The following is a 71,280-nucleotide window of genomic DNA, read 5'->3' as shown; positions in this document are numbered from 1 at the left end:
TCTCTAATTAGTGCACAGAGGTGAAACGCAAGGGCAGCTAAAGTGGAATTTGGGGTGAGCTGGTCTGGATGAGTGAGTGGAAAAAAGGGTGTATGATTTGTCTGTGAAGTGTGTGTGTGTACATACTCTCTGTGCAGATCCACATGACTGTGCCCTTCTATGTTATTTCTCCTTTCTAGTGCACACCACCCTGGTGTGACCCTGTTGCATGCGTGGACACTGGTATCCATTCTTTCTACCCACTTTTCCCCACTTACATCGCCTTGAACATGTGTGAGTTTACATGCAGGGGGGATGATATTCAGCAGGATACGTTTCCTGCGAGCAGAGCAAGTGGTGATGGAAAATGATTCCAGATAGATCTCCTTTTCTGGCTACGTGTCTCTTGGGCTTGTCGGAACATCCTTGCCTGCCGCTTGGAGTGGCCTTTCCCCTTGTGTAGATCTGGCCCTGTCTCTCTGGGTGCCAAAGGGTCCCAGACTCTGCATCTCTTTGTCCCATAGAAGGGAAGATCCCTGGGACTGGAGTTTGGTTGTTTTTTTTTCCCAGTCTTTCCATGTTCCACTTGAATTTAAAGGGAAGCTGGCAGAAGGAGGGAGGGTTAGGGAGGGGCTGGGACCCACAGATTCTAATGAAAAGCCTTCTGTGTCTTGCCTGCTTCTGTCTTTCTGGCTGTTTCCTTCCAGCTCCAGGCAGCTGAGACTAGACTGGTCCTTCTGGTGCGGTTTCCTTATTCCACATTGCCCTTTGCTGTAACTCTACACCTTCCCAGCCTGCAACAGCCGATGCTGGGAGGGAACTGAGGGATGCTGGGAGGGGCATTTACTTGCCAGCTTCAGAATTGCGGGGAGAGGAGAGGAGCTCCTTAGCAGAGAGGTCTGGATTCAATCCTTGTGCTAACCTGCAAGCAAGGAACAGGCTGACTCAAGTGGGATTGAGTTATGCAGCCAGGCATGATGGGAGCAGGACACACCAAAACACAATTATTAAAATATTTGCAGTTCCTCTCTGAAGAATCTCAGAACAGATTGCAATCCAGGATGATACAGACACACAAATTGCAATAGGAGAAGAACAGGGTTTTTGGTGTTTTTTTTTCAGGAACGACAATAGGGCATGGCCAAGTGGTGGCTTTCAAGTCCCTCATCCTTGCCTGGAGCGAAAAAGCCGCCTCAGGTAACACCAGCCTGGCCTCCAGGAAAGGGGCATTCCAAAGCCAGAATGCCACAGCTGAGGAATCTCTCTCCTATATCCTGATGCCAGGTGCTGAGTCTCTCCCCCTGGCCCCCCAGTAATCCTGAAGTTTGGGACATTTAAGAAAAAAAAGTTCCCAATGGTCTCCCAGCCACTTACCAATCAGGTCCAACCATGCCCAGCTTTTGGAGATCGCCAAAGCCAGCTGGATGCCAGCTTTTTACCTACCCTGGGGAAGTGGGTATGTAAAAACACAAGCATGAAAAGCAGAAGCAGGACCATGCCAGCAGCAAGGTAAAGGCAGAGTGATGTGCAGAAGGGGGATACCCAAGTATGAACATATAGTGGGATAAAAAAAATGAGGGGACAAATCTGTGTTCAGATGTAAAGCGATGGATGCAGTTCCATAGCAACATGGCTGGGTGAGGAAGAAGAGGGCATGGCAGAGAGGAAGAATGCAACAGCGCAGGGTGGATGTAAAGAGCAGTTGAAGAGCACAGAAGATGGCCAACAGTTGCAGGTAGACAGGGTGGGTGTAATAAGTAGTGTACCCATCAAGGACCAGATTCAAATTCTTCACTGGCCACCCTGTGCCAGTCACTGTCAGTCAACCTCAAATCCTCCACAGGATTATTGTGTGGATTAAAGGGGTGTGGTAAGGAAACCTTGGGTTTGAAACTCTTTTTCCATACTATTATTTCCATGCCCTTCATCAACTACTGCAGCTCAGGACATGGTGCTAATTTGCTAATTTCTCTTTTCAGAATCTGTCGCCTTTTCTTCTTTGCAGCTGCTAATAAGTTGTTGGCTACTTTACCTCTCTCTCTCCCAACGTATGCTTTCTAGTGTGCCATTCAGAGAAACATCCAGTTCAACTGTCAGGAAAAGACCTAAAATAACTTAAAGTCTCATTGTTCCTCCCCATGTAGGCTTCCCATCATCACCACCTGAAAAAACTAAAGCCCAAACTATAAGAGTGTGCTCCAAATTGGGCCCTGTAAACACTCAGGATTTAAGCAGACCATCAGCACCTCCCCTGATATTAGGGCTTGAAGTGATGCTGGCTGGGAAATTCTGGGAGCTGAAGTCCACATATCTTAAAGTTGCCAAGGTTAAGAAACACTGGTGTAAAGGCTTTGCCTGACTGAGTCCCAAACTTTGCTTTGAAGGTCTAGAATCAAAATCAAAATCCTCCTTCAGCCAGGGCTTATGGGTGGCCTTGGCAGACCTCTGCATGGTGATGACCCACAACCCTGGCTTGGCATAGGATCTTTTGAATAGAGGCTTATCCCTGGAACAAGCAGGTACTTTTCCTCCTGGAAAGTTGGAAATGCTGTCCCACCCAACGGAGGAAGAGCCAGTCCACATCATTTGTTCTTGCTCACCTCTTCCAGTCTGGCGGATGGACAGGGCAGATGTGTCGCAATGTAAACGAGGCAGGCTGAGTGAGCATCATAATCCCCCTCCAAAAATAAACAGCTGTAGACTGGCCCAGATTCCAGTCTCTCTGCTTCAGTTGTTTGTCTGTAAAATGGGAACTGGTCTGCTTTGGCAAGCTCTGTTCCTATAGTCTCAAAAATGGGAATTTGGGATTCCAAGGGAATCAAGATCCAAAGGTTAGGTTTTCAAGAGAGGGAGGAAAGTTAGCTGTCGGTGGTTGGTTTTGTACAATGTGCTAGTCTAGGTCAGTGTTTCTCAACCTCAGCCACTTTCTGATGTGAGGACTTCAACTCCCAGAATTCCCCAGCCAGCTAAGAAATTGCTGAGGTTGAGAAACACTGGTCTAGGTTAAAATGGGACAGGGTCATTTGTGGCTTAGTGTATTGTAGGCATTCAGCCATGGCCTTGGCCCATTAGGGGAACCACTCTATAATATGTGTTTGTCTGGACCTGGTAGTGATTTCTTAACCCAGATTTAAGTATGAACCCAGCCAGTCCATTATAGAAACTGTTGGTAATAACTGCCAAATGGATACAAGAAACCAGAAAAGTGGGGAGTATCGTTAGGAGGGGCTGAAGTTCAATTATAGAGCTTCTGCTTGGCACACAAATGATCCCAGGTTCAATTCTGCTCTCTGCAGAAGAACTGGAAAAGGTCCTGAAGCCCTGGGGAGCCACCCAAACTGGCAAATCTAGAGGAGTTTGGATTGTAGCTCCCAGCATTCCCAGTTACTGTATTGGTGGAGAATTCTGGGAAGTGTAGTCCAAACAGCAAGGGTTGAGGAGAATATAGATGGGCTAGATGGACCCAATTTTCCACTTGTGAAAAAGTGGCTGATGCCCAAATAGTTGCCTTCCAGAGGTGTGGGAGATCCTAATTCCATACTTTCCTGGTCAGCATGGTAATTGATGAAAAGATTGTTCCTGCCTACAGGATTGCACTATGACGTCATAGCACAGAAAGAAAAAGGAGTGGGGAGGGAAGAGGAAAATGGCTATTCTGGTGGGAATGCTTTGCACAAAGGTGGGCTCGCTTATAATATAAAGCACTTTGCAATGTTCTGTCCATGATTGTCAAGATGCAACTACATTATTTTGTGTCTGAAAGAAATACAGTGTTCAGAAACTTGCTTGCTTTGAGCTGCCCTGTCCCTTTTTTATTTTTTATTTGAACTTGTTCAACTTAATGGAAGGTCAAGTCGACTTGTGACTTTGCCCTTTGTGAGTTCCACTTTGTCTGAGATATCCCTTTACTGGGGACATTAAGATATGTTTGTCGAATGAAAATGAATTCTTTTAGCAGGCAATCACCCGCCACGTATCTCGATGGTTCACCTATTTCTTGCAGTCCCTACGTCTTGTTGGAATTGTTGTGATCAGTAAGGAATTATGCTTTATGACATTAAGTGGAAAAGGCAAGGGTGGGGAGCTGCCTTCCTAGGAATGCTTGGAAGCAGGGTCTTGCAGTCCAAGAGATGGTGGCATTTCATTCAAGATAAGGAGTGCTGGACTCTTGGCCCGCAAAGGACCTGTGCAGATATAATGGCACCAGGGCAGGGTGCAGCGCTGTGTGAATGAAATCTGGGAGAGTGACAGGTTGGAGTAGGGAGATGCCCTGACTCCCTGGGAAGCAGCAGCAGCGGTGACATGCCAATTCACAGTTCATTCTGCTGTCCTGACCTCCTTCATGTTGCTGCATGACAAGGGTTGAATATCTGCACACCCTTGCAATGCTGGCTTTTTTTAACCCTTGTGCATAGATCTCTAGGCTAGCCCCCTTACTGTGGCTTTCCATGGTTTATTTCTGGTCTGCTTTATTGGCTTTATTGTTTACCTGAATGCACATAACCCAGTTACTGAATTACCCATTTTCTGGGTTTATGCAATGCCTTGAACCAGGTGAGTTGGGCTTGTGCAACACACTAAGCCACATATACACATGTGTGCATGCGCACAGAGAGGCCGATCAAGGCAACAGTTGACCGAGCTTAGTATGTTGTTTGTATGTAGCTACTAGGTCATCCCTGATCTAGTTAAGTATGTTGAGTGGACACGCTCATTGCATAGCAGCAGTGTTGAAAGAGATGGACGTTTTTGTCTTCTTTGATAAAGAGACCCAGAAATCCCCAAATGCATACCAGTGAACCCCCCCACCTCTGTCCAGCAGGTCTGCAGGTAAAAGTGCATAAACCTTTTGATCCCTGAAACACAGATTTTGGTGTGCAGAGCGTGCATACCACTTCTTCCCCCTTCCCTCCCTCCCTCCTTCTCTCTCTCTCTCTCTCTCTCTCTCTCACACACACACACACACACACACAGACACAGAAACATACTTGCTCACACACCACACAGCTTGAGATAGCAGGATGACTGTGGCTAATAGAGTTTGGCTGATGCCCCTGCAGGGCTATGATACCATGGACAAAAAGGGAAGAGAAGAACAGGGAGGGGAGTCAGCTGAGGAAGGAAAGGCCGAGAGAGTGCCTGGGCTGGAGCTATAGATCCGATGAGTGACAGCCGGGTCTGGCATCCAAACAGATGCACAGACATTTTGTCTGTTTATCAGAGCCACACAGGCCTCTGACCCACACCGTAATTCCTCTTGGGTAAGGTGTGTTGCATTCTCCAGGAGCCCCCCCCCCCATGCACATCTGTTCTACTCCAGAGCCAAGCCCTTTGTATTTTTAATGACCTTGAGCAGGAACCAGCTACCCTGAACAAAGACACAGGATTCCCTCACTTCTTGCGGGTGAGGGCTGCCAAGTGCAAACTTATTCCTAAGCCAGGGAGGCTCCGGAGCAGGGGAGGGGGGGTCTTTCCTTGCAAAACTGAATGGGTGGGTCACGCTTTCTCTTCTGTGTTTGCCCCATGGTGGCTGCTTTTAGGGGACAGGGGCCAAGTATGGTTGAACGCCCTTCATGGGGCCACCTACCAACCTTCCCCAGCCAACAGGATCATTTGGCTGGGGAGAGCTATATTCTGATGGGCACCCAGTTGTGGGAAAGGCACAGTCTGCATACCATCTCCATCTTGACCACAGAATGGAAGCAACCTCAGCTTGTTAAAAACCCTGCAGGCTTGGAAGGGGAAGAGTCTGGCACAAGGGAGGGCAGCTGTTTGTCCCATCCCAGCTGTCTTTGTCCTGCCTGCATCTCCCCCCCTGCACCCCCCTCTCACATCCCCAGACTGGACACTTCTCACCCGTTGTATCCCCTTGAAATGGAATCTCTTTGAAAAGAGTTTTTTTCCTTAAGTGTACCCTCCTCCTCCTCCTCCTCCTCCTCTTGTGCCCCTTCTTCACAAGCCTGGGCCTTTGTGCTTCCCTTTCACAGATGGGATCTCCAATGTGTGCCAGCCCATTGGACTGGAAAACGGAGCCAACCCGCCAGCTGAATGGTTCCCACGCAGCCAGGGTCCCGGGTTGCGGCAGCCCAACAGTGAGGTGGACAGCAGCGAGAGGAACTTCCGGGTGAACCTTCACTGCAAGTATGGGCGGCCCAGGTAAGGGGGCCAGATGGAGGGGAGAGGCACGGGCAGGTGAGCCTGACTGCTCTGCTCTGGTAGGTGTGGAGCAACGGATTGCTAAAGGTTCTAAAACCCCCGAAAGGTTTGAGGAGGCAGACCAGGCCAAGTCAATGTGCAGAGAATTGTGAGCCGGGTGGAAAAGGCTCACCCTCCGCCTTGCCCTTTACTTGGAATGGAAGGAAACATGAGAATGGATTCTAGCACTTCCAAGGGGCAGGAACAAGTACCTCTTTGAAGAGTGCTTGCTTCCCTGTAAACAGCAAGCCAGGTGTCTCTGCACCTAGAAAACTAGCATATCAGAACTTGCAGTCTGGTCCTTTCCCTGCTGTGCTAGATTTCTGCTTGCCATTTTTGTTTCTTTGACCTTTTTGTTGTAAGGGAAAGGATTTACAAAAAGCATCCCTTTTGTCCACGGTCTAGAGCAGTGCTGGACACCAGACTTGTAATTCACCACCAATGTTTTCTTTCTTCTGCCAGTAGGAATAGACCAAGCCTCAGACTGGGATGGGGTGAGGCCATTACAGTATTACAGGTAGTCCTCGACTTACAACCACAATTGGGACTGGAACTTCCATCGCTAAGCAAGGCAGTCATTAAGTGAGTCACACCCAATTTTATGACCTTTTCTGCCACAGTCATTAAGCGAATCACCATGGGCATTAAGTGCAGTACATGGTCATTAAGCAAATCCAGCTTCCCCCATTAACTTTGCTTGTCAGGAGCCAGCTGGGAAGGTCACATATGGTGATCACATGACCCTGGGATGCTTCAACTGTCATAAATACATGCTGGTTGCCAAGCGCCCAGATTTTGATCACATCACTGTGGGGCACTGTGATGGTCATAAGTGTGAGGACCGGTCATAAGCACTTTTTCCAGCAGTACCTTAACGTGAATTGGTCACTGAAGGAATGGTCATAAGTCAAAGACTACCTGTATCACCATCTCACTGTCATGTCAGCTCATGACTTGGTCCCAGCTTGTCCAACTTCAGGGCAGGATGTTTGATCCTCGCAAATGGAGGTGGTATATCTCAGCTAAAGCAGCTGCCCTTTCTAGAACAGAGATGTGTTATTTCTTTTTCCCCCAAACAAAACTTTAGATATCTGTGGTGTAAAGGGAAAATTCTGAAGAATAGAAGAGCCCAACCAAATGGTTTTCTCGAGAATAATGCAGACAGGATTTGCCATTGCCTTTTCTGAGATGTTTTCCTGACTTCCCAATCTAGCCTACAGCCTTGGATTTTTTTATATATATTATTTTTATTGAAAGTGTTAACAACATTAACAAGAACTAACACAAATGAAAATAGAACAAAAAAAGAAAAAGGGAGAAATGAAAGAAAAGAAAAGAAAAGAAGTAGAAGTTGCCACCCAAGTTTGAGCCCGTTCCAATTACTCTTACTTCTTTTTTGGTGGGTAAAACGTTGGACTTGGGCTGGTGTTCAGATCCCTCCCAGCCATTACGCTGTCCAGAACTGTTAGCCCAGTCACTGCTGCTGAGCCCAACCCACCTTTTTGAGTTGTGAAGATAATCTGGAGGGAGGAGAAAAGGAAATCTGGGCTTGTTGCGGGAAAAGTATGCATTCACAACAGAAATGATCTTCTTTTTTGGCCTCCGGTCCAGTTGCTGCCAGAAATCAGATGGGGACATCTCCAGACGGGGAAGATTTTGGTGGGGTGTGAGGGTGTGAACACAAAATAGGGATGTTAAACTTCACCCTTAGTTCAAAAAAAAAAAAAAAGCACCTCCAAAAAGTGCCTTACCACCAGATTTCAGCAGTCTTTTTTTGGAGGGCTACCCAGCCTAGAAAAATAGGCTAAAGAGTGCATTTTTGCTGCATGAGAGGTTGGTCCGTTCTGTTTCAAGAGTATGTGATCAACCAAGAGCTGCTCGCTCTTTCCTGCAGCCCCGTGCAGAGCAAAGCAGTGAGACATGGCGTTTGGAGTTCACAAAGCAGCCGGATCCCGATTTTGCACCAAGATGATCAGGTCTAAGGCGTGTGGATTTCAGTTGCTAGTTTAAGAGCTATGCAGGGCATCAGATTCCTGTGCTGTGACGCCTCTGGCTTCATTTGTGAGAGTCATCCGCCTTTGCTTCTCTGGCTACTTTAGAAATGTGTGTTTTGAAGAAATGAGCAACGATTCTGAGGATCCTCGCTGGTCAGAAAGACTGAGGTTTATTGCTTGCACTGTGCAGTGGTAGAGCAATGTGTGCAGACACACACACACACACATACACGCATAGGCAGGGTGCCCTAGCCAGTTCCTGGCTATTGTCTTTTGTCTCATCCGTCAGAACTTGGGGGGGGGGGCTGTCTGAGGAAATGCACTGGAAAGCCATCTTGCTTTCTCTGACTTCCCTCCCTCCCCGCTGCTCTCTTGGGTGCCCCAGATCCGTGCTCGTGCTGCTGCTTTCCTGACCCTTCTTTCTCCACATCTGGCCAAGAGCTGCTTGGAAACATCAGTGCAAGGACGGGAGGGAAGAACCAAGCGTTCTCACACACAGGCGGGAGCGCTGGGAAAGTTCAGGAGCAAAGCCAGGTCTGCAGCAGACACAGCCCTCCTTCCTTCTTCCTCTTGCTGGACAGCCTCAGGAAATTTTGGGACAGGCAGGGAACATTTGGAGGAAAGAGGGAGGAGAAGAAGAAGAAGGGGAGAATGGTCAGAGCATCCAGACAGCAACCCCAAAGCCATCTTTTGCAAAGGGTCTATCAAGATAGATTGAAGGACAAGAGTCCTCCGCAGAGGGCAGGCAGAGGGGAGGCAGATAGGCTGCGGAGTAGTGCAGAGAGCCCTTGTAGGTGCAACACAGCAGAGTCTGCCAAAAACATGAGGTCACTTCCTGCTGTGGTTTTTCTGCAATGTGGAGCCCTCCTAGAGCTGAGCCAGAGGGAGGGGGACCCTGCAATGGAAAACTTTAGTTGCCAAGGCTGGGGGGGGAGAAGAGAAGGAGGTGGCTGGGCCTATTGGAAACAACACGGGAAAGATGTTTAGGGTGGGATTCTGGGTTTTTAGGAAATAAAAGGAGCCTGATCCACCTCCCTCACAAAATTCTGGTCAGGGAGACACCTCCTGACCCAGATTTTCCCATATCCTGAGATGCAGCAAATGTCTGCTGCGCAGGATTGTGGATGTGGAATCTTCCAGCAGCTCCATCCTCCTGGTGTTGCAGAAGGAATCTTCAATCTGTTGGAGGGAGGGAGGGGGAGGTTGGACAGCCTGGGGAGGGTACCAAAAAATAATTCAATATCCCTCACCAACCCATGGGGAGGGGGAACGCGGAATCCATGTCTGCCCCTAGTTGCGGGCCTGGTTAAGGCAGGATGGGTTTCTAAGCCTTGCAGAGATCTGTGGTACTCATTTGACCCCCTAAACCTCTGTCAATCTGCACTGCCACCCCACTGCCAGTTGGGCTGATTCTCCCATTTGGGGGCTACATTTAAAAGCAAAACGGGTGTCTTCATGGCTGTGTTCCCTTCATGTGCTTAACCTGGTTACCGTTTTCTTGAACTGAACCATCCGCTAAGCAAATGGGCTGGGTTCTGACAGCCTGCTAATCCAACAAAGCTGCAAACATACTAAGCACCATTGCAGCTGCTGTGTTTCCGACGGATCTGATTAAACACGTTGGGTAAAACCAGCCCTTTTGCTCTTTAAAGCCTCCTAAAAGAACCCTCCCCAGCGCAAAAATGTCAGTTCCACTTACCACTCCCTCTGTCTCCCCCAGCCCCAAAGATGCTACCTGCCCTGCTTAAACATCAGAAAGAAAGCAGAAGGTAGTTGCTGGTCCAGAGAGAGGAGCCAGCCCATTCCCCTAGGCCAGGCTTTCTCAACCTTTTGACCCTGAAGGAACCCTTGAAATACTTTTCAGGCCTCAGGGAACCCTTGCACATCCAGGCTCAAAAATAGGCCAAAAGTTACAAAATGATTCTATTCATTTCATGGGCAGGCCTGTATCTATGCATGAACGGCGTTCTTAAACTAAAACGAAAGAATGAAACTGGCCTCTTTCATGTGAAGTTGCCCAGATTTGAAATAATTTTTAAAATAAATCGTGGTCTCCCAGGGAACCCCTCGTGACCTCTCGCAGAACCCTCGGGTGCTGCAGAACCCTGGCTGAGAAACCCCAGTCTAAGAAAACCCTGGGCCGTCCTTCCTTCTCCACCTTTTGCAGCCCCAGGAACAGAGTGCCTTGGCCGCCCTTCACCCCAGTTTTAAAGCCTGGGGTTGTTTCCCATCACATGAAACTCCCCCAGAGCCCGTCTGCCTGGCAGCTTCCACCAGCAGTCACACGGACATCGTCAGAGAGGCAATGTGCCTCGTCCCTGTGGGATCTGTAGGCAGGCTGGGAGGTGGTGGGAATCAGGATGTGGTGCAGGTCACCCAGGGAAATGATATACTGGCCGGTCAGGTAACTGGGGAGGTAGAAAGAGTCTGTTAACAAGTAAATAATACAGTGATTATGTTTATTTACTGAGACCTTTTAATGTTACAGTCTTAGTTTTTATTTTAAAGATGTGTGTAACACCAATGCTACTGATACTCTATTTATGGGCATTTTTATTGTTCCTTTGTAAGCTGCCCAGAACTGTTCCAAATTTTCTAAATGAGATCAGATTAGATCGGATCAGATCAGATGAAAACTAGCCAAAGCTGATAGATTTACCCGGTCATGATTTTGATGAAAATGTCTCTGTGCACACTGAGTACAGGCATGCCTCATTTTATTGCGCTTTGCTTTATTGCGCTTCACAGATATTGAGGGTTTGTTTGTTTGTTTTTTACATATTGAAGGTTTGCATTGAGCAAGTCTATTGGCACCATCTTTCCAGCAGATTAGCATTTTTAGCAATAAAGTACTTTTTAATTAAGGTATGTACATCGTTTTTTTAGACATAATGCTATTGCACACTTAATAGACTACAGTATAGCATAAACATAACTTTTATATGCACTGGGAAATTAATGTGACTCGCTTTATTGTGATATTCGCTTTATTGTGGTGGTCTGGTACCAAACCCTCAGTATCCGAGGTATGCCTGTACCTGCCTTTTCTTTTCTGAAAGCAAACTCTTTATCAGCCGGTTAGGGATTGCAAGTTCACTGTGTTTCTTCATTGTACATGTTTGCAGTGGCAGACTTTTTTCTGTAAGGCAATCCTAGGTAGTCGGCAGTCTTCATACGGACTGCAATTCTCATCCTCTCTAGCAAGCACGACCATTGGCAAGGATAATGGCTGGATACTAGGAGGGCCAGCAGCATCACAAATAGAACCACTGCTCTGGAGCACGTTCTGAAGAGCAATTTTCAAAGGGAGGAAGACCTCCTCTGCTGTAGAAACAGTTCCCCGATCTGATGCCTTCTTGATGTGTTGGACTTTAACTTCACATCTGGAGGGCAGCAGCTTAGGAAAGGCAGCTCTACTGGCAGAGGAAAAGTCCAGCAGCCCAGCAGTGCATGCGGCACTCAGAAAACTATCTGGGTCTGGTCCTGAGTTTAGGTGAGGAGATAAGTTGCCGCAGCTTTGTGGGTGGGGCTTTGAGAAGGAATTCAGGTGGCTCCATTCACACCCAGCAAGTTGCAGCTTGGGGGGTGACTGAGAATGCACTTTGCAATCATGTTAACTATTTCTCAAGCTGGTGCTGCTTTGGCTATTTACCCTAAGATGTCCTACTCTCCTTATTAATCCACTGTTGGGCCTTTCTCATTATTCATACCAACCCTAGCTGAACTGGAGGCATTATGTTGCCCACCCACACAATCTGATGTTCCACACCCATTTGAAGACTTGGCCTGATTATGAAGTTCCTGGACACCTCTAAATTCTGTGCTGCATTTTGCGACTCAAAGATCGCTCACAAAAGCATATGCGTTAGGGAAAAGTGTTTACAGAAATGCATACACTAGAGAAGAGTAAGGAGGATAAATACAGACTGCTAATGCTAGGGGAACCTACAAGAAATAGAAAGGAATTCTCTACTCTTAAAAAAAAATGGCAGAACAATGCCAACATTGGAATTGCTGAATATAAGTGACACTGGTAGGCAGCAGATGTCGACCTTCATCTGTACCCTGAACTCAAGCTGTATTTTGCGGGCTCTGTATATGGCAGGGACGGTCCTGGTCTTCAAGGCCGAAAGAAGATTCAGCTGCCTCCCTGTTCTGCTCCCACCTGGCTCCACGTGTGCTATGTATGTGCATGAATACAAGAGTGGGATGAAGATGTCTAGACTGTGTACTCCTCTTATGGTCAAGTGTTTACAGATGAGACTTAAAAACGATTTTTTATAGGACCATTCAACAGTCACTACATTAAGCTTTAAAAGGGGATACGTGTAAGCAACAGTGGGGGGGTCTTTATTTTTGGGGGGGGAGGTTGGACAATTGCTGGACATGCCCCCCCCCCCCAAGACTATTCAGTATCACCAACAGATCAGCAGGCAATGAAAAAAATACAGAGCTTAAGCCTTTGATAAATAGGCCCCATTAAAATCCCCTCCCGGGGGAAAAAAGGAGGAAGGGGAAAAACTGCTAAAAATTCCATGCTTCCCCCTCTGATGACATCCTAAGTCAAAGCACTGACCACTGTGAATAATGACAATAATTAATAATAATAATTAATGGTTATGGTGCAGCTCTCAGTAGCAAGGACGAGAAGTGTCTATGCGGATGGAGACAAAGGCTCTCGGGGTGCCACCTGCCCTGCAACGGTGGGAACGCTTTTCACACAACATGGCCCGATTTAGTCTACTTCATGTCAGTCTGTCTTTTATTCATAACCGGTACCGTCTGCAACAGCTCAATATGCTGTCTTTGTTTTAAAAACACTGCTACATAAACTTGCCGATTATGAAACCCTAAACTTTCAAAATGCATGGATTTGTTCATTGGGATTTATTAAGGTTTAGTGGGGCACTATGAACTTGATTGATCCTTTGCTACTCAGATGCTTTAGTGGGTGGAGACTGTAGTAGAGCAGTTCTTGCATCTCAGATATAGTGTTTCTGGGTGGCTGGGGGATTCTGGGAGTTGAAGTCCACACGTGTTACTGTTGCCAAGGTTGAGAAACACTGGGTTAGAAAGATCAGATAGCAAGTCACGGGAAAGAGATCTGCTGAAACCCTGGGGAGTAGCTAGCTGCCTGTCCAGATATGCGTTGCTGAGTGCTATTGGGACAATACCTTGATTAGATCAATAGAAAATTTGCAGAATAACTGCGTTTTTTAAAAAAGCTCTCTTCATAAGAATAGGGTGAAAGAATTGTGGCTGGTATTCAGGCCACATCTGTAGTGGGTTGTTTCCAGACATTTCTTGGATTGTATCAGATATGGAGCTGGTGTTCAGTAACACAGCAAATTTTTGAAAGCTTACTGAGAAGAAGAAACAAGCACATGGTTAGTGGACCCTCCTTATTTAAAATAGGACAATACGAACTAACTAACCTTCTTGGAAACTTGAAGGCTTCCAGCTGTTGCAAACTTCTGTAGATTGCAATACATTTCATTAGATGAATGATTGCTTAGGAGATAATAAATCAATATTTCAGGTTCCACCAGCCTATCTATTTATTTATTTATTTATCAAATTTGTTGCCGCCTATCTCCTCCGACTGGAGGGACTCTGGGCGGTTTACAATATAAAACAATAAATATATAATAAAATTCCAATAAAATCCCTCTAAAACAATTTCTCAGCTACCCCATCTAATAAAATCCAGATGGTTGTGATCTCCTTCAGTCATTATGTAGGAGGGGCACGTCAAGGCACTAGCCAACCCCAAGTATGGTGATTCCCCTCCCTGCCCCAAGCCCGGTGGCAGAGCCAGGTCTTCAACTCCCTCTGGAAGGCTAGGAGTGATGGGGCTAATCTCACCTCCGGGGGCAAGATGTTCCAAAGGGTGGGCGCCACTGCAGAGAAGGCCCACCTCCTGGACCCCGCCAGATGGAATTCTCTTATTGATGGCTTTTGCTGCAAGAGATTAACATGACTGCCTCTCAGAAAAGTTCAGTGTTGGGCAAGCCTTTTGTTGGGCTAATAAAGGTATTGCCTCAAGGATTTGGGGATGTATTTTCTCATGGCTACCATGGCTACCATTTTACTTTTCTTTTTACTGTACTGAGTGAGCTCAACCAATAGAGTGAGCAAAAGGCAACTTACTGTGTTCTGACAGGTCAGCCTTGACTTAGAAGATAAGGCAGAATCCAGATCTCTTATTCTGTAGGAAATCTTGGGCAGCCTCTCTATTCCAATCCTGTAGATTCCCCACTGAAAGGAAGAGATTGATGGGAAAGACCCCTGCCTGAAGTTAAAGCCATTCCAAAATGTAATTTAAAAAGTTACCCCTAAACATGTAAGTTTTAAGGCGAGAGGAGAGAGAAACCTATTACATATATGGGGAGTACAGGTAGTCCTCATTTAATGACCATTCAGTTAGTGATGGTTCAGACTTACGATGGTGCTGACTTACAACCAGTGTTCACACCTACGACTGTTGCAGTGTCCCTGTGGTCAAGTGATCACAATTTGGACACTTGGCAACTGGTTCACATTTATGACCGTCACAGCATTCTGTGGTCATGTGATAGCCATTTTCGACCCTCCCAGCAAAGCTTCTGGCAAGCAAAATCAATGGGGTACCATGTGATTCACTTAACGACCATATGGTCCACTTAACAATCGTGGTGATTTGCTTAATGACCACTGCAAAAAAGGTCATAAAATCAGTTTGGATTCACTTAATGACCACTTTGCTTAGCAACCAAAATTCCGGTCTCTATTGTCGTTAAGCGAGGATTACCTGTAGTATCAGTGATGTTGAATTAAAAACTTCAATATTAAAATTACATGTTGCTTTTGTCCTGTTCCATGCCTTTTTTTGAAGTGTAACCCTCTGTATACTACTCAAAAGATTGAATGTGGCCCTCAGCTGCAAAAGAATTGAGGAAACCTAGAGGAGATAGCGCTGCTCCAGATGAACAAGTAACCAACTTAGCATACAGCAGTTTTCTGTTTTTCCAGTACTCAGTTACTCTGATACTGTCCCTGAAGATTCTGTGGTTGGACTCTGAAGAAAACCTAACCATTTGAGCTGAACTGGCAGAGAGCAGGGCATTAAGAAATCTTGATTGTCTGAATGCAAAATGCTAGTAGATCCACAATTATGTGGAAGCTTGCTTCTGTTGTATTCACATGTGACCAGAAGGCCCAGCTAATCTTGGCTTCCTGAAGCAAATACCAGTATGGACTACTTGATTAGTAAAATATTGGGTGCAGGCATAGGTGTTATTACCAGCCCATGAAAAATAGTTTATGTCTGTTGAAAGGATACAGTGTACATTAAAGCCATACCCAAGTTCTGCTATGGAGAACGTCGTGTGTGCAGCAGCAACCCAATAATTGTCTAAAGGGGCATATGTGACTCAATGGAGGGTTGCACAGGCATTTGTGTTTTTTATACAAATAAACAGTTTGAAAAACAGCTGCTGAGGCTGAGTTTCAATGGCATAAATGTCCTTGTCACCAGGAAATAAAGTCTCATCCGAGTCCTGATTTCTGGTGATCTACATCAATTCATCTTGACAGTAACTCAGAAGGGGTTTGCCATTGCTTGCTTCCAAAAATGCCTGTTCCTAAAATTTATGCTCTGTATCAGCCTTTACCAGCCTGGTGATGTCCAGATTGGATTGTGTCTTGAACCAAACCTAGCCAGCATGGCCAGTAAGAGTCCAGATCCAGCCCATCTATACCAAGGTAGAAGTGGTGTCCTGCATGGGTCAGGATCTAGATACCTTCAGCATCCCCTTCCCTTTGTCCAATAAGATCTCGGAGAAGGGACTCCTTTAGGGTCCCTTCATTTAGGGAATGTTGTCAGCAAAGACCTTAAAAACCTTTAAGGCAGGTCCTTTCAGCCGCTGCCCCCTTTCTCTGGAATTGCATCCGCCCCAAGATCTGTAAGGTCCCTAACCTTACAGCTGAGTTTCAGAAATTCTATCAAAACCTGGCTGTCCTAGCAAGGCTTGGGGATATATGTGCTGTAACCTTGTTCTTTCTTACAGCGTGTGGTGTTCACTTTTAATTGAGTTTTGTGTTCCTGGGTGTAGAAGTGAGACTTCTGATTGTTGGATGTTATTGTTTGTTTGTTGATGTTACAACCTTACTTACAGAGGTTTGTTCTTCAAAGCCAGTAGCAATCAAAGCAGTTTATAAACTAGACAGACAGACAGATGATGGATGGATGGATGGATGGGTGGATGATAGACAGACAGACAGATAATCCTCGATCCGCTGCCTCTTGCATTCCCTCAGTTGATCAGACAGGGACCATACTGTGGGTGTGGCTAATGCTAGATTTTTATATTAATTTTATTATGGTCACCGAGGCTAAATTATTAAAGAATGGGGGAAGAAATAGTCACTTAGGTGTACAAGGATCTAATTTAGCTCTTGTTTCCTTGCCTGTTAGGAGATCCACTTCACATTTGGATCCCATTTCTATGGAACCTGTCACCTTTTCTAGGTCATACCATTTCAGGCACCAAGTAGAGATTAAAAAAAAAATCAGGAGTCTGGGAGTATCTTTTCCAACTAACATCTTTTATTAATAGGCAGAAGCTTTCATGGGCTTTTGTTTTTAATAAATAATAAGTTTTTTTTAATTGGAAAAGGTGCTACCAGACGCCTCCTGTTTTCTTGCTACCGTGAACTAACATGGCTGTCCTACTACAATGTCTACAAGTGGGGGTTGGCATGACCGAAAGTGCTCCATACAGAGCAACCTCTAAGAGGTGAGAAGCAGAAGTCTTCCTGGCGTGCTCGGTGTTGACCAGCAGAACATGTTTTTATATTAAGGAGCCTTCTTGTCATGCAAGCCTCCTTCAGCAGCCCCAAATTATCTGGGGCTGAGGGCTTCAGTGAGAGCCCAGTCTTAAAAAAGAATCATTATTTGGGGTCTGCCTGAGCTGGTGACCTACTCTGCTATTCTTGGTGTTCCCCATTTTGGTCTGCTGTGAGACCCAGTTCGGTGTAGCGGTTAAGGCATCAGGCTGGAACCGGGGGACCCTGAGTTCCATAGACCCGAAGCCAGCAGGGTGACCTTGGGCCAGTCCCTCTCTCTCTCTAAGCCCTGGGAAGCCGGATATGGCAACCCACTTCTGAAACCTTGCCAAAAAATCTTGCACGGACTTACCCAGGCAGTTGCCAGGAGTCAACGCTGACTCAAAGGCACCAAAAAAAGGACTGCTATCTAGAACAGTTTGGTCACCATAATCTTCTTTGAGCAGACAGAGAAAAGGGACTTTCTTAACAGGGAAAAAAAAGCTTCAGGAGGATGCAGGAACCGTCTGTGTGTTAAGTCTGAAGCAAAACCTTCAGGTCTTGGCCCAAATGGAGTATTTCCCCACCCCCCACCCCACTTCTCTCTGCCAAGAAGAAAATTGCAAACAAAGAACTTCCATTCTTTCTCTCAGTGGCTCCCCATCTGTCCTTCCTTTCTTCCTTCTAGACCCCAGGCGAGGGGAGGTGCAGACCGGTGTAACTGATCCATTTTTAAAACCTTGGTGCCAGGTGCATGCTTTCTCAGCCAGGTTTCAGCAGGCTGCCCTTCGGCTGTTGCGCGCATGCACACGTACACACAAAAGGCAAATGCACAAAGGTTGCCTTTTTTTTTCCCCCCCCCTTTTGGTCGAACCAGAGTAATAGAACAGCCAGGTCAGAAAGTTTAAGCAAGAGAGTAGGAATAACTTTGGGAGGGCTTTTAACCATTTCGCAGACCTGGAAGGAATTCTGTAGCTCATCAGAGACACCTAGTGGAGACAGGCTCCTAAAACCTTCCGCCAAAGGTGACTGGCACATTGGAGGCAAGACTTCTCATTGCTCTGGGACACCCACCATTCCCTGATTTCATTTGATCACAGCTTGTTGTTTCCTTACTCCATAGACATGCATTGAAATAGAAAATGGGGTCCCCATTTTATCAATTTGTACCCCCCAAGAATTTCTATGCTTTCGATAGATAAATAGCAGACAGAACCATTTTCTTTTTTCCCATGACTGCTTCTCCATGAGATAAAAGCTACACCAGTTGAATTGTTGCTTACTAGCGCAAGACAGCATTTCTGTTAGGTTGCAGTGACATCCTTGCGTTTATCTCCCTTTCCTGGTCTTAAGCCATCCAAGTATAAATCCAAGCAGAATGATGTGAAGCGCCTTGGTCTACATAACAATGCAGTGCATTTGCTAGGGCAGGGTTTCTCAACCTTGGCAACTTGAAGATGTGTGGACTTCAACTCCCAGAATTCCCCAGCCAGCCATGGTCCTGAGCACCTTGAGTGTCCCACTCTGTTTCTCCCACATAATGGTGAGGTTGGGTCTGTTTGAGGAGCTCAGCTTTGGCGCTGCTTTGCATGGCCAGCTCCTCAGGACTGCGGATGCTGTTGGGCCAGCACGGGGGAGGAGTAGAAGCTATAATGAAGACCTTGTCCCTGGCCTTCCTCTCTAAGCGGCAGGTGGCTGTCAAATTGCAAGCCACTGCAGTCTAGGTGAACACCACAGCTCTTCAGGTCCTGGGAGAGTCGGTCAATATCCTTCATGATGTCTATGAGCTGCACCACAGGGTAGAGGTTGATTCTGCCGTTGCCACACTTGCTTTTCAACAGTGAGATGATGCTATCAATGTTACACCTCCCTGAGGCTAATGTGGCATTGGAGAAGGTTTTGGCAGCTCTGTCCTGCGTGGTGGTTTCCTCCAAGTCTTGGATGTCAGCAGGGCAGGGGATGCTGGCTAGGGAATTCTGGGGGTTGAAGTCCACGTTTCTGCAAGTGGCCAAGGTTGAGAAACACTGTGCTAGGGTGTAGCCTATATGGCTAACTTCTGAGTAAGCTGGCAAAGTTGCTGAAATCAATGCGGAGGGGAGGGGAATTTATTTGGGAGAATAAATTTTATTCAGGATCTTCATGGCAGTTGGATTTTAAAAGGATTTTATTCCCTGTGACTCTCAAACTCCAAACAGGCTGTGATCAAACCTCCCACCATCTTTAAAGAGTCCCAGGAGATGCGGGTGTTTAGCATTTTCCCCCTGCTGTTTTCTCCATTTAACACCTCTACTCCTACCCCCACAAAGCTGCTTTTCATTTTGCAGCTGAAAAAAAATAGGTATCTGTATCATGCTTCTGTCTGTCTGTCTGTCTGTCTGTCTGTCTGTCTGTCTGTCTTGCAAAAAAGAAAAAACAGCAGATTTTTAGACTGGAAAAACAGCAGCAGTGGTGGGTGGGGTTCTTTAGGGAAAAAAAAAACTCTTTCCCAGCACTGTTGTCCCAGTTGAAATCAGAGTATTCTGCACTTGCTTTAGATGTTTTAAAAATCAACAATAAATCTGGTTTCCCGCATCACATCTGTTTTGGCCCGCCTGGTGTTTTTGGTGAGGAATGAAGATGTTCAAAGCAGTGTCAGGGCTGGGTACCTTAATGATGGATTCTATTAAAATACATGAGTTTTTGAAGACTCTGTTGTGTGAGAGTGCAAAAAGGCACAGAAGACAGCAGTCAGGGCATTCTTCCCAGGTGGGACAATAATCAAAATCTCAAGTGGAGGCTGCTACCACATATTTAGAGTGAAATGCTCCAGTTTTGTAGCATCAGGCAGATAGCCATTCCTATTCTATTCTCCTAATGTTCCATATATCCTCAAAACCATTGATCAGCACCACTGGGCTATTTAGGCAGTTTTCCTCACCCTTAATTTTTAAAAAATAATGTCATCAACCTTTGGGATCGCCTCCTCCGCTCTTACCACCATGGATTATCTCTCTTGTGGGGGTGCTATACCTAGAAACCAAGAGAATGAGCCTATCATTATTATATAGCAGCCTGCCCCACCTTTCAGATGGGTGCAATTGTCATAAGACCTAGCTGGTGTGCCCAGGTATGTTGAGAGTTGTAGTCTAACCCATATGGAAGTTGCCAGGATGGGTAAGGCTGACAGAATGTTCTTGAGAACTTAAATTCTGCCAAGTTGCTGAACTGTTGACCACCTTGTTTCAGTGCTTCTGCTGAATTCTGAGCCAGTGTGGTCAGTGTCCGCCTGTCTCTGGATCCCTGCTCTCTCTCACTTCAAATGGAGGACAAACAAGTACAGCAGATCTAATGGAGGACTTGGCATCTCACAGTGGGTTGTGAGGTTTCTAGCTGCTCTTCCAGGGTAGAAATGGTAGGGGAGGTAGAATTAGGGGGCAAGTGAGAAAGAGAAAAAAGAGGCAAATGTAGTTTAGGAATAAACTGTGATACCGGGGAGTCTAGTGCACCAAAGCTCCCTGCTTGGGGAAAAAAAAAGAAACAATTGTTATAGCAACCTCAAATCCTTAAACGAGGAACCTCATAATCTTAGGCTGGGACTTTCTGAGCTCTCCTGGATTTCTTCCTGCACGGAAAGGAATGCTGGCGTGCTCTTGTGATTAGCCAGCAACATGAAGCCCCAGGTTCGGCAAAGCTATTTTTGCTTGAGCCAGAGAATAATACCTTTTACTGCAGTGTTTCTCAACCTCAGCAAGTTTAAGATGTGTGGACTTCAACTCCCTGAATTCCCCAGCCATCCTTGAGAAACACTGTTCTACTAGCTTGTTGCCTGTTGGTCATCTGCAGCTGATCTGGGGATGCTAAGCAAGATAATATATTCTCTAGATCTAGCCATGTTTCTGGCCCTATTGTTGAGGCAAGAGTCTTGGCTTAAAATAGAGGTAGACCCTGATTTGTGCCACCCCTGCTCTGCAGCAGAACAAAACAAAGGTGTCATTGGTATAGCCTTCCGTTGGGCTCTGGGATCCTTTCACATGCAGTGAGATTAGTAAATTGACTAGACCAAGCCAGGCTAAACTCTGGTTGATGATTTTTTTCCCCTTCTTCTCCACAGAGAATTCAAGTGTAACAGCAGGAGCAGCAAAACAGAAGGTGAGTTGTGAAATGTGGACTTTTTGTTCCTCCCAACCCCAGGAGATAGCAGTGGAACAAACAAGTATGGAGGTAGCTTCAGGGCTCTTTGGTGCAAGCAGCTTGTCACACTTGGGTTTCCCCAGGATTATGTGTGCAGCACAACCTATGTTTACCACATTTACTTCCTTGCATCTGGGGGAAATGTAGTATTATGTGGTTGATGTTGTCTCAAATAACATCCAGTTACCTTTGGAATGCTTTGGGATGTATGAATATGTAATCATAGGAAGATCTTGGAACTCATTTGTGACCCCAATTCTTGAGTAAAGACATCATGTGCCCTTTTGATCTTGCACCAATGACCTTGTATTCCCCACATTGCAGGGATGTTTCTGGACCTCCCAGTACTTGGATCCAACATGATCTTCCCTGATCTAAAGAGGGGAGCAGGAATCTCTGATGAGCTACAGTACAAATGGGGAACATTAGAAGCTTTCTGGTTCTCATGAATGAAGATATACAGCTGCAACCAGTTTTCCAAGTGTTCTCCATGCTCAGGGAACCCCTATAAGAGGGGCACCATTCCCTTCTGTTGGGATCCCCATCACAGCAAGATGCTTCCACACCCCTATCCTTCTCTTCTTCTCTCATATATCAGCAGAGCAGTGATCCTCCATGGGCTGAGGTTCAGATCTTTTGATACAGTGCCTACTTACTAGCCTGAAGGAGAACAAACATATTATCAGGCCTACCCCATGTCCGCCTCATGGAGATAGAACATGATGCCAGCATATTGGGTCATGGTGCCTGGAATGTCAATCCCAAATATCACTGTTCTGCTGATTTATCGTGGACATTATCCACCAGGAAGCTCATCTTTGCTAGAAATGAGATCACTGCAGGGAAGAGCTCTTGCACTTATTTCTGTGGGGTTCACACAAGAGAACTTCCTGGTAAACTCTGCTCTTCATGGCCATTAGATCTCCCCGCCTCCCACTTTGTCACCATTCAAGACATCCGTAATATGCGTCACTTCACTTTGTGACAAGGCCACTTCTCCTTGGTAATGCTAAAGGGCACACAGGAACTTAAATGTAAGCCGTAAAGCACTTGAGGCATATTTTGACTAATACAAGGCCATGATTAGATCATTGTCTCACTCCCTTCTTTCCTTCCTTACCTCTTAATTTCCCCCAGTTTGGCACTCCCTAGGTATCACACTCCAACTCCCATCGTTCCCAGGCACTGTGGTCAGAAGTGAGGGATGATGGGTGTTGTAGGTGAGAGCTCGGAAGTCATCATGTTGGGAAAATTTCTCTGTTATATAATTCTACTTGCATAACCCACATTGCACATAATCACATCCTGGAAGGGGATGGAGCTTTCAGCTTACAAGATCCAGCTTCTGTGGAGCTGAGAAATCAGTGAATCTAGTGTGCAGATAACAGTAGAGGGTCTCCTAATTTTTTAGACCAGGGACCAAGACCAACCTACAAGTTTTTAAAAGGAGCAGAATATTTGTATGTTAGATATTTTGATCAGGGCAATGTTCACCCCCTTTCTAGCAGTGAAAACAACGGCATGGGCTTGGTGGAAGTGTGTGCATGGATGGTTTCATCCATGATTTCTACACAGCTCTCTCAAGATGTGGGAATAACAGTATTTGAAAGTCTTATCCCATGTGGCCACCAACAATTCCAACTGTCTTCATTTTCTGTGGTTATAGGAGAGATAGGGTAAACAGCCTGCCCTCCCCCTTCATTGCTGAAGGAGAAGAATCCTTGGAAGTTGCACCTACTCCTTTTTTGCAGCATCTCCTCTAGCCTGGGCAGATCAGCCAAATGATAGCCACATAAAGCACATTATAAAAACCTATTTCCAGTCTTTAAGATATGCAGTGAAAGTAGACTGGTGGCAAGATGTGGGAAAGCTGCCAAAAATGGTACTCCAATTTGGAAGGTCTACATATTAATTAGTACAGGAGAATGCAAAATAGGCTGCAATTTTTGGCAATATATCGCATTATTTTATAATATATAGGAATACTTGCCCCAGCTTGTAGTGTTATCCCCTGATGTTTTTTCCACCCCCAGTAGCAACACCCAGATGTGTAGAGAAGAGCTGGAGAAATGTCCCACGGGGTGACCTTGCAACATAGGTTAACCACTTCTTCATTTCACAAGGAAAAGAGGGGAATAGAAAATGGGTATTTCAGTCTTGGTGGCAACCCCAGAGCCACTGCAAAGGAGCTTAAGATGTTCTCTCTTCCTGTTCCAGGCCCAGGCACCCCATTTACAGATGTCCATCCAAGCAATTGTTCCGCCAAGAGGCATGCTAGCGAAGATGAGTTGAGGAAGCGCCTGAAATCCCAAGGGTCACCAGTACTGTCAACAGGAGGTGCTCTGCGCAGCACTTCCTCTTCTGACTACACCCAAGAGCCAAAGTTCTACCAGTCAGGACATCCTGGTCAAAAGTCATCAGTGTGCCTGGCAGAGAAAGCCTTGACGTATAGCATGCACAGCTTCCCAGAAGGTTCTTGCACTGGGTTAGGTCAGGAGCACAAAACTAGCTCCTTACATCATTCAGAGATAGCTGAGCGGTACAAAAGCCTCCATACCCAGAGCAGCAGCAAGTCCGAGGACTTGCTGTCAGTCAGTGTTCCTGCCTGCCCTGCTGACGTCCAAGACTTGGAGGAAACCACCACGCAGGACAGAGCTGCCAAAACCTTCTCCAATGCCACATTAGCCTCAGGGAGGTGTAACATTGATAGCATCATCTCACTGTTGAAAAGCAAGTGTGGCAACGGCAGAATCAACCTCTACCCTGTGGTGCAGCTCATAGACATCATGAAGGATATTGACCGACTCTCCCAGGACCTGAAGAGCTGTGGTGTTCACCTAGACTGCAGTGGCTTGCAATTTGACAGCCACCTGCCGCTTAGAGAGGAAGGCCAGGGACAAGGTCTTCATTATAGCTTCTACTCCTCCCCCGTGCTGGCCAACAGCATCCGCAGTCCTGAGGAGCTGGCCATGCAAAGCAGCGCCAAAGCTGAGCTCCTCAAACAGACCCAACCTCGCCATTATGTGGGAGAAACAGAGGGGGACACTCAAGGTGCCCAGGACCAAATCAGCCAGAGTAGTCCTATTCTGAAGGTTCCCAGTAGTCTTGATGAAGCTAGCAGCTCAGAGTCTGAGACTACCGATTATCCTGAACTAGCCAATACAGATATCCTGAATGAACTGGCTTCTCTGGCCTGCCCGGGGCCTCAGTTATTAGATCATCAGCATCCAGAAAGCCACCGACAGCTGCTACAAAGCCAAGGGGCAGAGTCAAGGTCTCAGTTAATTGGCTCACAGTCTCTAGAACACCAGCCCCAGCTGGTCGATTCTAAGTCTCTAGAGCCTCCTCCAGAACCATTGGCCCTGCAGACAGTGGATCCCTTGCCTGTCCCACTGGGGCTGCAGACTCTAGAGCCTCTGGAGCTTCAGTCTTTGGAACCGCTTTCTGAGTCACTGTCACTCCAGTCCCTAGAACCCCTTTCTGAGCCTCTAGGGCTCCAGTCTTTAGGGACACTGGACCACCAACTGCTTGACTCCCAGCCCCAGCTTCTGGATCCAGAGGCTCAGCTGCTAGCCCCTTTGCCCAAGTTGCTGGACTCCCAGCCCCATCTGGGGACAGAGGAGTCTTCAGGAGCACTCTCACTACAACCTGGAGCCCGCCTTGGAGGCTGCTCCTTAAGAGGAGTGATAAGGCGAGGCGCTGGGCGGGGAAGGGATGATCACAGGAAATACGCTCTACGTAGAACAGATAAACCAAAGATCCTCTGTCGTCGGAGGAGGGGAGGCCGAGGGCAGCGAGCAGAGATTGTCACTGACACCAAAGTCCTCCCCATGGCTGCACCAGTGGAGATGGTCGTGGCACAGCCAGAAGAACCCAGGATGCAAGTGACTACCGTTGCAATAGATGAAGTAGCAGATCCCATTGTTTCCGCTTTGGAGCCTGAAGATGGCCGGAAAGCTGCTGCCATCCTGAATCCCCCAAAGCCTAAATGCCGTGGCATACGTCGGATGGTGGTGAAGATGGCCAAGATTCCGGTCTCTCTTGGGAGGAGGAATAAGACTACATACAAAGTGTCCTCTCTCAATAGCAACTTGAACCTAGAGGGCAAAGAGATCACAGCCTGCCCCTCTGTAGAACCCACTCCCCTGCTGAAGATGAAAAACAATGGCCGGAACGTGGTAGTGGTTTTTCCTCCAGGAGAAATGCCGATCATCCTAAAGCGCAAGCGGGGGAGGCCCCCCAAAAACCTGATGCTTGGGCCCTGCAAACCTAAGGAGCCCGCACCAGAAGTGAAAAAGCGGAGGAGGAGGAAGCAGAAGTTGGCATCACCACAGCCCTCTTACGTTGCGGACACCAACGACAGCAAAGCCGACTATTCAGACGTCCTGGCAAAGCTCGCCTTTCTCAACCGCCAGAGCCAGTGCTCGGCTCGTTGCTCCCCACCCCGCTGCTGGACCCCGACTGAGCCAGACTCCATCCACCAGGCTCCTGACACTCAAAGTATCTCCCACTTTTTGCACCGAGTTCAAGGCTTCCGCAGGCGAGGCGGCAAAGGAGGTGGGTTTGGGCGTGGAGGGAGCCATTCAGCCCGTTCCTCCCGCTGCTCCTTTAGTGATTTCTTTGAAGGCATTGGTAAAAAGAAAAAAGGGGTTCTGGGGACAGCCATGCACGCCGACCCCACTCATCCACGGAAAAGAGGCCGTCCGGAGCCAGACCCCATGGAGAAGCCCAAAAGAAAGAGGCGATCTCGCAAAAATGGGGTTTTGTTTCCTGAGCAGAACCCTGGCCAGAATTTCAGTGATGGGTCCTCAGAATGGTGTGGAGAAAAAGAAAGTCTTTGGATGTCCCACCAAGGACACCTTTCCAGTCAAGCCAACAGGAACTGCAGCTACCAAGGCACCGACTCCCGGACCTTCCACTCTTCAACAGTGGAGTCAGGTTCTTCAAACCGAACTGGTTTTTATGGGGGGAGCAATCCATCATCCCAGTCTGAACTAAGCCAGGAAAGGCAGAGCCTTTTCACAGGCTATTTCCGCTCCCTATTGGATTCAGATGACTCCTCTGACCTGCTGGACTTCGCCCTCTCCAATTCTCGCTCTGCATCACGAAAATCTTCAACCACATACACAGCCCCTCCCAATGCTATCGCGACCCAGAGAGGCATGGCATCCTACCCAAGCCGGGGTGGGAAAGCCACACCCTCTTCCACCACCACAACCGCCACTAGTGAGGTGCCCTTCCACACAGTCAGCCGGCAATCGTTCCCTCCCAACAGAGCAACAGGCTACACCCTGTCTCAGGCTGCTTCTGAGTGCCGTGACCCAGATGCATTCCAGAAGCTGGCACCTCTCTCGGCGGTCTCCAGGTCTCCCACTACTCACACTACCACCGCCTCCAGCTATGCACAATATGGCAACTATGGTAGTACTGGAGGACAAACTGTGACTCCTGCCAGCTTGTTTCAGCAAGGGAAGCCCTACCACACCACACAAGACTGTCCCAACAACAAGGACTGCAGCTTCACCTATGGCAGTGGCAACAGCCTGCCCTCCTCCCCAAGCAGTGCCCACAGTGCCAGCTATACCCAGCAGACTTCAGGGTCCAGCATGCCCTTGAGCAAGCCCTCTTTCTTCAACAGCTCAGATCCCAGTCAGTTCTCCAGCTCCTCTCACACGCCCATGAGGTGTGACAGCCGGGCAAGCACTGTGTCCCCAGGGGGTTACATGGTCCCTAAGAGTTCCATCTCCTTCCAGCCTTCACCGGAGAACTGTAGGCAGTTTCCTAGTGCCTCTCAGTGGGCTTTCCGGCAAGGCTACAGCAACTTGGACTGGAACTCGGAGACCTTCAGTCAACTCTACAACCCGGGCTTTGACTGCCACATCAATGAACCCAACGTCATTCTAGACATCTCCAACTACACACCCCAGAAGGCCAAGCAACAGACAGTCTCGGAGACCTTCTCTGAATCCTCCTCAGACAGTACCCAGTTCAACCAGCCAGCAGGCTACCGAAGGGCCAACAGTGAGGCTTCGTCTAGTGAGGGGCAGTCCAGCCTCTCCAGCTTGGAGAAGTTGATGATGGACTGGAACGAGTCATCTTCAGCCCCAGGTTATAACTGGAACCAGAGCGTTTTATTCCAAAGCAGCACCAAGCCAGGACGTGGCAGGCGAAAGAAAGTGGACATATTTGATGCTGCCCATCTCAGTTTTTCCACAGGGGGCTATCCCTCCAAAAGGGGGACTGGTGCTCGGCAGCCACGGGGCTCCCGGGGTGCCTGTGCCTCCAAAAAGGAAAGAGGCACGGGCAAAGCTAAGTTCCCCACCAAATCCCAGCCAGTGAACCCGCTGTTTCAAGACAGCACTGATCTGGGGCTGGACTACTACAGTGGGGACAGCAGTATGTCCCCGCTGCCTTCGCAGTCCCGGAGCTTTGGGCTCGGTGAACGAGATCCTTGCGACTACACCGGGCCCTACTCCATGAATCCCTCCACCCCTTCGGATGGCACCTTTGGGCAAGGGTTCCAGAGTGACTCCCCCAGCCTGGGGCAGACAGACCTGGAGAACAAGCATTTCCCTGCCCTGCCCCACCAGCTGGCTGCCCCGCCCCCTCAGCAGACTGTGTTTGAGGCCAGCTTGCAGAAAGCTTTCTCACCCAACTGCTCCCCAACCCTGGCCTTTAAAGAGGACTTGCGGCCCAGCGACATCAGGAAGCTCCCGGCCTGCGACTCGCTCAAACACGGCATGCCAGGGGTGGGCGGCTTGCCCCACTCAGCCCCCCACATGACCTGCCGGGACCTCTCAATGTCTCAGCCACACTATGATTCTCCCAGCTGTAAAAACCCCAGCTATTGGTATTCCCACACTGCCAGCACCCGCAGCCCTCCCTATGACAACAAAGCTGGGGTGGGCATGCTGGTAGACTTCATGGGGAGGAGCCCAGAGGCCTCTTGCCTCAACCCCCACTTGACCAGCCCCCCCAGCAGCAACCCTTCTAAGAGCGAGAAGGAGCCCATGGACATGGCAAGGGCTCACCACCGAGGAGCCTACATTTGCCCCCTGATGAACGACTTGAGTATCTCCCCGGTCCCAAGAGACTCTATGCTGCCGCTGCAGGACAACTATAGGTACCCCAGCTTTGCACCCCAAGGGCACCCAATCATGGCTGCAGCCCAGAAGAGCGGGTTTCTGGGTCCCATGCTAGAGCAGCATCCCGAGGACACATTCACAGTCACCTCCTTGTAGTGTCATCTGAAGTGCCAACCAGACACGAGGTTTTGTTTCAGGGTAGGTGCTGAGGAAGAGCTCGGAGGGGAGGGGGTGCGCTTGGAGAAGGTGTGGGGACAGAGTGGGCTTGGGCTTTCCGCTCATCATCACCCCGATGGGACTAGCAAACAGGATCTTGGCACAGTTGGGAGAAAAAGAAATAAACAGGTTCCATGGTGGGTTGTATTTAAAAGGGTCTTTTTTAACAGTGGACAAACTCGGATGCCAACTTGCTAATGGCTGTTCGGTTGGAATTTGATCTTAGGATGACGCTGATAGGCATGTTCCCACTGCGGGCAGAGGTTTGGGCTAAGCCAATCCAGGTCAACGTGTTGATCCAGCAGGCATATTTGGAGTTCTGGAAGCAGGTGATGAGCACTCACACAAATAGCCGCCGAGACCAGGGACTTGGCATTCATTAAAAGACGGTCACAGTGGGCAGCTGTTCCCTAGCTCCCCACCACTCCGCTCATCTTCTCCCCCTCCCTCTGCCCCAGCTGAGTTTTATCTTTTGTCTTAGTGGTAGATGGGCACGTTTCCAGACCAATCTCTGGGCTGTAGCTCTATGGGCCTTAGTGTGGAGTCCAGAGGCATTCCTGTAAATGGAGACTAGACTGGTGCTTTGCTTTGTATCATGCCAGCTTTTATTTTTATTTTTTAAATTGAAAGCATCTTTAAAAGCAATAAAGTTAGGTGGAGCAGGAATCCTGGAAGATTCCAGTGAGGCATTTGAGGATGCCATGATACCCTTGATTTATGCTGACTTGTAATCTGCCTCTTTTTGCAAGGCTTAAGAAAGGGAGTGTTCTATTAACTAATAACCACTTTAGATGTGGCCACAAACAGTCCACCCAGTTTAGCAATATTCTTTCCAAAGATCGCTCATGTAATGCTCATGTTCACATAACACCCTGAATCACAAGCCTTCCACCCCACATTTTAGCTCACCATGTCGTGCAAACGCAGTCTGTGGCTAGTTTATGCTTCAGTGTATTGTGCAAATGTAGAAAAGCGGATTCATTCCATAAACCATGGTCAAGTTAATCATGGGTAAGCATGTCATGCAAATACAGTCAGTAAAGGATCTTCAGATAGCTACAATCAACAGATGTCCCTGGTACACCTTTCCAGAGAAACACCCTTCCAAAATTACATGAAGGATATATTTATTCTGGAGTAAAAGCAATTACTGGGTTCATATGTTGTCCTAAAACAGAACCTACTTCTGTGTTTGGGGTTTAGTGTTTTGCATAAACCCAGGCTTTGTGGTTTATAAACCATGGTACTACTTAGCATGGTGTGAACCTTACCAGTGGGAGCTATGTTTTGCTATAATTTAAACACACCCCTAAAATTGGGGGGTGGGAGGAGTGGGAAGATAAATGTGGTAAATCTAAACCCTGTGTGTGATCCTCACCCTTCATATGCCTATCTCGTCCTAGTGGCCTCTTTTCTGCTTAGAAATAAGCTCCAGCTACTACTAGGAAGACCCACCAGGGAAAGAGGTTATAAATGTGCAGCTCCTATTTGGATGCCCTCCATCCAGCTCTTCAAATTCAGATGTTCCATCTGTTAACTAAGCATTTGGGTTGAGATTAGTGAGGAAAGCTGGCTGTAAACAGGCTATTTGCTCTATTGTATTTCTGTATTGTTACTACTTTTATTAGCCACCTAAAGGGTTATATGCAGAAAGGCAGGATAGGAATTGGGGAAAAAATAAAACAAATATTTAGTGTTGGATAGATTACCCCAGAGGCTCCTGAAAGCTAGTTCGGGAGCTCTGAAATAACAGGATACACCTATCTGACATTCCAAACACTCAGAGTGAGAAGCAAAGGGTTTCACTTCCAAATCTCATGGGCCCTCTGTCACTCCCAAGTTCTGGAATAGGTTCCCTTGGGAGATGCACTTATCTTTCCCTCTTTTCCATCTTCAGATCAAGACTTTCCCCTTCAGCCAGGCCTTTTGAGTTCTGTGAACAGTTCTGTTTCCTATTTTGTTCAGGACTGGCCAGCGAGCTGCTGTCCCTGTGTGTAGGAAGGCAGGATATTAAACTGAAATGCAGATACCCAGTACGAGCATGCAAAATATACACATGGACCGTTAGAGGCCATTCCCCACTTTGAAGGGCCATGTCCTTTTTTCCCCAAGAACTAGAATTGTGATGCTGAAAAAAATTAATCCAAAGGACTACAACCTGGAACGCTAGCAAATAAGACACTGAAGCATTCATTACGCACTGAGTTGGTGGTGAGCACGTTTCATGGGTGGGGTGATGGTTCACCAACACTGCAGGATTAAAACAACGTGGTAAGATCTGATCTGAGTGTTCCCTTTGCCTTTTTAATTTTCCTTTGTGATTTTTAATTGGGAGAGGATATGCAGAAGAAAAGATGATGCCCCTCCTACAGCCTAGAGCAATGTTTCTTAACCCTAGCAAATTTAAGTTGTGTGGACTTCAATTCCTAGAATTCCCCAGCCAGCCATGCTGGCTGGGAAATTCTGGGAGTTGAAGTCCATGCATCTTAAAGTTGAGGGGGATGAGAAATACTGGCCTAGAAATAGCTATACCATCTCCTTAGATATATCTCAGTTTAGGCATGACCTTTAAAATACACAAGTTATCTGAAACTGATCATTCTATGGAAGCTTCCAGAAGTAGTATCTCAGTTCTTTTCTTTTCTCTCCATCAATACTCTACTGTAATAATAATAATAATAATAATAATTTAAAAGTACAATTCTACATGATTGTTTGGTGTATTTTGCTGGCTGCCCTCCAGTTCAGTGGCTGGTTGCAGAGAAACTGTGATGTCTTCATGTCACCATTTTGCCTTGCAGCAGAGATGAAGGACCTGGTCACTTCTAGATGTTGCTGAACTACAGTTCCCAAGACCTCTCACTTCTGCCTGGGATGACTGAGAGTTGTTCTTCAGCAACATCTGGGAGGTTACAAGTTCATCACTCCTGCCATATATGATGGCCATGCTGGAAGAGAATGGAGAATATCGTTTTTTGAAGGCAGACACCCACATGTTCCCCTCCAAGGGTGTCCACAGGGTATGTTCAAAAAAGTCAAGATGGCAGCAATCAACGATCTGCCCAGTTTTTTGGGTGAGATGCTCCCCTATACCCCTCTAATGTTCCTGCCTGGAAAACACCTTTAAATTGTGGATTCACACATAGGCACACATCTTTTAAAAAGAAAAATGTCTACATAATTAAAAAAAACCAGTGTGTTAGTTAGACTTACAACGTGGAGAGCTGAGTTCAGGGATATTCTTGGCCACAAGGCTTATTGTGTGTCCCTGGGTACTGAGGCTAGCCTACCTCACTGGGAAATTGTGAGGATAAAACAGGGAAGGATATATATGCAGCCTTGAGCTCCTTGGAGGAATGGGGCAAAGGGCAAATAGATACATAAATCAAAGGGTAAAAATTTAGCCATCCCTTGATTAAAATTAAGCAATGCCAATGAGTGTTCAAGGGAAAAAAAAAACACAGGCACAAACTGCCAACAAGCCATCTTCTACCCTAAAAGAGGGTAGCCTAAATAAGAACAGAAATATTTAGTAGGTGCTTTTTAACAGGCCTCTAAATTGTAGGTTCCAGGGAAAGAATTTGTTGGACAAAAAGACAGTGGGTCCCCTGGGTTCCATGCGCCAAAATGAATACTTGAGCCCTGCCAAGAGTGGGCTGTGTTTTGATATATGTTTCTTTCTCGTTTTTTTTCCCCCTTCTCTCTCTCAATCTCTCTTTCAGAGCTACTTTAGCAGCACTTTCTCTGGAACACTTTTCAAGTTCTGTATTTAATGGAAGTCAAAAACAAAAAACAACACCACACACACATAACAAAAAAAAAATCCTGATCTTTTTGTTTGTTCGCTTGTTTCTCGGTTGGTTCATTTGCTTTTATTTTTTTCTAAGAAAACAAAACAAAAGAGAAAAAGAAAGAAAGAAAGGAGGGGAAAGGAGACAGAGGTGAACACCCCCCCTTCTTTAAAAACAAAGAAAGAAGGAAAAGGAGAAAAAGAAAATATTATGAAAAATCAATAAACTTGCTTTCTTTGATAACGGCACGGGGGCAGTTTTGAAGCAGACTGTCGGGAAGCGAGCTCTCAACCTACAGCCCAGCAAAAAGACAATCAAAAACACTTGCAGCCTCCCAGGTCGAGTGGCAGAGCGGGGGCCGCATGCCTCCCACCACCCGCCCACAGCATGCAGACAAGAAACACTCTGGAAGGCGACGGACAGAAACCAAGGACAGCCAGAGGGAAGGGGACATTTATTTTTGCTTTTTTGGGCGGGGGGAAGGTGTTGGGGAGGGAAGACAGGCTGATCTGTGAACGCCAATGAAAACCCATCAAGGAAGACTGAAGATTTGGCATTCTCTTCCTCCTCCCCCCCTCCTCCTCCTCTCCCTTATTTTCCCCTCCTTTTCTGCAGATTTCTTTCATTTTTTTTCCTCCCAGTGGTTGGTTGGTTGGTTGGTTTGCAATTTTTTTTTAAAAAAAGAGAAAAACTTTGTTGCTTAATTTCTTTGGGGAGCCCAGAAGATTTTACAAGTCTGTGAATCAATCTTGGAGACCACCACCATCTCCCAGTAAGTACTTTTGTAACTCCGCCCCTTGCTGCTTTCCGTGGCACCTTTTCCCATTCCACGGGGAGGGGGGATGTCTTGCCTTTTCCTGTTTGCCACTTCCATCCCCTACTTGTTCTTCGTCTACAGTAATGTCTGCTAGAAGGACTAGAAGCTTGTTGATAGATTCTCTCATAGCCTCTGAGCAAAACTGCAATGAATCACTTTATACCCCGATGTTGCAGGGGGGGGGGGAACTAGGAACTTATTGATTGATGCAGCCAGTGCTCATCGCTTCATTACTGAAATGTTCCTTTTTACCTTGTGCTGTTGCAAAAACCAGTAAACCCTGCCTGTTCTAAAGACAAACTCATTCACTCAGTTATGCATCAATTGCACGGGGAACTAATACCACTTTTGTATCAGTCGTCGTGTATTTTCCCATCAAGTGATCAAACCACACTTTGTTTCCATTGATCGTTGTGGGACAGCTATTCCATTTCTGGTGCCCTCCCAGCTCTCATGATTCTCTAGCCAGCTTGCACCCACTATCTGGAGGGGCAGGAGGGGGGGAAACAGCAAGCTGCCTCAGTCAAACTGCACACCGGCTGGATTCACACATTGTGCTGAGTTTTCACGTAGTTTGTTTAGTGTTGGCTTAATCTGTTGTGTGAACCCAGTCCCTGTCATTTGTAAACCAAATGGCTTATAGCTTAATGGGACGTGGGAAGCCAATCATCTGAGGCTTACTCAAGAAAGTGCGGTTAAACCAAAACCTTGGCTTAGCGTGCTACGCGAATTTAGCTTCTGAACACCAGCAGCTCTCCAAAGTTTCAGACAGTAGCTTTTCCAGACCTTCCTGAAGATGCTGTGGCATTAAACTTGGGATCTTCTGCAAGCAAACAAGATGCTCCACCACTGAAATATCCTCCCACCCAAAAAATTGGCCCAAGTTGGGTGGATTGTTATCAGCTGCCCTGTTTTATGACTTTCTCGTACTGCTGGTAAAACTTGTGCTCTGCCTTGAGTGTTGGACAAGCAGTCCGTGAACTTTCTAGCCTTGGCCTGGAGGTATGTGCTCAATGATTCTAGGGGGGTTAGGGACCTAACTGACACACACTTCAGTCCCACTGGACAAATGAAATAAATAACCATAAAAATGATTGCAAACAAATGTTCAGCTGATTTTTTTATTCAGTTTGGCCATGATATATTTTCATGATAGATTTGGATTTTACTTGTAGATGTCCAGTACTTTGAGCATTATTATTATTATTATTATTATTATTATTATTATTATTAAAATAAATAACTGCCTGGGGTGTCCACCTTCCAAGGTACTTCTACCCAAAGTATCCTTGTTTTGCTTTAAGCTGGTTTCACATGTTACTTTAAGTCATTGTGGTTTGCTTGGCTTTGGCTGAGCACTAAATATAAACCCAGCTGGTTATGATCTGTTTAGTGCAATAAGGGAACCCAGCCAAAATCATCCTGCTTGAATCTTCTTTAATTTAGGGTTTGTTTGTTTTTTCATTTTTACTGTAAACTTCCTGGAAATAACCTTGGGTATTGGGCAGTATACAAATCGTGAGAGTAAATAGTCTGGAAAGAACTGGATGGAATGTGCGCATCAGAACAGCACAGTGTAAACCCACACAAACGGGGAGGGTCTGTTGCAATTCCAGATGTAACATCAAAACCAGGAACAAAGTTTCAGTAGAGCTAAACGATGCCTGTCTGGATGCGCCTCTGATTCGCTGGGTCCTGGAGGCATTTCTGTGCTGCAGGGATGGGTCACGCATGGCCCCGCAGACATTGCTGAACGGCAACTCCTGTTTTCCTTCCTCATTAGCTATCCTGGCTGAGGTGGTTGGAGGACCACCAGTGGTCTATTCTCCTCCTCCTGTTTCAGAACCTCCCCTTGGTCTAAGGTCATTCTGTAAGGGTGGAGAAACTGGTTGTCTAGATACTGCTGCTGTGGAGTGACCATCATCCCTGGCTGTTGGCCATGCTGGATGTGACTGATGGATGCTTAATTCCAATCCTGTGTTCCCCCATGCTTGCTCAAGCAGGAAAAAAAATCATGCATATATATTTATACCCCACAAGCAAATGTATAGCATCTTTTGTTCTTTTCTAGTCACTCTGAATTCCTGTTCCACTCAACCCTGCGGACCCAGTCCTTGTTCCATTGTGTGTGTGAGTGTGTGTGTGTGCGCGCGCGCTGGCTGCACTATGCCGAGGTATGCACCTGTGCCTTTAATCCTCTTGATTAGGTTGTTCCACCATGTGCACACACCTCCTCCCCCTCCCTCCCTCCCTCCCTCCTGCCATCAGAAGGCCTTTTCCTGGAGTGCAGATGCCTGTCTGGATTTTGCCCCCTTTCCTCCTGTGTTTTTCAGCTTTAATCAGGATGTACTCAAAGCCATCAGGGGCTGGATAATTTGGCACTAATTGCATGCCAGGTTTGTTTCTCACTGGCTTGTTCCATTTCGGAGAAGGAGCTTCTCTTTTTTTAACAATCAATCGATAATGGATTAGCATACTGAAACAGCCATATTAAAGTCACATTAAATGCTCATTTGAATCCATTCACGGGAAGGAGGGAGGGAGGGAGATAGATCAGCCTGGGTACTTCTTTAATGCAGTTGTCCCAAGGTGGGGCCCTCCAGCTCTGTTGCACGACCATTCTGAGCAGTCCCCCATTCTGAGGGACGAAGGACGGATGTCGTCTGGCATGCTCGAAGGTGTGAGGACAGCCAGCGGTGCGCTAACGCATAGCCTCTTGTCCCTGGAATAAACCCCCAACAGCTGTGCATTAAAAACACAGCATTCTGAAATGAAAAGCAAAGAGGGAGGATGACAAACGTCAGGGAAATCATGTGTTATTTAATGTCAGTGCTGTGTGGCATCTGGGCTCTAGGGGAACTTCGTTTTGGGGGGTACACCAGGCCCCAGCGTTGATGTGTTTTAGGCGTCTTTTTAAAAAAAAACTCTCTGTAGGTCTCCCCTTGATATTTATATATGAATGGGCTGGTTTGATCCTATTTTTGATTTTATCCGGGTTTTCGTGGTTTTTGCTGTGTTTTCATGCTGGAGGGATGTTACTATAAACCGCGTGGGGATTTTGTATTGTGAGAAGCAGTATAGAAGTGCAATGAATTATCAAATAAATAACTCCTTGTAACAGTAACCTACTGAATCCATGAAGCTGCCTTGTCCTGAATAAGGAGATCTATCAGTCTGCCTTGCCCAAGATTGCCTATGCCAGCCCTTCCAGAAATGCAGGGATTACAGCTCCCAGAATTCCCAGCCAGCATACCAGGAGTAGGGGGCCTGGGGGGCCACTCTGCTAGCACCGTTGTTCTTCCTTTCCAGCAAAGGCTCTTGATTAACAGTCAAGATGTACCTGGCACTCCCTGCTTGTTAGATGTGTGCCTTGCTCCTGAATTCAGCCCTTGCTATTGTATCTCAGGTGTGCTTCACCTCCCTGGCCCCAGTCAGCTTTCAGGTTAACCAAGATTCCCCAGTAAAACCAGAGAAGGAAAGGCATTGGCACAAAGGAAGCCAACTTGCCCAGGCTGTCGCTCGAGCTCACTTCATCCTGCCAGGGCAGGTTTAGCAGAGCTTCCTAACAGCAAGGTCTTTTCCAGCCCATTCCGGGTGGAGGTGGGAAGGGTTTAACCAAGGACTATCTGAATGCAAAGCATGTTTCTGCTTATGGGCTCTTGCTTTTTCCCAGAATTCAGCTTCTGGAGAATCCCCACCCCCCACCCCAGTTTTTTTTTAAAGACCATGGTCCCTCAAGGCTACAAAGATTGTCTGGGAAGTATGTGGGCTGATCATTGCCTACTGAAGTCTCAAAGGCCAGAGGGGAGGCCGCTGACTCAGATTCCCAGTGGTCACGGAGCAAGGGATTTGGTATCTTGCATAAGATGGTCTCTAATGGCAGTAAATAAGCAAACGTGTTCATCGTTTAATTTGCATCATCTGTTCAGGCAACAGAATTAGCAAGTCACAGAGAGGATTCTGGCCAGTTCTTCCTGGCATACTTGATAGCTTTGAACAGGAGCTTTTGTCCTGGGCAAGTCTATGAGCCATTTGCCTTCTTCAATCACATTCTGAAGCTGTGCCTTCTGGAGAGGACAGTACATTCATCAGACAGTTCATATGAATCCTAAAATCAGTTGGCTGCAACCCCAGCCTGGTTGTTCAAATGCTTTGGCCTGCAGCTCCCATCGTCCTTATCTTTTGGCCATGCCGGTTAGTGGTGAGAGGCGTTGCGGTTCAGACTGCAGGAGGAAGACATGGAAGAGTCCCTGACATCAGAGAAGGCTGGGCCACAATAGTCTTGAACCCTTCTCTTTGTCGCTCATTCCCTCTTTTCCTGCCTTGGCATACCTAATGGGAGCCTGGAGGTCCTCAGAATCTTAACAGGAAGGATCCTGAGAAAGACTGGAAGCTTGCACAGCCCACGGCTGGTGCCCCCTTTCCTCTCGAGGCTTCCATAACAGTCTCCAGACATCTCGAAAGCAATCACGGTTGGGCTGCAAAGGCAACCATGTACGTGGGGGTGGGCTCCGCAAAGTTTTGCCCCTCCCCTTTCCTGTAGGTGTTTAACCGAGGATGTTCCACTTATGCCACAAAAAAGCTCCACTGGGTCTGACTAAGGGGGCCATCTTTGTTTGTTTGTTTATTTTTCAAATTTCTATCACCACCCATCTCTCCCAAAAAGGAGACTCTGGGCGGTTTACAATAAAATCACAATTAAAACATATAAATTACAATATAAATAGCTCAGGAAAAAGATAAAATAGATATAAAATCTAAAATCTAAGCAGCGCAGATCTTGTTTGTTGGGGAGAGATCTATGATACTAGCCACCCCCAAGATGAACTAGTGCCCCCACCCCACCCCAAGCGAGGCGGCAGAACCAGGTTTTCAGGTTCTTCCGGAAGCCCGGGAGCGAAGGGGCCTGTCTCACCTCCAGGGGCAGAGGGCTGGTGCCACTGCAGAGAAGGCCCGTCTCCTGGACCCCACCAGGTGGAATTCCCTTACCGGCGGGGTTCGTAGCATGCCCTCTCTGCATGACCGGGGGGGGGGGGTCGATGTTACCGTACTATTTAGGAAGTTGGGAGTTTATTTTATTTTATTTTATTTATTTATTTCTCAAATTTAGTCACCACCCATATGTTACTCTTTTTACATGCTGATCATTCATACGTCATGGTTATGGTGATCCCACACATGCAGAGCTACACATGCATGCTCCAAAATATCAGAGGTCTCTTAGGCAGTTTTTCTCCCTTGGCCATGTTTGTCCTTTGGCTTGATTTCTCCTCTTGGCTCAGGACAGACAACAGGCCAGAAGGATCTCCAGGGAGAGCTGAAAAACTCCTGCCTGGAACTCGGGAGAGCTGCTGCCAATCAGTGCAAGACAAACAAGCAGTCATAGTTGCTGGGGTATCCAGCATTCTAAGCCATCTTTCTCTGGGTTTGGGCTTGGAATGTCATGTGAACCCAGCCATATCATGGCCATGTATCAGAAGCAAAAGCCAGGGAGAAGCATTCTGCTAAAGCAAGACATGCTTTATTTGGATTTGGCTTAACCTATTAATATCAACCCACCTACTGAGGTTTGTAAACTGTGTTTTATGGCTTAGTATGTGGTGTAAAACCACCAGGGTGATCTATTCAATAAGCCACGGAGAGGCAAGCCATGGTTCAGTGCAATGTACAAATCCAGCCAGAATGCCTTTTGTTATCTCTGGGTGAGGAACGACGAGAGATGGCTATTGGCACCCTTGGCCTGATCAAGATAAGTTCTTATTTGCTTAGTCCAACCCACAGAAGGGCTCCAGGTTGTTGCCACCACCTGCTTTGTTGGCTCAAAGAGGTAAAGAATGTGCCCATAAGGGAAGCAGAATTTGTGCCTTCCAAAGAACACCCAGATTAAGGGAAGGCTGTAGTAAGCCATAATGTGGTTTGTTTGTTTGTTACTTAGCATGCTATGTGAACCAAGCTGCAGTAACTTGTATACTATGAGTTATGGCGTAATGCAAGGTGTGTGGCTGTGGATAATACAAGTCATGGTTTATCATGGAAGCTCCATGAGACAGTTTCCTAGGTTGGGTGGAGAGTTCAAAGCAAGCAGAAGAGGCTTCTGTCACCACAGGTCACATGCTGAGTGGGGACAGGTGAACATGCAGCAAGAGGTTCAGGACCAGGAGGCTCAAAGCAAACGTTCTGGGCATCCTGCCAAGGTATGGGAGTTGGCAGGAGCCCATAAATACTGATCTCAAGATCCAATCTAGAAGCCAGATTGCTGAGTTCAGTCTCAGCACATCATTTTAACTGTGGCTGCTAGAGAGAGATAACTGCAAAACAGTATTTGACAGGGTTCGTACATTGCACTAAGCCACGTTCTGGTTCACTACAGCTAAATTAACCCCAGTTGGCTGGGTTTATGCAATATGCAAAGCTATAAGCCAGAGTTTAGGAACCACTACCACTTGCTTCATACCACACACTGAGAAGTAAAAAAGCAAGCCATATTACAACAACACAGCCTTTTTGTAATCCAGGGGCCCTTCAGGTACATCAATGAACAGCTAGAACTCCCAGCCAGCATGACCACTGCTAAGGGCATCCAGCCTGGGGAAAACCAGTTTAGCATGGTAAGGAGAACTGAGCTTGTATGAGTTTCCCACCACCACTGCTCCCTTATCCATACCTTCTGTTGACCAGAGTGAGGCAGATTGGCTGGTGACAGAACCACATTGTGGCCATGCTTTTACTGGTCTCTCTACTTCTGTATCAGTGTTTCTCAACCTTGGCAGCTTTCAGATGTGTGGACTTCAACTCCCAGAATTCCCCAGCCAGCCATGCTGGCTGGGGAATTCTGGGAGTTAAAGTCCACACATCTGAAAGCTGCCAAGGTTGGGAGACAGTATTCTATATGCAGCTCATTCATCTTGAGTGTGGCAACCATTCTACCATTCCCTCCCAAGCCCTGGCCCTGCCTAAGATCCAGAAGGTTTGAAATCCAGTGTTGGTCATCTAAGAGGCAAAGTTGGGAAAAGGGGCTTATGCGTCTTCCTAGAACATTATCAAGGCAGCCATTCCTCCTGTTGCTGCCTACTGGCATCCATTTTGATGCCACTTCTAAGCCTCTTGCTCTCCAACATGCACCTTTTGCAGCTCCCCCCTGTTAATTAAGCCGAACAAGGCTATCCTCCGTCACAGTCTCTATGACAACTGATCCCTCCGTTCTCCCTGTCACTCTGCTGCTTCTGCCTGAGGGCCTCCATCATTTTTCATGGGAGGGTTAAGTGCTCCATGGCTCTGCATTTTTATGCCTCCTGATCCCCACGTGGGTTGGCCTCTGGAACTTCAAAGTCTGGTTTGTGGAGCCTGAAAGAAGCTCTTGTCTGTTTCTGCTCAGACTGAAAGACCTCTGTAGTACAACCAGGGCTGCACATTGATTCAGTCCCACAATTGCTGGGTTATCCAATATGTTAAACCCTCACCCCAGGTAAAGAAAATTAAACTCTGGTATTCATATTATGTGCTATGCCCAAACAACTAAATCAACTTGCAGTTTGCTTGTTTGTTGATTGGTTGATTTTGCAGAATTTCTGTCCCTCGTGGTAGTTCCACAAATTCTGGGTGGCTCAGACAGAAAGATCATACACGCAATCGATTAGTACAGAAGACATCATCAAAGCAGCACAAGAAGTCAAGGGCCTTAGGCTCCAAAACCCAATGCCGGAGCAGCCGCCTTGACTAAGTAAGGGGAGCACCTGGACTTCAGAAGGTGTTCTAGTGATGGGGCTACCATGGAAAAGGCCTCTCTCTCCTCTGACATCCCAAGGGAAGGGAATCTAAGCCATCACCAGGTGGAGCAGGTTCTTTTCAGGGAAGGTGATCCTGCAGGTAGTCTGGACCCAAGCTTTATAAGGTTTCATAAGTCACCAGCAGCACTTCAGTTGTACCCAGAACCACTGGCCACTAACGCAGGTGTAACCCATCACCATCCACAGCAGCTAAACTTTCCAGGTAGTCTTCAAAGGCCACCTAAGTAGAATGCGTTGTAGTAATCCAACCTTGCAATAATAGCAGCAGGAGTGACTCACCAGAGCCTCCTGTTCTCAAAAGGGGAGAGATCTGGTTTCTATGTTGGTTTGTTTATTTATCAAACTTTATCACCACCCATCTCCCTCCTAAGGGGGGGACTCTGGGCGGTTTACTATGTTGCTACAACGTGTTAGAACTACAAGCTACCCAACCACGGTTTAGCCTAATCTAGTATGTTGTAGAAACCCAATCTCTGGGTTACTTCTCTGAAGCACAGAAGGCAACCTCATGTGTTGGATTTCAGTTCTGATCCTCCTCAGCCAGCTTGCTGGTTTCTTTGCGTGCTGCCAGTTCCCAAAGGCTCTTGGTCAGCACTGGTCGGTATTGTCATAAGGGTGAGATGCTAGTCTTGTACCCGTGGCAAGGGGGGGGGGGTAAAAGTTTATGCTGTTTATTTTTGGCTTAGTCTGTTGTGTGAAACCAGTTATGGCTTATTCAATAAGCTATAGCTAAGCAAACCGTGACTCAGTGCAATGTGTGAACCCAGCCAAAATACTTTTCGCTACCACCTGTTGGAGAAAAATGAAAGAAGATCACTGCCATCCTTCTTGTGAGCTTCTCAAAGGCCTGATCCAGACAAAGTTTTTTTTTTTCTTGGTTTAACGTACCTGAAAGGCACCAGATTGGAGGAAAGCAGATGCAGTCAAGAGTACCTTTAACCACACCTATGAAATTAGTTAGGTACTAAATTTTTGAGACCTTTTGCCGTCACACACCACTACACTCAAAGATGTAATGGATGCCTGTAATGGGGAGAGAAGTTTTTCTGCCTTCCAGAGGCCAGATTACAGTTGTCAGCATCCCCTAACCCAGTTGGAACTGGGCTGAAGGGAGTTTAGCGACAGTGCCCAAATTTCTCCTGCCTCTGGCCTTAGTTCTTCCTTCTGGGCCAGAAGAATTGTGAGCAGCACCCCTCCATCTTGTGGTCCACCCAGAGCTGGTCAGGTCTTTTGTCTCCAGTGCATTTTAGGGCTATGCAAAGTTTCAAATTGAGGATTTCATTTGAACCCACTGTGATCAATCGTCTGAATGGAATTGACTTTCCAAATCAGATTGGAAAGCTAAAATGACCTGGATGCCTCTGAATCATTCAGAGACTGCAGAAAGGCTTTTGAGCATGTGAAAAAGATTTTTTTTCTGTATTGATTGGGAATATTGAGTCAGTTTGATTTTTCCAAGTTGATTTGGATTGAAGTTAATCCACATACCTCCTTTTAGAATTTATAGTCAGACTGCATTTCAGTGTTTATAGTCAGAACTTTGGAAGGCATTGAGAATCATTGTTCCAGGCTACTTTCCGATTGTTGAGGTGATGAAAGTTGAGGTCTAACAACTCTGGTGGGCACAAGGTTGGTGAAGGCTGTCCTAGATTAGCAACCTAACCTCCCCGCTTCACTTCAACCAACTTGGCTGTCAGCAAGCCATGCTGCAGATGCACATATGGAAGGCAAATAAGGCCAAGCACAAAGACAAGCCACTAAACCATGTGCTTTGAGCCAAGACTATGAGTGGGAGATCCTATAACGTGTAGGGGATGCTAGATCCACCTCCTGGAAGCCCTGTCTCAAGCCTGTTAAGGCTAGGAAAACCTCTGTGTACAGCAGTGTTTCTCAACCTTGGCAACTTGAAGATGTATGGACTTCAACTCCCAGAATTTTTTTCCCCGTTTTGCAGTTTATTGCAAACCCAGGGTCCTGCGTTGATGATGGCTGGTTCGAAACCCAAAGCACCCTGGCAAGATGGCTGGGGTGTGTGTATGTGTCTGTGTGCCTGCGTGTGCCCTGCTTTTCAATTTGTACAATTTCCTCTCTGGCTTCCCCCACACACCACACGCCACAGAAAACAGCAGCAGCCTCTGATGCAGTGTTTCTCAGCCTTGGCAACTTGAAGATGTGTGGACTTCAACTCCCAGAATTCCCCAGCCAGCATGGGGAATTGGCTGGCTGGGGAATCCTGGGAGTTGAAGTCCACACATCTTCAAGTTGCCAAGGCTGAGAAACACTGCAATGATGCCTTCGATGGGTGTTCCTTTTTTTCTTTGTTTTTTGGACCTTCATGGCAGTCTTGACTCCCAGTGACAAGCCCCTGCAGCTTTCTAGGCAACATTTTCAGAAGTAGTTGGCCCTTGCCGCCGCCTTCTTCCTAGGGCTGAGAGAGGGACTGGCCCAAGGTCACCCAGCTGGCTTTGTGCCTCAGGCAGGACTAGAACTCAGGGTCTCCCACTTTCTAGCCTGGTGCCTACTACAACAGTACCTCAACTACCACATCAAACTAGCTCCCCTGATATTAGGGCTTGGAAGTGTGTGAAGCAGTGTTTCTCAGCCTTGGCAACTTGAAGATATGTGGACTTCAGCTCCTAGAATTCCCCAGCCAGCAATTCTGGCTGGGGAATTCTGGGAGTTGAAGTCCACATATCTTCAAGCTGCCAAGGTTGAGAAACACTGGTGTACAGTGTGCAGCTGGAGAGCTAATGCTAAGTAGAAGCACCAGGAAGAACCACGATTTTGAGCCATGGATGGAAGATTTTGAGCCATGGCTGGCAGGAAGAGAGGCTTCAGGCAATATGCTCTAGAGGTCATCTAAAGCAACTTTGCATTTCAGCCCTAGTTTGAAAAAGCACCTAGGGCGTTCTTGTCAATGTCACCCACTGGCAAAGTCCCTCGTTTGCATTATCCAGCTCTGGTTCTGCCGTAGACTGTTGTTCAGCGCCAAGATCTGCCTCCATTTCTCTTTCTAAACCTTCTTTGTTTCTGTTTTCAGTTTCTGTTACCAAAAGGAAGAAGATCCCTGCCCACTAACCACACTTGTTATAAGCTTGCAACGGACCGGCTCCTTTTGATACTGCTTCTTTGCTGGAGTGGGGTGTGAGAAAAAGGGAGAACTGTCTGCCAAGACTGACCGAGAGAGTTCAGCCAGACCGAAGACTTGCATCGCCTTTGGTGCGCTCTCCCGCGCTCTCTGTATGTCTCCGGCCCCTCTGTCACTGCCGCTCTCTGCCCCCTTCGTTCCGGATCTGACCGTGAGAGAAGCTCGAGTCTTCTCCATCAAGAAGCAAGGAGGGGGGGGGCGGGTTGGGGGAACGGGCCTTTTCTATCTGCACAAAACCAGCAATTGTAAATACTTTTCGAAAATGTAAAAAAAGAAAACTTACAAAACAGCAAACACAATGAAGATGTATACTCCCATACACACACAAACACACACACACACACGTGTGTCTTTTTTGTCTTCAACATCCCAAATGTTTTGAAGACAAAAAAAGAAAAAAAAAAGGAGGCCAGAGAGTCAAAGCAGGAGAGAAGCTAATTGCGTCGGATATGCACTGAGAAATCTATTTGCAGATTGACAAAAAGTAACAAGAACCTATTTATTGTATATAATGTTTTATTATAAATCGTGAATTGTATATTGCATCTGTACATCTGCTGTGGTTTTGTGATGTGCAAATTTCAGCATGGGTTTCATTGAGGTTTTAAGTTGCTTTTTTTAAATTGTTTGGGGGAGTTTTTTTAATGTTTGTTTTTGTTTTTTGGCAGGACACACCCAAAGACCCAAGTTTGTATTAAAAACTAGGGAAAAAATAGACAAGCTAATACACCCTTTGCCCGGGAGGGAGGGAGGGAGCGAAGTGTTCTGAGTTCTCATTGGCCACCTGTAAGCCCAAATGAGTGTTCCTTCTTCCGTGCGCGCCCCTTTATGCCAGTGCTGAGCTCAGGGTGTGTGCGTGCGCGTGCACGCGCGCGCGCGACTCCCCCCCGCCCGTTTTTTGTCCTGCTCTCTATTCCCTCCTTTTCCTGTTTTGGAAACTTCCGTACAGCTTTGTGGATCGTGCAGAAAAAAAACAAAAAGGAAAAAAAAAAGCCCCATCCTGTGTTGTCCGTTTCTGATCTGAACTGTGCGTCTAAATATACCAGCCTTGGTAGTTGCTTGGAGACGAACACATTCAAATCCTCCGGATTGGCACCATCTGAGCTGCTGCTTGCTTGATTCCTCTCCCTGGCCAAAAATCGTCTTCGTCCACCCCCCGAACCCCCCCTTTTTTTCTTTTGCTTTTCCCTCTCCCGCACCCGAATTGGTCTTTTTGTGTATTTAGGAAGGAATTTTTAATAGACACTTTTTATATTAAAAGAAACCTATATATTGAGTGACGAGGCTGCCTCGTGTTCTTCTGTGGGCTGTTTGAACGGCTGCCTGCTGGGGTATCTCGGGGAAGTGGGGCGGCTTCGGAGAGGAAGCTTCGCTGGTGGGCTTGCGTAGCGCTGCGCGGCGTCGCATCACGCGGCGGTGCGGGGGAGACGAGGCGGCCCCGAGGCCAGCTCCTGGCTGCGCCCCGCAACGGCTCCGGGGAATCGAGCCGTTCTTTCCGGCGCTGGCATCGCGGAGCCCACAAGGGTTGAGTTCGCACCTCGCGCGCGAAGCCCCGAAAGAAAACTAGCCGAGCGCCGCAGGTGTGAATGCAGCCGCCGCGTCTTTAACTGATCGGGGCGCGCGTGGGTCGGCCGAGCGCGGCCGCCGGTAGCGAAAGGGCCCTCCCGAGATTTGGGCTGCTTGCAAAGCGCGCCCCACTTGAAAACAGCTTCTCCCCCCCTCCCCCGCCGGCGCTCCTGCTCCGCGCGGCCAACCCCTCCATTAGCAAAGCGCTGCCTGGATGGTTTTTTCCTCCTCCGCCTTTCCCTCGGCCACGACTCAATCTGGCGGGGACGAGATTTATTCTGGCCTGCGTTTCAAAGGCGGGCGCCTTCTCCTGCCTCCGGCTGGCAGACAAGGTACCCTGCAAAAACGCCGTCGGGCCAAAGGGAAAGCGAGGGGCGCTGCAAAACGCCAACGCCCCCCGCCCTCGCCGACGCTCGCGCCGCTCCCGGGGTGCGGATGAAGCCCGGAAGAGGCTTCCTGCCCAGCCTGCCGGGGGGGGGGGGCTTCGGGGCATGCGCGCACGCAGCGCGGATCCAAAGCGGCGGAGGGGCAGGGGAATTGCGGCGTCTCGGTTTGCTGCAAACGCTTTCGCGATCAAGCAGAGGGTCGCCCTTCACTCCTGTCCCTCCGTCCCGTGAGAGGTGGCAGCTGTTGGCTCACAACACAACAACATTCTTCCACGCCCGTGAAGCTCACACATTCCTTCATCTTTCCCACCTCCCAAACTGGCAGCCAGAACAAGTGCGCTGAGGAGTGGGTGGGTGGGTGCGTAGAGGCTTTAAGAATTTCAGAAGCTGCTTTATGTCACTATCAGGTCATTCTAATCCAGCGTGCTCTACACTGGCTGTGTTCACACAACATGCTTAACCTGATTACTGATTAACTCTTTCGGGGACGTTCATACAGTACACCCAACCACAGAGTAATCAAATACTCCGTTTTACAGAATGCGCAAAGCCGCAAAAACCAGTAACTTAATTCAGCATGTGCAAAGGCAACTGTGAGGTTTGCAATTGACCTGGTTAGGTGCATTAGGGACACCCAGCCACCAAGAGGCAGGACCTCTGGGTTTCTTCCCCAGCTGCCTTTACAAATGTGACACTAAACCCAGGACCGGCCAGAGCTGAACACTTGCCTTACCTTTGAGCTACGGTGATTCTATGGCACTGAATGTTGCATAAATGCTTCATGTGGTTTTTTTTGTTTTTTAGACTTCACCCCAGGAAGAAAGTTCTTCCTGATTGTCCCAATATTCTTCAAATGGATGCAAAACTCTGGACAACCACCAGATGGCAGGAAAGAGAATTTTCTTTCTCACTGCTGCCATCTGGTGGTTGCATGGAGCACTGCAGCCCAAATGTGGTGAGCTACATCTTTGTCTTTCGAGAGCATTTGGATGTGTCTCAAAGCTCTGCCAGGTCTTTGCCTACAGCAGGAGTGAGGTTCTTTGTCATCCAGTGCAGATGGGACTGATGATCTTACTGGGCATCAGGCCTTTTTAAACGATGCCCAGCACATACACAGTTTGCTCTCATTCTCCAAATCTCTCTTTCTTCACCTACTTCCTTTTCTTGCTTGAATCATGGAACGAGGTCCTCAGGCCGGCAGACCTCTTCTCTGAAAGCATTCTGAAGGTTGCCTGTTTCATTGGGCTGTTTCCAAGTGCCTGCCTGTTCCTTCGTTAGCTGGCTCCCTTCATTGTCCTGAATGCCAGGCAGAGAAATTATCCTCTTTTTTTCCCCTACTGGTTCTCATCTAATTTGACGAAAGTGAAATTGCCTTAGGAATTCTTAGGAACGAGGAATTTCAGAAGAATTCTCATGAGTTTAGGACACTGCCCTTACAGTGACTTAGGACCGAGTGAGCCTGAATGTGAATGTCCTGGCTTTCACTGCATAGTTGTGATTCCAGCAATGTGCCACCTCTCCGCCTTCCCGCATTTCCTTTCAACTCTCAGGGCTGAATCCTCCTACTGGGCTTTTTCTATAGCAGCATTACGGTCCACCCCTGAAAGGGCAGCACTGCCCTTGGGGAATTGCGGGGGCCTTCCTCCTGGAGAAACATGGAGAAATCATCCATCCAGTTCCACTGCCCACAAATTGGGTGGAGAATTTTCAAAGGCCATCTGTGCCCTGGCCTCTTCAAGTCAAGCGTGGCTGTCCTCTGTGCATGTCCCAGGGGCTGGGGCAGCCCTCTCCGATTCAGTGGGCCTGATGGCATCGTGGTGGGCATAAAATATAGCAGACTGCTGATTTTGGGGGTGGGGGGGAATCTGGCGTGTTGCACAGACAACCAGCTTCCTTCTCTAACTTTCAGCCTCAAAATAGAATGGTGTTTCTGAAAAATGCTCAGGCATCAGCCAAACTCCACAGGGAATATGCACCATAATCGCAGAGGAGTTACCACAGGCTCCTTGTCATGCTGTATAAACTCTACACCAAGATGAGGTCGGTGGGGATTTGCAGAAAGTGGCTGGCTCTGTAACGCATGCAGAGCTAACTCCCCGGGCTCTGCGCTCTCCGAGGGGCAGGTGGGATGCTTGCTTCCTCTTCCCCCACCTCACCACAGTGCACAAAGGGCAACGCTGTGCCCAGTAAGCTAGAAAAACCTGCCTGAGTTGTGTTACAAGGCCCAGCATGCAGTTTAAAGCCAGCCACCTCCCCTCTGTGTGCATACCAGAGTAGGGAGGGGTGAGAATGCCTGCCTTGGTTTTCTAAAAAATAAGAGCTTGCCAAGCTTAGCAGATTTCTTCATGAATTGGGCCGATAAGAATAATCTGAAGGTGGAAAAACCAAACTTGGATTGGTCCAGCTGGCTGGGGGGCGGGGGGGGGTGAGTGCTTAGCTCTTAAACCAGGGGGTTGGAATGATCACCTTCCTAATCCTTGTGCATTCAGTCAGGTTGGCAGAGTTGAATTAGGGGTGTCACCTTTTCTTTCTCAAACAGGTTCTTCCTCTTTGGACACACGGCCCTCTCTAAGGTCTGTCTGTGAAATCTGGCAACTTCCAAATTTCTTCCTAAATGAGACATGGAAAACAAGGAAAGAAAAACAGTATCGGAACCTGCCCCGTACTAGAAACCGAGAGCTATGCAGGTATTATACTAGTCTGCTATTATTCTATGCTCGGTTGCTGAACTTCTGATCTGAAGAAGATGCTGAGCTCTTGCAACACTGCAGGGGTATGTCCTGAGCAATGGAAAGTCTCCTTTAACGGGAGCATCTGCTGAGATGCCGTGAGATCAGCACACAGGCTGGGCTTACAGAAGCTAGTGATGCAAGCAGTCCATATTAAACACTGGGCTTAATTCTCTTATTGTTGAAAATGGATTAGGTGCTAAAAGTATATTTATTTCACTGACTTCCAAATACAGGAAGTCCCATTTAGGAGCTGTCCCTTCTGAGGGGGGTCTGCCTGGTCCCCTGACATTCTGCTTGAAGGTGCCACTTGTCTTCAACTTAGAGAATCTCTCAGCCCTGATTTGTGTCTGCAGGAGGACAGTATCCCCATTGCTCGTCTTCATTAACAGCCCTTCAGAGGTCACCTGCCCTTCTAGTGAATGGAGGAGCTGGTTTCCGGTGGAACCGTTGGTTGGGGGTGGAGGGGTGCCGGAATGATAGATGAATGCAGCGTACCTAATATCTGACTGGTGCAGAGGCCATTTTAAAATGTTGGCTCTAGTATAGGCTGCAGAATGTCTCAGGCTAGTTCTGAACTTCCTCCCACAACTTCCTTCCCTGCGGCTGTTGCCAGAACGTATCCCACCCACCCCCCACTCCCCAAAAATAAACTGAAGAGAAAAGGGCACCAAAAATAAGTCTGGTGGGGAGAAAAAAAATGTCTGAGAGCAAGAAGCAAGAAAGGCAATTGTCTGCACGTTCTGCCTGGAGAAAGCTGAAGGGAAACATGATTGCAGCAAATATCCAAAGGCCTCAAGAGAAGATAAAGCTGAGTTCTCCTCTGTTGCATCAGAGGGTAGGATTAGGATCTAAAATGGAAATTGCAGGAAGCAGATTTGGGCTAAATTTTAGAAGAAACCACCTAGTGGTAAGAGCTGTTTGAGGGGACACTTGACTGCTTGGGGCTGGGGGGGGCGTTTCTTCTGTCTCCGAGGCCTTTCAGCAGAGGTTGGTCTGCCTTCCCTCAGACCCTGCATTAATTATCTTAAGGGTTCAATGAGCTTTGATTTGGTCCCTTTCAGTTGTCACATACGCTTTGGGCTTTTTTTGCCCCTTTCTTTGGAAGAAGAAAAGAAGCTTGGAAACTTAAAAAGTTGCTTCCAACTAGGGTGAGCCTCATAGGCTGTGCTTGCATAACTCTGAAACCCATGGGTAGCTGACCTATGGCTGATTAGATTTTCCCAATTGCCTGGGGTTTCAGAGTACACTGAACTAGAGCAGCCATGAAGACCTTGGAAAAGATATTCAAACACCATGATATGTCTATACCTACAAAGATCAGAACTGTGCAAGCCATGGTATTCCTTGTGACACTCTATGGAAGCGAAAGTTGGACTTTGAAGAAGCAGGATAGGAAGAATATTGACACCTTTGAACTTCGGTGTTGGAGAAGACTCCTGAGGATACTGTGGAGAGCCAAGAAAACAAACCGATGGATCCTTGAACAAATCAACCCAGACTTCTCACTCGAGGCACAAATGATCAGGCTCAAATTATCCTTCTTTGGACCCATTATGCGAAGACCCAGCTCTCTGGAGAAGGCTTTACTGCTGGGAAAGGTGGAAGGAAAGAAAAGAAAAGGGTGACCAGCAGCAGGGTGGATGGACTCAGTTATGGTGGTGATGAGTGCATCATTGGAAGAATGGAAGGACCAGGTTAGGGACAGATCTTCATGGAGAAAATTGATGTGGTCACTAAGAGTCAACAACAACTTGATGGCATGTAATCAATCAAATCAACCACAGACACTGGGATCCTCAAACACACAGAGCAAGCAACCATGTGTACAGACCCAGCTATGATGTGAGGGCATGACCCACCTGAAACCCAGGAGCTGATGTTAGAATTCTTAATCCACTTCCCCTCCACCATCAAAGAGCTGCCATTGAATTCTGTAGGGCTTACTTCAGAACAGGCTTGTGTAGGCATATATTGTTAGATTCTTGTTTTGGGATAACAAATCCAGTTATTTTAATTGATTGTTTCCAGATTACAATCTGAAGCAGAACTGAACAGTTTCACCTTATCCTTTACTCTAGGATCAGAGGTTAAAGAAGAAAATGGCTTGTTTTGCATTTTAATGCAAAACTAACTAATCAGCATTTCCCCGAAGCATGTGTAAACTGAAACACAATTTCCAGACTTTGCAAAACAGTCTTCAGTGTGTACAAAAATTGCCTGTTAGGGGAAAGGTTTATGCAGAAAATGTGTAGATTAGTGAAAATAACATACTAAACTTCCATTATGTAAGGGAAAATTACTTGTAAATACATGCATATTAACCAACCTTGCATGCCAAAATAGGGCACATTAGGGGAAAGTTGCTCAAAAATGCATATACATTTTTATGCAGACATTTTTTATTGCTGGAAGGCAGAAATGGCTGAAACGAAATAGAAAGTTGGAGGGGAGGGAAAACAGAAAAGTTGAAATTGACACATTGATTTGTCTAAGACTAACTAATATTCTTAATCAGTCATTGAACTCTTCCACCCTAAATAAATAAAAGCACTTAACGTGGCAAACATACCAGTCACTACTAAAATCTTCCACAATTACAAGTATTGGTCTAAAATACTGATACACAATGTTATTAATTTGTGCCTGGGGTGAAAGATCACCGAAGTTCTCTTTCTGGGGCCAGAAGGATCACCAGCTACATGGGTGGTAATGTTCTGAGAACCCTGCAGGCACCATGTGATGGCTGATCCTTGCATACCATGGAATTTCTTCTGGCTTCCTCAAAAGAGTCTTCATCCAAAAAGGTGGATGGGTTCATGAGTCCCATAAAACAAAGGATTCAGGGGCAAAAAGGTGGAAGAGAAGAAGGTTGGGACCTGAGACCGCCCATCCCCAGCCCTTGACTGATTAAGAGACAGAGATTTACCACACAAATCCTTGGAAGAAAAGGCATTGTGGAATGGACAATCAAGAGGCAAGGGAGCACCAGAGACAGTGGGAGTAAAGTCTTCTCATGTGTTGGTTGTGGCTCTCAGATCATCCAATGACCTGATTAAGGTTAACTAGCTTTATCTGTGCTTAGGCAGAAGCTTGACATTTGCTGTTTAAATGCCTCTTTCTGGTGGATCGGCAGGGGCTGATATCACTTCTGTATTAGTTTTCATCAACAGCTGAGCCAGGAGACACAGAGCTTGTGTTTTCTTCTCTCTGGTCGATGTAGGTTACCCTTCAGCCTCCATGAATCTGGACAATTGCCCTTGGCCTCTCCAGCTTGGTGCCTGGGCTGTCTGCTGCCTGCTCGGTGAGTGAATGCCTGGTAACCTGACTGTTGACTGATTAGACTCCACTTAACTTTCCAAGAAGGAGTGCTAGGCAGCTTTTTGGCTTTGCAGGCTGCCCATTTAATTTCTTTTTCCTCCAAGACCTGCAAAAGGGTATGGCTGGGTGTTATCCCTGGAAAAAGTAGACTTAAGTATTTGGCCTACAGCTGTTGATGAAAACTAAAGCTAGTTAACCTTAATCAGGTCATTGGATTCACTTAACAACTATTCATTTAGTGATGATTTGGACTTACAACAGTGCTGAAAAAACCAACATGACTGGAACTCACACTTACGACTGTCGCAGCATCACTGCAGTCACATGATCATGATTTGGGCACTTGGCAATCGGTTCCCATTTATGACTGTCGCAGCATCCTGTGGTCATGGGATCATCATTTTTTACCTTTCCGGCCAGCTTCTGGCAAGCAAAATCAATGGGAAACTGTGATTTGCTTAATGACCACGTGGTTTGCTTAACACCTGCAATGTTTTGCTTAATGACCACCACAAAAAAGGTTGTAAAATTGGGTCAGATTTGCTTAATGACTGCTTTGCTTAACAACTGAAATTCCAGTCTCAGTTGTGGTCGTTAAGCGAGGACTACCTGTAGTTATTTTTGTTGTTTGTGTTGCAATTAAGTTGATAGACTGCCAACTCCTGAGATTGCTTGATGGTTTATAATAGGGAGGAGCAAGTAAGAACCAGGAATGCTAGACATGAATGGAAGGGCTGTATTAAGTATCCCTCTGAGCCTATGTTAATGCAGACTAAGTGTGAAGTGTCAAGCCTTGGAGAAGATGACTGCACCAGTGTTAGCTGCATCTTGCCACACCCTCCAAAAACAATCCACCGAAAATTGATTTGGGAGGTTCTGGGAACCTGCATGACCAGAGGTTGCTCACCCCTGTTCTGGCTTGAGAGCAAGATGAATCTTTCAAAATGGTGTTTTTCATCCTTGCAAAACCCAGAATCCACCCCTTCTTAAGCATGCATTGTGGGATTAACCGAGGCCCCTGACCTCTCCGGTCAGAAGTTTTGGATTTCTCTTTCCCACTTGTGTCACGCCTGCGGGCCAGCAGAGAGGCTGAAGACTGCTCCAGGATTAGAGTGTTGCTGTCTGTGTTTGATGAGGGGGTGTGAAGGTGTCAGGCTTTGCAAACCCCCAAAGGAAAAACAAGCTGATGTGTTATTGACAAATGGGACTGAAGGAAAACTGGGCCCATTTGAGATGCCTGTTGCCATGGCAAAGCTAAGACGAGGTGATGGATGCTCTGCAGGTGGACGGCAGCTGAATGTGGGAAAAACGGTGGGCTGAGCTGCCAAACAACTGCCTCTTTTTCCAAGGGGGGTAGGTGCAGTGGACCCGGTTTGGGGAGACTGAAATGCACCCACCAGCCGAGTTCTAGCTCCCTGTCAAATTGAGAGAGAGAGAGAGAGAGAGATGATTTAGCAGCACGGCTTCAAATGATGCATACAGAGTTTCAGCTTGATCCTAAGTCTGTTGGCTCCAGAATGAAAATCCCATGGAGTTTTTCAATGGAATGCACCTTCCCCCAAAGAGGGAGGTGGGCTGGAGTCAATCAAAGCAACCAAGGGCGGAATCGACTTTTGTTGGCTGAGTTTTCAACAAGCAAAAAGGAGATTGCCTAGATGGCTTGTTAGAAGTTCAGTACTGGACGGGATCATGTGCAGACTGGCTTTGAAAGTCTGAGAACAGTTGGTTTGGTTTGGGCTTGGCTAGTCATGCAAATTCCACAGTCGTGAGATGTAAACCATGCTGGCTGGGGAATTCTGGGAGTTGAAGTCCACACGTCGTAAAGCTGGCTTTACGTAAACCCTGGCTTTGTGTATTGTGTAAAACTAGCTGCTGAGACAGTTCCAGGGAATCCAGAGGATTGACATGGGGCACGAACACAACTGAAATTGCAAGTCATATGTGTTCCTCTTTTTACCTAGAGTGCTCGTATCTGATACACCATCCTAAGTTAGTCTTCCAGTAATATCCAAGGCGACTAGGCTAATGAATCCCTCCCTGAGAACTTCTCCCAAACTCCATGACCGAGGCTTTTAGAAGAGCCATCAGAATGCAGATCTGCCCTCCATAAATGATGTGTATAGCTCAGGTCAAAAAACAGAGTGAGGAAATACCGCCAGCAATATGATGTACCTTGTATTCCATCTCATTGCCCAGTGCAACTCTTTCTAATTTGGCACCTTTTCTACTCTTTGGATTCCAGCTCCCATCATCCCAGCCAGCCTCTTGGTAATGGAAATGGCCATTCATCCCCAATAAGAAGCATTACAGCATGCTGCTTCTATGTGGCCTGCAAATTGGGTTGATATTAAAGCCCGTCCTCTTCACTAGCTGCTATCACACAACAACTGAGCGAAGGATCAAGCAAATGATTGGGTCAATGAGAAGGTTAAGCCAAGGCAGCAGGATTGTTTCTCGGATCTGCTGAAGATAAACATCCCATCTCAAACCCTCTCTCCTCCCCCTCCCCCATCTCCAGAGCATGTGTTAGAATTTGAAGTGAAGTCATGTTTTTTGTGACATGGGTTTCCCCTTGCAAATTGCATCGGGGAACAAGGAACATAAGATGGCCCATTGAGAATGACCCCCTTGAAAGCTAGTTTAAACTTTGACCAAGAAAACCACTCATGTCTTTTCTAAAGATAAATAGAGGGTGAAAGGCCAAGCTCTGTTGGCAACCCTCTCCAGGTTGCATTAGACCCTTGTGGTCTTCTTGGCTGCACTTCCCCAAATATGTCTTGGGAAACCACTCTGGGTTTTTGTCTCATGTGGCATCATAGGCATGAGCAAACCACACTGCGTATGCTGCTTTTCCTGATAGAGCTGTGCTCTTGCCCAAGGCGAGGGGTGCATGAATCATAGGTTATTTCTTCCCAGCAGGGCAACACCTTTTGGTAGCCTTCCGTATTGGGGAGCAAAAGCACCCTTCCTTCCCATCCACCCACGACAGAGCTCCAGCAGGAGGCCAGGTCCTTGAATACCTGGAGGCCACAGGTCCTGGCTGGGGGTTGATAGATGGCTGAGATTAGCTTGTGCACCAGCCGACAAGGAGGAGGAGGAGGAGGAGGCGGGGAGGCAGCAGCAGCACCATTGGCTCTGAGCTGCAGACAGGTTAAGAGAGACGGATGGGAAAACCGCCAATGCCATAAACACAGCCTGGCGTGAAAGTTCCAGGAATCAAAAGGCAGCCCTGTGGCGTCCTGCTGTGGGTGGGTGGGTGGGTGGGTGGGAGGGAGGGAAGGGGGAGGAGAGAGACTTGCAGGCAAGCAGGCTCAAAGGGAGGAGAGAGGAGGGATGCAAGACTACCTGTGGGTGGTGAGAAGAGGTTAGCAAATATCCACAGGGTCACGGGTATGCTACTAAGTGCTTTTGCAAGGCTGGGGGTTGGGAAGGAAGGAAGGAAGAAAGAAGGTTGCCATGGAGAGGGGGGGGACACATAATGCATACTGATGGACTGGTGAAGGGGGGATGAGAGCAAATATGAGGCTTGAGAGCCATCTGTATAGTGAAAGGAGAGTGCTAGAAGGAATGGGGGGGAGAGGAAATAGGGAAGGGAAGAGAGGGGGACGCGGCTTTTGCTGCAAAGGCTCTTTCCTCGGGGATGGCGTTTCTGAGCAATTTCCTTCGCCAAAGCTGGCTCCCCAGCCCTTCTGCCTCACCCTCTTTCTCTCCATTGCCTTTTTCCCTCCCTCTGTCTCCAGGAAAGGAAAAGAAGATTTGTAGATGTTTGCTGAGGGTGAGTGTGCAGACGTGCACAGACAGAAAAGCGTGACCCCCCAATTTCCCCCTGGCCTCCCTTCTCCTGCTATCGTGGCCAAATCCAACAATGAACCTGGAAAGAGATCAGAAAACCCCAACCACCTGCCAAACCGCGGTGACCTAGCTGGGTTGGATTTAAAGAGCCCGCTCTCCTATTTTCTCAGCACCAGCCTGGCTGGCAGTGGGGCAAACAAAAAGCTGCTGGCCTCTGCAGGGGTGTTTGGGGCATGGAGAAGGGGAGAGCAGGAGGACATCACAGAAGCAAGCAAGAGGGAGGGAACGATGGAGGAGGAGGAGAGGAGGAAAAGTTTGCTTGTCTTTTTTCTTCCTGAATTGGACAGAGTGGCTGTCTTTGGACAAGATGGGATCCAGCCTCTAGGGGGAAGAGGTGATTTGGAAAGTGTGCAGGAGTGCATATCGTTCCTGTTGGCACTTCTTTAAATTAAAGGCATTTTTATGGTCGCTCAAACTAAAGAAAAGATGCATAGTTGCTGATGGGCAGTCCCAAGCAATCTGAGTCACTTACCCTGGTAACCTCTTAGGCTGTTTTTGAACTCAGGTCTAGCATTCTTCTGGAAGGCTGCTAGACATGTGGCAAAAATAGCCCAGCTGAAAGGTCAGTGGGTGGACTAAGGTTGGGGGGTCAAATGGGGGAAAGCTCCCTCCTGCTTCATCCCAGGAAGTCCCTTCTCTCTCTCTCTCTCTCTCTCTCTCTCTCTCTCTCACACACACACACACACACACACACACACCTGTCAGCCAAGTTGTAGACACAGGTTGTCCTGTCCCTGGAGGAAGGAGAGGAAATTGGCTGAACTCTTCAAGTTCCCTTCTGTTTCCAAATAACCCAGATCTATAAGTGATGCGTAGGAACAGCCGTGCTGGCAATGAGGGGTGGCAGTCAGCAGCAGCACCCAGAAGTATCCCATGGAGTTTGTAAAACAGCATTAGCAAAACAGGGCCTCCCATTTTCAAGCTAATTAAACAGTAGAAAACATGGTCATTAAGAAGCCCTGGTTAGAATAAAGCCTAAAACACAGTGATGCATCTCTTTCCCAGTTTAAATTCCCAGCAGCAGCTTGTCGTACAGACAGCTCTACAGTCTTTTGAAAGAGTGTTGAACACGTGTTTAATAACAGGTCCAGTGGTATTCCAGAAGTCTGATATACCAGTGAAAATAAGGGGTTCTCAGAATGTCTGAACAATGCTTTACAAACCACAGGGCATACACGGGGAGACATACATTGGCAGATGCCTCTGTGAAAGCCAGATGTCCAGTTTCTACTGCAGTCCCGGCAGAACCACCGTGGAGGGCATTGTCCAGGGACTAAAGGGGAGGGATCCCAGCTACCCAGATGAAGCTCAGCATACCAGCTCCTGACCACCTTCTTACCAAGATCATGAATGATGTCTCATGGGTCATTTGTACACCTAGACCTGTATCAGGAGAAGATGGGAAACACTAGCTTGCCGATGGGAACAGCTAAGAATGCACGTAGGCTGCCTTAACGGTGGCCTGGGAGAAGACACAGGCTGTGATATAAGAATATGTCCCGTTAACCTTTTTTAGAGAGCATCTTCATGCTGCAGTTAGCAGGACATGCGGGCGAGCCCTTGAACCAGATCCAGATCCAAGTAGTGGTTTCAGCCAAGTATCTTCCGACGAATGCCTTCCGCCTCAGAGAACTATTGGCTGTTCAGCAGCAGCAGGCCCTTCTAAGCTGCCATTTTAAATTTCCTTCAATATGCCAGACAGATGGTCTACTGGGGGCAAGATGAGAAAGTTAAAATAGGGACTGTCAGAGCCAAGAGCATAGCAGTGCATGGGAAGGGGGAGATAATGGGGTCTTACCAGGCAACTGAACCGTTGGATAGGAGCTGGAACTGGCGTTTGCACAACCAGAAATGTTGTGATCATGTATATGTGGGTGGGCTGTTAATGTCGAAGAGTGATAGTGGCAGAGGCATTTTGGCAGCTGCTTGGGAAACACAGGTGTGCTAGCCATTCTAATGTGAGTCCGTTACGAAAATGGGCAGAATTTTGAAAAAAATAATATAAACTTCAGGAAAACACTAAAAACAGGATAATGAAAACACTATACAAAACCAAACAAAACCCTGCCCGTTTAGGAAATATCCAGAAATACTCTAAAATACAACATGTTCAATATCCCTATTCAGTATTTCTGTTCAGAAATACTTGGAGGTAGATGCAGTCAAAGCTGCTTTGTTATAATTAAAAAATGGAGATCAAATATGAGTAAAACCATCTTTAATTACTGGAGTCTCCAAGAGGCTTTACTACTATGTTAATTTGGGGCCGGTGGGTGAATGGTATTTCCCATACTTTTAAATACAACTGAGCCAAGATTCAGAATTTAACATGAATAGGTTTATTAGGAAAGCTTGTTCCATGGAGGCGTCTGTTGGCTTTGCCTTATATCACAATTCCTCCCCTTTCCCTATCTGCCTTTGCCTTCCTGTGTCTGAATTAAACCTATTTAATAATTTGAACAAGGTGAGCTTAATCTTGAACTTAAGGTTAAAAGCTGAGGTGCCTTTGTGTCTCTTGGCTGAATAAGAGGTGGAGAAACCAAGTTTATTACAGTACAGTACTTGTGAATCAGCTGGGTAGAATATTTTACCTTTAAGCGTGATTAGAAGGTGGTGCTTTGTTTTGTTTTGTTCTCAAGGAAGTTAAAGAAGGGGGAAAAAGTCAGAAAGAGCCCTCAGGTTCTCACAAGTCCTGTGTCTCTGGTCCTAACTGGAAAAGAACAATAAATTGGATGGTAGCACCAACTTGTCATCAACTGCTTAATCTGGCATCTGTATTTGGCTAAGTGATTGACCTCTCTGTCCCCTCAGTACTGCCATCCTTATTTGGCATTGCATTCAGAGACGCCTCAGAATATGGTCAAAAAAGTCAAGATGTCAGCCACAACATGCACATAAAAACAGGTGGAGCTCCAACTGTATTGTTGTGGCCACTATCTTGACTGCTTTGGCCACACCCTGTGGAGATCCCTGATTTCCTTTATCTTTCCTTTATTGCCATTTCTCGGGGGGGGGGGGGTGTTCTTTCAGCACAGAGCGCTGGTTCTCTCCCTGGCTTTTCCCCTTCTCCCTCAGAGCTCAGGAGAACAATAAGCATGTTGAGCAATACCCCTGGGGGCAGGCTGCCTTGGCCTCAGGAGGGCCCCTGCGCCTCCTCAGAGTCCAACCCTGGGCATTGCATCTCTTATTTCAACTTCCCCTGTTGCATTTGGGAGCCTCCTGCCCTAAAGTCCCACCCAGTTGGTACCTCTGCCCCATTCCCCTTTGCCTACCCGTGATGTAAATCAGTGTTTCTCAACCTTGGCCATTTGCAGATGCTTGGACTTCAACTCCCAGAATTCCCCAGAGTTGAAGTCCGTGCATCTGCAAGCGGCCAAAGTTGAGAAACACTAATGCAGATGCTGGGGACGTGGCCATGCACCCAGATGGCAAAGTCTGCTCTGCAGTGAGCAAGCGGAAAGGGGGGGGCGCGGGGGCAGCGGGCGTCCAGCCAGGGAGGAGAAAAACCGATTCGCGAGGGCGCGGGCGCTTTCGCACGGCGGGGCACCGGAGGCTCTGCCCTTCCCTCTTCCTCCGAGCAGTGGCGAGCGAGGGCGCACGAATCCGGCCTCCCTTAATTGGCTTCCTCGGGCTGGCGGTGCAAGCCGACTCCCTCGTTCGTGACCTTGCGCCTGTGCAAGGCGCTGCGAGGAGGCTGACGCGGCTGCAGGCGGGGGGGGGGGAAGAGCCGGGGCCGGTTGCCTAGCAACCCTCCGGCGGTCTGTTGACCTAGAAGGGGGCGCTCACGCCTGCCGGGAGCCGGCGCTTTCTCCTTGGCGGCTGCACGGAGCAAAGCGAGGGGTGGAGACGCAAGGTCTCCTTGCGCGCGCGCGCGCGGCCGTGTGCGCGCGCACACCCATGCGCAACAAGCAAGAGACGGAAAGCGCTGTCTGCTCCCACCACCCCCCGCCCCAGTTTTCCCAGCAGCCCCATTGCTGGTTGGCAGAGAAGAGGTGTTGTGGGTGTGCGTTCACGTGTGTAAAGAAGGGTCAGGGACACTGAAAACACTTCAGGGGACAGGATGCCCCCTTCGCTACGCCACCTCCCGACGGAGGCATCCCGGCATTGTCTCGCGCTGGCGAGCGCGTGGAAGGGGAATAAAGATTGCTTCAGCCCGGTCAAAAAGGGAGGGAAGAAGGAAGGAAGGAAAGAAGGAAGGAGATAACCTCGAGCAACTTCTAATGATAAAACAGCCCTTCCAACAGCTGGTTTGACCAATGGGGGAGGAATTTGCTCATGACCAATAGCGGGCGTTGGTTTGGCTCACAGGTAAATGCACTTTATAGCAATGTTTCTCGACCGTGGCAACTTTAAGACGGGTGGACTTGAACTCCCAGCATTCCCCAGCCAGCAAGGTTGCCAAGGTTGAGAAACACTGCTTTACAGAGTCGGGGTTGATATTATGCTGTGGGCCAGGCTTTTCCCAACCTGCGGCGCTCCAGATGGTTTGGGACCACAACTCCCAGCAACCCCCACTGGCATCGGCTCAGCTGGGAGTCCTGTCTGCAAAGACAGATTGCCTCTCCCTGTTTTAGAGAGCAGAGTATGAAATAGGTTGATCCTTCCAGCTGTCCTCTGTGCTTACTCTGCCCTCTGCCCCTGCTCCATACAATGAGGTGAGACTCCCTGGTCACTTCCTATCAGCCTCAGATTGTCACCCCTAGTTTATTTCCCTCTTCAGAGGACACCCGCATGAAGTCATGAAGGGGTCTGCCTGTATTTTCTTCTGTTTCTTTGCCAACCTGACAAAACTGAACTTTTTTTAAAAAAAAAATAGAAGTGCAGGACCCAGAGTTGTCTGGAGGGAGGGGGGGTCAAAAACATTAAGATGGCAGCCACAAACTCTGATCAAAGTCCTGCCTCTTTTTACATGCCTTGCATGCAAAAGAGTGGCAGGGCTTTGGCTGCATGGCTGTGGCCACCATTTTGACTTTTTTGATTCCCCTCGCAGATACCCCAGTGTAAAGCCTGGAGAGCTTCATTTAAATCATTTTTGAAGTGTGCACAGCACTAAGGCAGTGGGGGTGAACTAGCTCCACCCCCTCCCATGTACCCAGCGCTCTCTCGTGCGTCTATTTGGTACAAAGATGGGCAACTGGGGCAGAAGTATTTCAGCTTTGTGCCCTGCCTGGGGGCTGCAAAGTTAGCCAGTGATGACATCTCGGGAATGGGAGGGGCCAAATTGTAGGCAAATGTGACTGCCAGTCTCCATGAGTGGGTTGAAATGCTGTCTCCCCATCCCTGAGCTAGCAGAAAACAGTTTTGGCACAATCCTTCTCTGTTTCAAGTCCCTGCAGTCCCTTGACTTTTCCCCAAGGTGATGAGTGACAATGCCCAGCCAATTTTATACACCTTGAGGCTGACCCTGGACAGTGTTGGGATTAGGAGGAATGCTATTTAATGCAGCAAGGCTAAGCGCAGCTTAAGCCTGCCTCGCTTCTGGGCTGAGCAAGGTGATGAGGACAGAGCAGAAAAAAGAGGCTGCGTGGAAGAGGCATGTGGGGACCCGCCTTCTTGCAGTATGTGAACCCAGCCCTACATTGCTAAGACTTTGAAAAGGAGGACTTCCCACCTGCATCTATCCCTGCCTACTTCCTGCTACGATACTGCTTGAAGCAACTGGCTTTGCCTTCTCTTCCATGGAAGAGATGGCCTGCCATTTGTTACTACAAAATGCATTTGTCCCTTCCTTTCATCTAGCCCGGGCTGGGTTCTGCCTCCCTCCCCCACTTCATTTTTCTGGTGGCTTCAGTTTCTTTGCAGTTTCTTCCTGAATCGAATGGGGAATGCATTGACCTTGTGAGGCTCTTGGGAAGCTAAGGGAGGGATGTGTGCAGTGACACCTCCTTTTCTTCGGCCTCTTGTCTTTTCCCTTGGGTGGCTCGGTTCCAATTCTGAGAGGCTCGGGCCAGTGAGGGTGGGGGGAGGCCAAATAGCTCAGAAGATACAGACACAGTACCCGTGATTCAGGCTTGCCTGTCCAGATTGGAGAGAATTTGCAAAAAGCGTGTCCAGCTCAGAGGAATAGAAAGGATTCTGGTGTGCTGAAGTCCTACTTAACATTCAGCTGGAGCAGATTGGGGGCAAAATGGGTGGGCATTAGAAAAACTTGGTCACACTCCTTTTGTTTCCTCCTATAGACCACAGAAGTTTGCTGGCCCATTCTCCTGCCAAGCTGCTCCTGTTCAGGTTTGCTAGCAAGCTGTGATGACATCAAAAGGATGAAATGTGCAGCGTGACATCATGCAAAGGATGCATTTACTATGTTACTGAATTGTAGCAGGTACATAAGTTGCATCCTTTGCATCATGAAGCACAGATCATCGTTCCCCCTCGCCCCCCCTCGCCCCCCCCCATGTTTGCTGGTGGGGGATCGATACAACAGTCTTGCTTGTTGGTGAAAGAAGCCACATATTTTTAAAGGTTTAGCACTGCCTCTCCCCAACAAAAGCAGAAAAAGAAGCAATGACTGGGATCACCCAATACATCAGTGTTCCTCAAACTTGGCAGCATGAAGATATGTGGACCAACTCTCAGAATTCCCCAGCCAGCTTGCTTCAGTTCTGGGAGCTGAAGTCCACACATTTTCAAGTTGCCAAGTTTAGAAACACTGCAATACTGTACACTAACCTTTGTTTGCTGAACGGTGACTTATTAAATTAACTGCGTTTTCTGGCCTGGTATGAAATCCTAAACTAATCACAGTGACTTGGCCTCATGTCGTAGTAGTCTAAAATGGGGCTGGCTGGTGGGTTTGTTCAGTATGTCATGCCAACCCAGCGTCTCTGCAACACACTTTTCCGTCTCAATTTTCTCTCAGACTTTTCTGCAAAGAAACAAACCTGATTGGAGCAAGCAAGCCAGTGCCTTTAAGAGGACAGGTTGGGATTTGGGGGCAGGGGTGGGGGCTCAAAACTAGAGCTTCCGACGTAGGACCTTTTGGAGCACAAGAAAGAAAATCCAAATGGATTGTTATTGTTATTATATTTTTATCCCACTTTATATGTCAACTCAAGGCAGCAAATGTACCTAATACTCCTGCCTCCTATTTTTCCCACAACAACAATGTGAGGTAGATTGGGCTGAGAGAGAGGGACTGGCCCAAAATCACCCAGCTGGCTTTCATGCCTAAGACAGGACTAGAACTCACCATCTCCTGGTTTCTAGGCGAGCACCTTCACTACTACACTATTCTCTATTGCTTTGCTGGCTAAATCTGGGGCTGATATCAGATGCTGGCTTTCTTGTGCAGGTCCTTTTCCACCCCATTTCTCACAATTCAACATTAAATCCTAGCCCAGAACTCTGAATAGTTCTAGTTCACTGGGGGTGGCTGCCTGCTATGCCCCTTCCTACGGTGCTCTGAGACAGCATCACCTGGGTGCTTGTGAGAAATGTTACCAACTTGGAGCCACATGGCACTGCTGGTGCTGCTGTCATTTGCTGTCACCAAGTGAGTCTGAAGGTGCCAACCAAATAGAGGCTAAAGGCTTCCTAAGAAACTCTGCCAAGAGCACACTCAGTCCAGGCCCATCCCTGCAATGGTCCAGGGCACGAGCCTCTTGGAAAACAATAGATTTGCTAAGTTGCATCTTGAAGATCTTCTTTTTTTGATCCATTCAATTGTGTCCAATTCTTGGAGACTGCCTGGATAAGTCCCTGCAGTTTTCTTGGCAAGGTTTTTCAGAAGTGGTTGCCCTTGCCTGCTTCTGAGGGCTGAGAGAGAGGGACTGGCCCAAGGTCACCCAGCTGGCTTTGTGGCTAAAGCAGGACTAGAACTCACCATCTCCTGGTTTCTAGCCCAGTGCTTTAACCTCTACACCAAACCGGCTCTCACTGTATAAGTAGTATTATGTAATTAACTTGAACCATTGTGTATTTAACTCAAATTTTGCTACAGTCGGCTCTGTCCTTAACTATGGGTCATCTGTAAACTGGACGTTCTTAACCCGCGGACTACCTTGTTTTGTATTGTATGAACTCAGACCATCTGGTTAGTTTGTGGTTCAATGTAGTGTGCCAATCCAGAAAAGAGATTAATTTAGCATAGGGAGAGCAAGTGTCTTGTGCTGGTGAAGGTGTTAGACTAGGACCAGAGCAGGATCAAGCCTGTTCTCAACAGTGGAAGTTCACTGGGTGACTTTGGGCCCCTTGTGGTCTCTCAGACAGCCTACCTTGCAGGACTGTTCTGAAAAAAAGCTGGAAAAGTGTTTTGCTTTAGCTCCCAATTGAAAAGAGGGGTAGTGATCTAACAAATCGAGAAGTAGAATAATAAACCTGGTTAAGTGTGTTGTGCAAACCCACCTTTTGAGTGGATGTAGGTAGAAGGCTGTATCCATCACCAATCCAGACAGCAAGTGGAAGTGCAGATCTCACCCAGGTTAAACTCAAGACTAGCTTTGCTGGTTCCTCTTTGCAAAGCTGTGAGACCAAAGTGCAGTTTGGTGATCAAGAATGCTAAGAAGGGAGGAAGAAAGGCAGAATAATTTACCAGCTCTGTCTGTTCTGCTCTAATGTACTGTGTTTGTTGACATTCTTTCCAAATGTGCCTTTGAGCATATTGTCATAATTGCTTGTATTCCCCCACTTCTAGGCCAGTGTTGCTTAACCTCAGCAACTTTAAGAGGTGTGGACTTCAACTCCAGAATTCCCCAGCCAGCATGACTTTTTATTAGTTGGATGATGCCTTTGGCATTTAATATAAAGACATATCTGCTCTGTTTTGGTTTAATTTTTGGTTGAAGTTTTTAATGCCATCTGTATTTTATGGTGGATGGTTTACATATATGCTCCCAAGAACGGCATGATTGCAGTGACAGAACAATCTAATAGACAAATATGCAAATGCGATGTAAATCTGTCTTCTTTTTAAGGCCGTCTCATCTCTCTCAGAGGCGTCTCTTATTTTGTAAACCTCCCTTAATAAGGAAGGAAAGAAATCCCAAGAAAGCAATGGGGGCTGTGGGGGGGGGAGGTATAAAACAAAACAGCAAACAGAAGTTGATTCAAGTGACCGCCTTTCTTCTCTGCTTGACTAGGATAGAATTACTTTGTGGGGCATTAAAAAAAAAGCCTTTAAAAGTCTTTTCTTGTTCTAGACAACTTAAAGAGAGTTCCATATGGCAGGGACTGCCTAGCTTCCCGGTCCTTCAGAAGCTTCAGCCAAAGCTACCAGGCCCACAATCAGCACAAAAAGTTGTTTTGACTGATTCCAGTCCAGGAATTTCTTTATAAAGGAAAGGAAGTGAACAGAGGAACTCTCTGTCTTAGATCAATCTCAGAAATCCACATAAGGGCCTAGCTGATTTCGGGGTGACTGCTGACATATTACTTCAGCCTTTGTGTGTCATCCTAGTCAAGCCCCCCCAAAAAAGGGAGAATGCAAGGAAACAGATCACCATGCTGTTAGGAGAGATTGTAGAAGAGCTGAGTTAGTCCATGGAAGCAAAACATCAGAGGGGGTCTGTTGGAACCTTTTTCTGACTAACTCGTTCTATTAAACGACAGCGACAGCTCACTTCATCAGAGGCATAGAATGGCATGCTATGGCTCTGATGAAGTGAGCTGCAACTCACAGAAGCTGATTCTTTTTTTTAATCCGTTCAGTCGTGTCCGATTTGCGGAGACTGCCTGGACAAGTCCCTGCAGTTTTCTTGGCAAGACTTTGGAAACAGTTGCCATGGCCTTCCTCTTCCTAAGGCTGAGAGAGAGGGACTGGCCCAAGGTCGCCCAGCTGGCTTTGTAACTAAAACGGGACTAGAACTCACAGCCTCCCAGTTTCTAGCTTGGTGCCGTAACCACTACACCAAACTGGCTGTCAATAATACAATATCTCCCTTTAAATCTCAGAATAAAGTGTATGTGTTCATGAGAAACAATCTCAAAACATGATTGGCTTCCTTGCGTTGGACAAACCTAGCCATTAGAGCTTGTATGTAAACAATGATTTCTGGCTTAATATGCAGTATTAACATGCCAATTGTTTTATTAATAAACCAGGGTTAAGCAACTCTGAATATAGGGCGTTGTATAAATGCAGCCATAAAGTCTAAGAACAGGTTGAAAATGGGAGGTGAGAAAGGGATTGTTCCCAGGCTGCTTTAAATCATAGCTTTGCTAGGATTGCCAGCTTTGATGCAAGATCCTGTTACTATCCATGAAAGAGCTGCAGGATCTGCAAATACCAGCAAACATTCCTGTTTTCTGCTCTGCCATAGGAAGTTTTCCCTATCTTGCTGACTTACAGCACACACTTCTGCTGAAGGCACAGAAGCAGCCCAACTTTCTCCTGGCCATTGACAGTCCTCTGTTGAGCAGGTCTGGGTTGTTGTACATGGAGTAACCAGCTCTGGGCCACCTGACCTTTTGGAGATGGACCTTGCCCTTGCCCACTGACCGGGCCAAGCAAAACTTGCACAAAGCCAGCTAATGGTGGCATATCACTGGCCTAAGAGGCCAGCAAAAGACTTGAGTAGTTCCACAGCTTGCTCTGTCTTTGCTGTGGCTGAGATGGTCTCATCCCGTAGTTCCTCCCCGCCACCTGCTATTCACAGACACACCAGAGAGAAAGGAAGGAGAGAAATGCCTGTTCAACGTCATCTTGTAGCATTGGTCATGCTGATGCAGCCCTTTGGAGCACTTTCACAGGCATATCCTAAAGTTAAGGCATAAGAGTTCTTGCACTGTTTATTTTGGTAGACTTTGGATCAGTTAGTGCAGAGAGGAGAGCCCAAGGGAGGCATGTGTCATATTGATGAGCCCGATGGCCAAAGTAGGCTTTATTCTATCTTGTGGCTTTTCCTTTAACTCTTGTTTTAATTGGATTTGTATAAGATGGCAGTCTAAACGGGAGTAGATAGTTTGGGGAAACCCAGCCAGGCTATCAAGCTAAGCAATCACATGGTATCTTTGTATGGACATAGCAGGGCATGTGAACACAGCAATACTGTAATGTTTTCTTGACCCAGGTTCCATATGTTGTGGGAACCCAGCCTTGAAGAGGCAAGACGTGCTTTAATTGAAGGCTGCAGTTATAGTGCAGGCAAGGCAGATGAGCGTTAACCTGATGAGGTGTTTTGTGCTGTAGAAGCAACACGTTTTCTGTTCTCAGAGGGAGTAGCCGACACGATTCTTCCAAATGAGATGCTTTGCTTTGCGCCTCTAATTTGGTTTCTGCGCATGCGCACTTCATATAGCATACCCACTTAGGGCTACCAGGTCTGCTGGATGAGAGGCCCAGGGTGATGCAAAGCAATAGGGCTGCTTCATGTTACTTCTAGAAGCATGTGGGCCTTGTCTGGTCAGCTCTGAAGTGCTTTGCACGGTCTCTGCAACCTACTCTCAGCCACAGATTTGCTGAACATGTCATGCAAGCCTAATCCCCTGCAGTTAGTTTGGCTCAATATATTGTAAAAACCCAGAATATTGGGTCGAGTAAATCCTGGTTAGACCAGGGATAGATCTGTGGGAATACAGTCGATGTACGGCGGGTGAATGAGTGAGGTGGATCCCTTATTTTTAACATCCCTTTGTCTTTTATTCTTTGTTTTAGTTGGTTTTTAAAGACCTTTTAATGCATTTATTGATTGTTTTTAGCTCTTTGTACCATGCCCAGAGTCGCTTGTTTGTGAGATGGGCGGCTATATAATATAATCCAGTAACTTCGGATGGGGAGTTTTACTGCAGAAAAGCAAAGAAGTCATTATGAAAGAATTCCAGGGATGGCTGGGTGTCAATAGTGGGTCTTATATTAATACTGAAATTCTTTCTCCAACCTGTGCTATGCACTGGGTAACCAGACCACCCTCTTGTTTGGATAGAAGGCCCAGTTTCTGTTTGTCTCCAGACAACTCAGATATAAGCTTGTTTTCCTCTGACAGTGTGGTGCTTGTGCTTTTGTGATTGCTACAACTTAAAATTACTTGAAGACTATCCCTCCCTCCCTCCCTCCTGGCAGCTACAGAGGCTTCTTGGGGAGGGGGCTGAAAAAGCCAAGGTAGTGGCTGCGACTGTGCCATCAAAGCCACTGCATGTAAGAAAAACCAAAACGTAGAGCTATGATTGTGTGGCAGCCATCCTGATTTTTCACACACATACACAAACACTTCAAGGTGGTGGCTGTGACTGTACAGGACAAAAATATAAGGAAATCATGTTTCTGTTGTAAGAAATAATAAAATGTTGCCCTGCCAGCACCTCCCTGCCAGCTTCCCTTCCTTTATTGCGCAATAGATAGGTTCACACAACCCACAAAGCCACAAATAAGCAGACTGTAATTATGGCTTAGCATACTGTGTGATCCAGCTACTCTCTGTGTTCGCCCAGTGCATTTTGGCTCTGTTTCCACTTATACGTAAACACAGCACAGTCCTGACCCAATAATACCAATGTATGTTATTCCCACAAACCTGCCTTTTGCTCGTTCCAATGAGCGAGACAAGCTTAAGTTGAAGTTGGAGGGGTGGTTCAAGCAGGGCTTTTCCCTTTACACCTACCCCGTCCAAAGACAGCTTCACCACTTATGATCTTGGGCACCAAATCAGGTGTCCTGTTGGGCTGTGTTTGGGGAACACTCAGAGGCACCAAGGCAGTTGTTTTGTTCCCATACTAGAGACCTAACTTGTTGCATAATGTACAATGTGGTGTAATCCAGCTCGACTCACCTTCCTTAAAAAAAAATAGATCCACCAATCAACTAAGAAGCGGTAGCTGCCATGACTAGACAACCTCTCATTTTGAGAACCAGCCCATCTCATGCTGGGCGGGGAGCTGGAGGTGAAACTGACCAAGGTCCCTGGTTTACAGGAGCTGAGTTGCTCTGGGAAGGAAGCTGGGGAAGCAATGATTGCCCTGTGTCTCTGCCACTCTTGGCTAGTTTGTGAGTCATGCGCCAGGCAGGAGTTCTGTAGGTCTCGGTAGTTACGGAAGGCTCAGCTTGGAGGCAGAGCAGATACTGTGTGTGTCTTAAGTCCTACATTCACTTTCATTGGCGAGTTGCTGCAGATCAACACAGACAACATTTAGCTAGGTCAACCAATGGCCTGTCTTGGTAAAAGGCAGCTCTCTGTCTAGAGGTTTTGTTGCCATGGTAGTAAGAAGGGTTGTAGCTCAGACATTTCCAGGTTCAAACCCCAGCATCTCCAAGGAGGACTAGGAAAGAATCCTCTTTGAAATTATGGAGAACCATCAGTAGCATATAGATACTTCTATGTGGGACAGATTTGAGAGCCTTTTCATGGAATTTTCTTGGGAAAAATTTTACAAGGTAGGTTGCCAGGTCTTTCCTTAACCCTCCCCATTTGCCCAGGCTTGGGACTGGCATGTACACCTGGATGAACAAGTGCACGTGGCCAAAGAACGCACTGATTGGATGTAATCAAAGCAGACACAGCCCAAAATATAAAGCAACTGAAAGAAGCTGTACAAGATTGGAAATCATGGAGAGAGCTGGCTTATGGAATCGCCAAAGGTCGGATATGACTGAATGGATAATTGGATTTGATGTGGGACAGATATGGTACAAAGCCATTAATTGTGTTGTCACAATGAATTGCTATGTTCATACAATACGCTAAACCATAACCCATATATTTATTTATTAGATTTCTATCCCACTTTTCATACAGGAGCTCAAGGCAGCATGTGCAATGCTCCCTCTTCTCCTATTTGTCCCCACAACAGCAATCCTGTGAGGTAGATTGGGCTGAGAAGGAGGAACTGGCTCAGAATCACCCAGGGTGCTTGCTTGGCTGAAGAAGGCCTGGAACCTGGTCTCCCTGCTCCCAGTCCAGCAACTGGTAAGCCCAAAGTAAAGACATTGTTTTAGCATGTTGTGAAAACATTGCCACCATATTAAGCTGTAATGTTCATTTAGCCTAGCACATGGTCTGAACACAACTGTTGTTAGTTAACTGTGGCTTAGCCTATTGTGCAAACATAGCCAGTCCCTTCTGAAAAGCTTCAGAGGTCACAGGGGCCTCTTCAGCTTCCAAAGTTGACGTGACAATTAACATGCTTGACTTTAACTTAAAGACCTGGAGGCTCCCTGGGACTTGGTGTTGTTGTTGTTTTGCTGCAAGAAACTATTCGCTCGGAAAATATCTGCTGGCATGCCTGCTGCCAACGAACAAGGAAGAGTGGGCGACATCTGGAAATGGGGAGGCAGAAGTGATGTGAATGTCGCCACCAAGAGCCCGGTTGCACCACCGCACTCAGGGAAGCTCACCAGTGATTCAGCGGTGAGTGGGCCCGGGTTGGTGCCAGTTGGAATGGCTCTGAAGCATGTGGGCAGCGAGGCGGAGTTCAAAGGGGCTTTGCATCTGGGGAGCTAGGAAACGGAGCTATAAGGAGAGAGGAGGACCAAAGGAAACCTCTATATTTATTTCTCACAGGTGCCTAAACTGCTAGGAGCCCTAAGGGAGTCAAAAGCTCTTTAATGCTTCCTATCTCTGCACCGATGTGAGCTCCTAAGGGAAAGGATTAGAGGAATTATATTATTATTGGCTATCGCTGAAAAAAGGCAGAAGACAGCAAAAAAGAAATCTTGGTTATTGGGAATTTTGCCAGATCAGAGCAATTATGGGCTCTCCCAACCCACTCAGCAGTACGAGGAGAATGTCTCCTCCTTGCCACTAAAAGCCCATCATGTTAGAAGACAAACTGAAACACTTTCTTAGAAGAAGGTTCCTGAGCAGCCTGGATGCTGGCTGAGTTCACACGACATATTAAGCCGAAATTATAGCCTGTTTGGCACAATATGCTGAGCAAGAAAGCACAAGAGCACGAAGCGTGCCATTTGAAACTCTACCACCATCTCGGATCCCTTCAACCCACCTGCCCAAGACTTCAGTGCTAAGGCAAAACCAAACAATCCACTTACGGCTTAGCATATTATATGAACCTAGGCAGGTTTGTGGGCTCTCACCTCATCAGTCCAGGCATTCCACTACAGGGTTTGATTTTCTGTGGATAAAACAAGTCTGAGAATTCTAGTGCCTTTGTAATATTGCTAAATAAAGCAGATACATCAGCAGAATCTCCTGCCAGCACTATTTCTTCTCTTGTACCACCCCTTCTTCAGGCTACTTCTAGGTGTCAAAATTTCAAGGGCACCTGGGTGTTTGTCTTCAACTTCAGTGGGTGTTACGTTACAGAGGCAGAAGGAGGGGAATTCCAAGCTCTTAAAAAAAGCAGCTGGAAGCATGAAAGAACAATGACAGTTCTTTCCTGAAGCCCTTGGCTACCCATTGGTTCCCAAGCAACATCATGGCAAGAGGCCCATTCTCACTAGACTAGGCATCCAGGAAGGGCCCAATGGGGTCGTCAGAAGTAGGGCCAAATGGGATTAGGACAGGGAAGAAATGCTGTAGGGATCTGTTTTGTTTTAATTTTCTGGGGGTTT

The 71,280-nt window shown here is 47.3% G+C and overlaps 1 protein-coding gene and 1 long non-coding RNA gene across 2 annotated transcripts; both read left to right on the top strand.

Moving 5' to 3' along the window:
* The first annotated feature begins 23,455 nt into the window (after positions 1-23,455).
* On the top strand, positions 23,456-28,853 carry AHDC1 (AT-hook DNA binding motif containing 1). The gene has a single exon (XM_063311672.1). The coding sequence runs from the start codon at positions 23,597-23,599 to the stop codon at positions 28,382-28,384; it is 4,788 nt and encodes a 1,595-aa protein (XP_063167742.1). The 5' UTR covers positions 23,456-23,596; the 3' UTR covers positions 28,385-28,853.
* Positions 28,854-31,643: 2,790 nt separating this feature from the next.
* LOC134503059 (uncharacterized) lies at positions 31,644-45,267 on the top strand. Its single transcript, XR_010068497.1, has 2 exons — positions 31,644-33,007; positions 43,880-45,267. It is a non-coding gene; the product is annotated as an uncharacterized LOC134503059 (long non-coding RNA).
* The last annotated feature ends 26,013 nt before the right edge of the window (positions 45,268-71,280 follow it).

The sequence above is a fragment of the Candoia aspera genome, chromosome 10 (genome assembly GCF_035149785.1).
Source record: "Candoia aspera isolate rCanAsp1 chromosome 10, rCanAsp1.hap2, whole genome shotgun sequence".
NCBI lineage: Eukaryota > Metazoa > Chordata > Lepidosauria > Squamata > Boidae > Candoia > Candoia aspera.
The sequence above is the reverse complement of the archived record's forward strand: the minus strand, read 5'-3'. Positions and strand labels throughout refer to the sequence as shown.

Bases quoted from the DNA above. Each gene is read 5' to 3' on its own strand.
- AHDC1 (XM_063311672.1), top strand. From the start codon at position 23,597: ATGCACAGCTTCCCAGAAGGTTCTTGCACTGGGTTAGGTCAGGAGCAC.